The 72,089-nt window shown below is 38.0% G+C and overlaps 1 long non-coding RNA gene across 6 annotated transcripts; it reads right to left on the reverse strand.

Annotated features, from left to right (window-relative positions):
- Positions 1-47,121: 47,121 nt before the first annotated feature.
- Positions 47,122-51,845, reverse strand: LOC140863996 (uncharacterized). 6 transcript variants are annotated; one of them, XR_012144085.1, is made up of 7 exons: positions 51,624-51,845; positions 49,628-51,547; positions 48,879-49,071; positions 48,736-48,782; positions 48,316-48,646; positions 47,831-47,949; positions 47,122-47,435 (listed from the first exon to the last, which is right to left on the reverse strand). It is a non-coding gene; the product is annotated as an uncharacterized lncRNA (long non-coding RNA). The 6 variants fall into 6 exon arrangements; XR_012144083.1 differs by having other exon boundaries at positions 48,879-49,527; XR_012144082.1 differs by having other exon boundaries at positions 49,150-51,547.
- Between the last annotated feature and the right edge of the window lie 20,244 nt (positions 51,846-72,089).

The following is a 72,089-nucleotide window of genomic DNA, read 5'->3' on the forward strand; positions in this document are numbered from 1 at the left end:
ACAACTGTCTCGTACATTGGAATTAATCAATCTAACTCTGACAGAGTTAGCCAATAACCACTAGTAGTCATTAGCACAAATCCTGTGCCACTTTCCACTACTAATCGTTGTTTTGTTCACCCAAGGCGAACATCAAGACAAGCTAAGCCCAAGATTTGCTTGCGATCTATCAACCTAGACCATTTCCATCCCATGGAAAATCTTACGCTCAACCTCTGAAAGTATCAGACAATACTTAGCGCAACCACTGGACACACTATCCTTGTTTTGTTCATTCAGAATGAACATGACGGCTTGTTTAAGTCCAAAACATTACACTAATGAACCCCAAAGATTTCCCCCAATCTTTGGACACGCTCCTGATCATACTCCTTGCTAAGACTGTACAACAATTCAAGACTAAGGTATCTTACCTCGATAACCCACCTGGACAACAACCAATGCTTCGCGGTTATAGGCCACGCTCCCCTCACATCTCAAATAGTTCTGTACACTTCTTAACATCTGATATGATCCATCACAGATGAAGTCTATCATCACGGAGTAGTCCTCGTATTCGAGTCAAAGTCTCGAAAATGTATACCATCCAGTATCTTGAATCACTCCTATCACAAGGAAACTCTATCCACAACTCTGATGACAACCCCTAGTCATCGCTAGTAGAAATCCGTCCACCTACTAGATCCACACGTCTAGCAGTAATCCAAAGGTTAAAATCTCGCTGCTCATAGTACACACTCGTCAAGGAAATCCCTCCAAGACTGGTTCCTACAACAAAAAACTCAACATATATCTCTGGCACACCAGACGATGTCGTACCATTAATATCAAACCTGATATTTAATCCAAGGCCATACCCTGTTGTGACTGTTGCCAAATCCCTAGACTGAGTAGCCTTCCCACCGCCAATCCTAAAGCACGAAGGCTCCCAGGTAACCTCTGAAGTACAAGGACTCCCAGAGTAATACTGGCATAGGGTCGCGCCCCATCACGTCTAGTCATGGTCATAGTCCATAACTCTCGGCATACTCGACCTGGAATCCTGATGAAAACCATCATCACGAAATCGCAACCTACGACGGTCAGTCTACTGTTCTAAGGAAACAACTTAGAACAAGGCCAATGTTCTAAACCGAACAATATCCCTAATGCCTCTAGATGAGTACACTCATTGCTGGCACTATCTTAGTCCACTGACTAACTAGGTCAATCCTAGGAAAACACCTAGACTAACCGCAAGTCAATACAATCACAGTTGGCTCACGCAATTCCATGAGCTACAATAGTTGAACACTAATCAACTAGAACCAAGCCAACCTTCCGCACAATCGTGCAATCATTCACGAATTACTGAAATATATAACATGTATCATTACTTCAAGTTAAGTACAATTTCTTTATTACAATCCCATGTAACACATACAATGAAAACTGTACAACCATTAACTTGAATGATATAATCAAGGTATGATGATTTACAACTGAAATACTGTTTACACTACAAAAATACAGTATTTAAATCATCGTACTAGTCTTCGTTAATTGAGCATGAGGCTTCTAATCGACATACGCATCGATACAAGCATACTCCCGTCCAAGTCTCTCTACATGTCCTCCCGCAAAGAACTCTGGAGAAATGGCACGTGATAGCAAACCAGCTATGCTCTGCGTTAGTGCATGTCAGTCTACCTCTTCTGCTCACGATCTACCGTCAGCGTTCTTCTTGTATTCATATCATGCTTTTGAACATGAAATTTCCCGTACGTGTACCAAAAGCATCGATACAAGCATACCAAAAAAATCATGTTCTGCATGAATTTAATGACAACCTCTCCAACTACGAGTGGAGAATCTTCAGAGTAGTGTCATCATGGTATGGACGATACAAATGCAAGCATCAAGTGCGTCCCTTCCAATCCTTTGTCACTGCCTCTGGCATCCGGTACTCGATCCAAAGCTAGGATCCACATGAGTAGAAATCTCGAAAACTCGGACACGATCCATTGCTCCTGTCCGCATTTGCTGGAATCCCATAATTCAAATCTTCAGAAATCCTGCCGATGATGATAGTCTTAGGGCAACCTAATCGCCGCATCATCACCTCTTCCAAGGTCTCATCAATCCTATAAGGATAACTCAAAGTCTTATTACTATATCCCAAGTCTCTTGCATGCATAGCTCTGATACCAAAAAGTGTAGCGACCCAACCCGGATCCACTACCTAATCAGAGTTAAGAGCATAATTAAGCATGCATTAAAATAAGTCGTTGCAGAAGACTTAAATAAAAGCAGACCGGCAGAATACAACCGGTTAAACAAATTCGATTATACAACCCAATCGAATAAATAAGCCTAAAGGGCAAAACCTACAGCTAATCCTGCTGTCTTCACTGGTCACTGGCTACTCCAAGCTCCTGGTGCTCAATCCTGCACCTACACCTGCCCCTTCGAATGGGGTGTCCAGATACACAAAAATACTGGACGTGAGCTCTAAGCTCAATATGAAAGCACTGGGTAAAAATACAAATATGATGCATGCAAATGACAGGGTATCCATATCTGGGATAACTGTATACAACTGCTCAGTAATGGCGCCTAGGACATGAGTGGTACAACCCGGGGAGCAAACCCTGAGTACACTGCTCATTCCTACAGGACGTGGACCGTGTCCCCCAGATGTTAGTAACTCATAACCCGTCGGTCACTGAGCACTAGACATCAACCGTCCAAACAGGGCTGAGCGGCCCTCCATGACTCATCTCAAAAGATGTATAGGCACAATATGATATGCATATGCTGCATAATAATCCATGCAAATATGACACATAAATGCAACACATAAGCATGCATACCCGCTGGCTATCTCTGTCAGTACTTACGTACCTTACTACAGGCAGTCCTAACAGTCCCACTCTAGGTTCCAAGCCTATCATAAACTCTACAATGAAAATACCCATGCATCATTCATTAAGCTCTAAAAGCCTCAATAAGCTATTGCATACTCCTAAATAATTTAAGGAGACCATAGCTATACCTGCGTCCGTTGTCAGCCCTTTGCTGTCGATAGCCTTGAAACTAGGCCACAGCTCCGCTTTGATGCCTGGATTTCTATGCCACTTCCGGATTCCCCATAGGATGCCTAGAACTCCCTAGATATGAGTTAGAAGGCTAAGGAATCGAGAGAGAAGAGAGGAAAGGTGCATTTGAAAATAAAATCTCGGCCCCCTATTTATAGACGAAGTTCGGAGCCTCCGAACCCGGTTCGGACCGTCCGAACACGATCAAAACCTCCGATCCTCTCTTCGGAGCGTCCGATCGCCCAATATTATGTTAGCCATGACGTCACCTTGCTGACGTAAGCGATGACGTGTGCCCTAAACTTGATCGGACCTTTCGATCTAGCCGACGGAGCTTCCGATCCACTTCGGAGCCTCCGATCCTGAGTTCGGATCCTCCGATCCAGTTCGGAGCCTCCTCACTTGGTTCGGAGCTTCCGAACCACCCGAACCCTCGAAACCGTCTCGGCTATTTTGAGTGTCCTGAATCCATTTTTAGACTCCGTTAACCCATTAGGAATTTCCTTAATCACGTTTTACTTAATCTAAACATGATTACATGATTAATATACTCATTAATCGCTAATTCTGGATACGGGTCACTACAGGTAGCTTGCACAATAATCAAACAGTCTTCATTGGACTCAATTAGGTAGCTTTTTCCATGTTATTCCGATTTCGATAAAGTTTGTATTTATGACATTGGTCAAAAAACTTCATAAAAGATTTTAACACTGAATGTGCGAAACCACCTTTCACATGGAACAAGAACATGGAATACACGTACATTCCTCAACTACTCGGTGGTTTAATCAGAGTCCTAAAGAAAAAAGGGTCAGTGTGCCAAAAGGATTTTGCAGAAAAACTTGGCATCAATTGAGTCATTGAAACAGAGATTTAAGCATTACACAAAACAGAATGAGTGCAGAATGCCTAAAATCCTAATAATGCATGACAAGAAAAACAACAGTGTTGTCGGTAGTATTGTAACACCACAGACAACACATGCAAAAGATTATAATGCACACATGCTGAGAGACCTTCGAAGATTTGAGAATCTCTCATGATCTAATTCTTTAGTAAAAATGTCTGCCAGTTGGTTATTGGTTCCAACAAACTCCATTCGAATCATACCTTTCTCTACCAAATCTCGAATAAAGTGATGACGAATGTCAATGTGTTTTGTGCGTGAGTGTTGAACTGGATTCTTTGATATATCAATAGCAATCGAATTATCACAGTAAACAATGAGGGGTTCACTCTTAAAACCATAGTATTCAATCATTTGGTTCATCCAAAGAAGTTGTGAACAACAACTTTTGGCTGCCACATATTCAGATTCAGCAGTCGAAAGTGACACACAATTTTGCTTACGACTATACCATGAAACCAAATTATTGCCAAGATAAAAACACCCACCCGTAGTGCTCTTTCTATCATTCACATCACCAGCCCAATCAGCATCACTAAAACCTACAAGGTTAGTGTTGGTTTCCCTCGTATACCATAATCCCAAATCCAATGTACCCGAAACATATTTCAAAATTCTCATAACAAATTTTAAATGGGTTACCTTTGGATCAGATTGGTACCTAGCACATAAACACACACTGAACATGATATCAGGACGACTAGCAGTCAAATACAAAAAACTCCCTATCATGCTGCGATACATGGTGTTGTCAACATCAGCCGCAACACTGTCTTTTCCTAATTTTTCACTCGAACCCATAGGAGTTTTCATGTTCTTAACATTTTATTTGCAAAACTTTTTCACCAAATTCTTTGCATACTTACTTTGACAAAGAAAAATCCCATCATTTGATTGCTTAACTTGCAATCCAAGAAAAAAGGTTAACTCTCCTACCATGCTCATTTCAAAAGTAGAAGACATGCATTCAACAAAACTATCAACATGCTTTTGAGAAGAAGCACTAAAGATAATGTCATCCACATAAACTTGACAAATAAGAATTTCACCTTTGGCCTTTTGAATAAAAAGAGTTTTGTCAATCTCACCTTGTTTGAAGTCAATTTCGAGCAAATACTCGGTCAACCTACCATACCATGCTCGTGGAGCTTGCTTCAAGCCATAGAGTGTCTTCTTCAATTTGAAAACATGATCCAAGTTGTGTGGATCCTCAAAGCCTTTGGGTTGCTTCACATACACTTCCTTATTTAAAATACCATTCAAAAACGCACTCTTCACATCCATTTGGTAAAGTTTTATACCCATATGACATGCAATAGCTAGCAATAGTCGGATTGACTTAATGCGAGCAACAGGAGCGAAGGTCTCATCAAAATCAACCCCCTCAACCTGTGTATACCCTTGAGCAACCAACCTTGCTTTGTTCCTAATGATGTTTCCTGATTCATCGGTTTTATTTTTGAAAATCCATTTTGTACCAATGACATTACCATGATCAGGTGGTGGAAATAAAAACCAAAAATCATTTCGGACAAATTGTTCTAGTTCATCATGCATGGAATTTACCCAAAATTCATCATTCAAGGCATCATTGACATTCTTGGGTTCAATATTGGAAACAAAACAGGAATACATTACCTGTGAGTACACGGAACTCATGCATACTAACCAAACCATCTTGCGGCAGTCAACTTTGTCCTTAGCTCGGGTTTTCCTTGTTCCATGAACATCTCCAATAATCTGTGATGATGGATGATTCTTCTGTATCTTGCTTGGTATGTCCTTTTCAGTAATCATCTCAGCTTCCTCATTATTTTGTGAATCCTCCTCATGAATAGTTTTTAAAGGAACCAGTGTTGTGTTTGGTGTTGTAACATCCGGGACAACACTGTGATCTTCGAGAGGAATTTCCAGCAAGCCTTCAATATCATCTTCAGTAGTTTTTCCTTTGAGATCTGAACCATCATAAAAAACAACATTAATAGATTCCATAATTGTTTTGGTTTTAAGGTTATAAATTCTATAAGCACGACTGTTTGTAGAATAACCTAGGAACAAACACCTATCACTTTTGGAATCAAATTTTGCTAGGTGATTTCTATCATTCAAAACATAGTACACACAGCCAAAAATATGAAAATAATTGAGATTTGGTCTCTTTCCCATGAGAATCTCGTAGGAAGTCATCGAAGATCCACTTCTCAAATAAACACGATTGGAAATATGGCACGCTGTGTTCAATGCTTCTGCCCAAAATTTCTTGGAGATATTTTTTGAGCTCATCATCACCCTAGCCATCTCCTGCAACGTCCTATTCTTCCTTTCAGCAATTCCATTCTGTTGAGGATTTTTTGGGGCAGAGAACTCCTGTGAGATGCCCTTCTTATCACACAAAGAAGAAAAAGATAAGTTCTCAAATTCCTTTCCATGATCAGTTCTGATCCTTGCTACAGTCAAAGTATGCAGGTTAGTAATCTTGGTAAATAACTTCTTAAAAACATCGAAAGTATCTAATTTTTTTCTAAGAAACCTTACCTATGTAAAACGTGAAAAATCATCAACACATACCAAAGAATATTTTTTACCTCCATAACTTTCGACTTCCATAGGACCCATCAAATCCATGTGCAAAAGTTCAAGACACCGTGTTGTCCCACAGTGTTGTAACACGGGATGCGCAACACGGGTTTGCTTACCTTTTTGTCATGCACCACAAACATATGGAACACCAGATTTTAGATTTGGAAGACCTCTGACAACTTCAAAATTACTCAGATTCTTTAAGGTCTTGAAATTCACATGTCCAAGCTTTTGGTACCATAGACTAAACTCATCAACCTTTGAGTGTCTACATGCCAATTCTTCACCTAGTTGGTAGCAATTATCAACTGATCTTGTACCTATCATAACACAACAATTAGCATTATCAAAAACTTCACAAGTATTTTTATCAAACTTCACATGCAAGTCATCATCACACAGTTAACTAACTGAAATTAAATTCGCATTAAGTTCTTCAACGTGTAAGACGTTATGAAGCTTTGGAAACCCTTTAACATTGAGTGTTCCTTTGCCAACAATCCTTCCTTTTGCGCCACCTCCATAGGTTACTCTACTACCATTTTGTTCAACGTAGTCAGTGAGGTGATCTTTCAAACCTGTCATGTGCCGTGAGCTTCCACTATCAAAATACCAATTACCTGCAGTATTAGCTTTCAAGGAAGTATAAATAAGAAAACATCTAGCATTAGGCTTTTGTACCCAAACTTTCTTCACAGTGGGCCTCTTTTTGCCAGTGTTGCTCTTGGTGTTGTGCGACACGGGGGGCAACACCTGCTTAGATTCCCACAAAACATAGTCATTCTTCAGCTTTCGACAAAAAGGCCTGATATGGCCAGATTTGAGACAATAATGACACACAAAAGGACGCTTCCATTGTTTTGGCTTTGGGACAGAAATATTTTTCTCAACAATTGGTTTCTTACATTTCGAAGCAGTTGAAGGATGTTTCAAGGAATCATTACCTTCCTTCACAAACACTGGTGTTTTGGAAGTTTCACCAGTTTCAAAAACACTTTCTTTAAAACCAAGACCAAACTTATCATTCTTACCCATAGTCAAAATGGAATCAAGTTTTCTTGAACTGGAATTAAATTTATCAAGTGTTGGTTTTGCTCTTTCAAGTTCAGAATTCAGCAACCCTAATTTCAGATCTTTCTTAATCAAGAGAATTTCCAATCTAGCCACTGCAGCTTTCAATTCAGTATTCTCTTTTGTAAGGGTTGTGTTCAACTGATTCCTCTTGTTCCAATCACAGTAAAACTCTTCATAGAGTTTTTGAATACCTTCCAGAGTATAAGGATCAGCTACCTGTTCTTCATGATTACTGGAATTATCAAGGTTAGATGCAGCAAAGCAAACAAATTTTTGAAAAGTGTTGCCTCCAGGTGTTGCAACACCGGAGCCAACACCGAGAGGATTAATCTACAAAAATTTTCTTACTCTCCAGTAAAGAAGTAAAAGATATGAGATCTGCCTGTTCAACCTTTTCTTGTTCTTCTTCAGAATCATCATCACTCAGAGAAACATTCATACCTTTCCGAAGGAGATTTGCGCATTCATAAGCATAGTGGTCATATCCCTTACATTCCCTGCATTGAACATTATCAAAATTTTTACTTGAGGATTGAACCTTACCTTCATACCTTTGTTGAGATCCTCGAGTAGCATCAGGTTTTTGAGATTTCTCTAAAGTAGGCAGTCTAGGAAACTTTGAGAGTTATGCACTTTTCACATCCTTCTTTTCTTTCATTACCTTGAGATAATCAGTAAATTTCTTCGAGATCAAGGCAATAGAATTTTCCTCAAGATCAGAATCCTTTACTTCCTGTTGAACTTCAGCAAAATCATTGTAAACATCATTAGATACTTGAAAAGCAATAGACTTACCTTTCGAGTCATCTTCAGCTTCCAACTCCATCTCATATGTGCGAAGAGAACTAATTAACTCATCCAAACCCATTATAGACGTATCTTTGGATTCATCTATAGCACAAACCTTGGTGTGAAATCTTTTGGGGACAGAACGAAGCACTTTGGATACAAGTCTCTCGTTCGAAATAGGATCACCAAGAATAGAAGCTTCATTTGCAAGGCTCTTCAATTTTCCATTGTATTCCATGATGGTCTCTGATTCTTCCATTCTCATTTTCTCAAATTTTGAAGTTATGAGATGCATCCTTGTCTTCTTGACACTTGCCAAGCCTTCACAGTGGGTTTGTAGTTTCTCCCACGCATCCCTAGCACAAGTACAAGTACCAATTAGATTAAAAATGTTCATATCAACTGAAGTGAACATAGCATTAAGAGCTTTAACATTATAAATAGCCGCAGTATTCTCATCGGCTGTCCATTGTGATCTTGGCTTAGGTCCTGGTACATCATCATCTCTCATAGGTGGTGTCCAACCGTCAAGAACACGTTGCCAAGCCCTGGACTCAATGGATTGAATGTACATGCTCAATCTTCAATTTCCAAGGGCCGTAATTTGTCCCATCCAAAATAGGTGGACGAATAGCACTTGTATATGGAGTATCCATAACTAACCTGTAACACAAACCAGGAACTCACTTAGTAAAGTCAAGTGGTGGCTCTGATGCCACGTGAAAGAAACGGTGTACGTGGTTGTTATGTAAAATAAAGCAGTGTTGTACTTCGTGTCATAACACCAAAGACAACACAGTGCAGCGGAAATTTAAAGCGTAAATAAAATACAAGTAAATAATTTTGCATGAGTATAAAACTCGTGCGGGTGCCTTAGGGCTAAATATCACTAGTAAACGTAAGATCAGTCTTACAAAGATAATCCTAGTGATTTTACGAAAAGTCAGTAAATCCTAAATTTCCCAACAAGCTGAGAAATCAAACTTGCATCCAAAATATACAGAGTATAAAAGTAATCAGATGCAACTCCCATAGTCTAAATAGAAGAGACAGCAAATATCTTCAACAACACAGTTCCCACAGTGTTGTCTTTGATGTCTTCAACACGAACGGCAACACGGGGACAAGAAACAACGAAGGTTGCAAACCTTGCTTCAGATTCTTTAAATTCTTCAACCGAATTCTTCAATGGGTACGCAGCGGTTTGTACGTCTGAAGCCTTATCAATCTTGTGCGTGAAAACCTTCTTTTATAGATAAACATCCAAGCTTTGAAGATTTTCTTAGATAGAGTCCTACATGAATAAGGAAACAAACTTTAGTAGGAAATAAACTCTATCAAATCTTGTAAATCAAATCTAGATAATATCGATTTATATTTTATCAAATAATCAACTTATCAAGACATGATTTAACCTTAGCAAATATATAACTTAACATAATCGAGATATACACAATATATTTACCAAATATTCTATCTTGTCTAGAAAGCAAAATCTTATAATATTCAATTTATTAAGGGCCAAAAATATCAAGGAATAAAACTCCTTTCACTCTCAATATACTCCATCAACCCACACCCTTTACGCAGGCGCTGAAGGTATTTTATAGCCTTCTTCGTATGCTTACTAGTCACCTCCTCAAATCCCTCATCATCAGAAGACCCTTGAAACACTTCCACCATGATTTTTTCTTTACCACCCACCGGAAATACATCGAATACCAAGCCCTCATCCTTGAGCTTATCAACATCTGTATCATCATCACGTGGCGCCTTGACCTCTCGTGGTGTCTCAATCATCCGTATTAACCAAAGGAGTCTCAATTGGCACCTCGTATCCAATATTCCCACGACCACCACCACGTCCCCGGCCACCAACCCCACAGCCATGAGCCCCATCTTTTCCGCGTCCACCCCCTTGTCCACGACCCCTAGCATTCCCAAAGCCACGACCTCTAGCTCCACCACGTCCATGTCCTTGGCCCCCTCCATGAGGCCTCGCCTTAAATGCATACAAATCTCCTGTTATGAGATTAATGTTTTTAATGTATTAACAAGTCTCATATTATTATGTTTTTATGATTACAAAACTCGGTTAATTGTTACTGACTATTTAAAGTTAGACTTTGCAGATTAAATCCTTATTGAAAATTAAATTCTTGGAAGCTATTTTGAAGCTGTGAATGTATTTATGAAGTCTCGTATTGCTCATAGAATGGACACAATGTTCTGTAGATGGTACGGAACATTCTGACGATGGATATGAGAAAAAATAATAAGAAGAAGTGAAATTATGGAGCAGAAACTTCCAAAAATTACTGGGAATTTTTTTATTTAACCAAATCCCATCTCCACCAACAATAATCAAGATTAGGATGCTTTAAAACTTCTATACAAATATCAGATTGATCCAACGGATAGATTGTGAGATATGATTTTTTCAACTTTGCCGCGCAGAACATGAAGCGAAAAGATGAAGAAGCAACTTCAGAAATTTACTGGACATATTTGATACATCCAAATCCAACCTATACAGGTCAAAATCAATTTTATTTCTGTCAAAATTTCATCCCAATCCAACGGTTAGATTGTAAGTTATGAATTTTTCAAATATGTCACGTTGTACCCGCTTCTGCAGAAAAAGAGCGAAAATATGAAGATTCAACTTCAGAAAATTACTAGAAATGTTTTAGACATCCAAATCAAATCTCCACCGTTCATAATAAATTTAGGATGTTTTCAAGCTACGGTCCAAATTTCAGCCCAATCCGACGGTTATTGTAAGATATGAATTTTTCAAGTTAACTGCGCACTGCAGTTCGAAGGCACAGTTCGGATGATACGAAGGCCAGGATCGGATGGTACGAAGTCAAGTTTGGACTATCAAAACTCTCTTTCGGTGAGTAAAATTTTTTGTCGGAGAAAGTTCCAAGACAGTGGAGACAGGTGCCGATCGGACGGTCCGAAGTCAAGTTTGGACCATCCGAACAAGTCAACAGCCGCGCCATTTTGAATTTGAATCAGACACGTTCGGAGGCTCCGAAGTTCAGTTTGGACGGTTCGAACCTGCCCGAATCAGCAACTATAAATAGATGCATTTTGAAGCCATTTCCAACACAACTCAAACAATTTTCTCTTCCATTCTTCAAGTGTTCAATCTCGAGTTTCTACATATATTCTTTCAATTAGAGAGTTGATTGTAAAATTTTTTGTGAGTTTTTGAGGCATCGTTGTATTCTCGAGTATGAAGCCCGAGTTGTTATTGTTTGTTGTGGCTATCCTTGGAGCCCTTAATGCTAAATGTGTTGAGTTGTATCGGCTATCCTTGAAGCCATCAAGGACAAGAGACGCGGTGATCGTGTTGTGTTGTACGGCTATCCTTGTAGCCATGAAGGCCAAGATGTTGAAGTGCAAGTGGATCCTTGGTTAATTGATCTTAACCAAGAAGAAGAGACGTAGACGATTTATCGTCGAACTTTCATAAACATATCTTATCTCATTTATCGCTTTATTTACTTTAGGCATTTATTTATTTCATTTATTTTTTATTGTTTTAAGTCTTCCGCTTGTGTACTAGAATAATCGCTTTAAATTGCTAAAGTTACCAATAGAACCTAAATCCCCCCCATTAGGTTCTAACAAGTGGTATCAGAGCCACACTTTTGAAAAAATTTCAAAAAGTTATAATGGAAAATCAAACAAGCGATTACGCTCAAAGACAATCAACCAACCGTCCTCCTCTTTTCAACGACATAAACTACGGATATTGGAAAAGCCGAATGTCCCTATATATCCAATCCATAGATTATGACCTTTGGAAAGTAACAGTGAAAGGTCCCTATATACCTATAAAAGAGGTTGACGGGGTTAAATTCCTAAGGGAATGGATGATTTTTCAAAGGAGGATATGCAATTAATTTCTCAAAATGATAAAGCTATGAATATTTTTCATTGTTACCTAGATATGAACGAGTACAACCGAATCTCGATGTGCTCCTCCGCAAAAGAGATGTTGGACAAATTGGAGATATGTCACGAGGGAACCAGTCAAGTCAAAGAAACCAAGATTGACCTCCTACAGCTCAAATATGATACCTTCGAGATGGAAGCCAATGAAGATGTTGAAACGATGTTCCGAAGGCTCACTCAAATCATCAATGAGTTAGCCCAACTAGGAGAACAATATCCATCCAAGCAAGTTTGGAGGAGAGCTCTACGCTCCCTACCCAAGGAGTGAGTTTCCAAGAGAACGGCCATCATTGAGTCCAACAAAGGCGACACCGCATCCTACGATCTTAACCAACTTCATGGAACCCTAAAAACCCATGAGTTGGAACTATCTACAAGAAAAAAGATAAAGAAGAAAGATGAAAAACCCAAGGCAAGGGGGATTGCCTTATCCATCCAAATCAAAAAAGAAGAAGATGATGACATGACACTCTTTGCAAGAAAGTTCAAATGATTCATGCGAGGAAACAAATTCAAGAAATAAAAAAAACGAACAAAGAAGTGACATGCTATAACTGTCAACAACATGGGCCTTATGCAAATGAATGCCCTTTCAAGAAGAAATATGACAAAGGAAAGAAGAAAGCCCTCATAGCTACTTGGAGCGACAGTGATGACGATGAGGAGGAAGCCAACATATGCCTCATGGCTAGGGATGATGACATCATCTCCGACGATGATGATGAGGTACCTTCCTACGACGAACTATTGCATGAATATAAAATTATGTTTGATATGGCTAAATCATTTAGAAAAAAAATAGAAATCTTAAAAATGAATTAGAAACTAAGGAGCATGAAAACATAAGATTAAAGGATGATCTAGATCACTTAGAAAGATCATTTGACAAATTCAATGTGAGCAGTAATAAACTAAATAATTTACTAAGCATGCAAAAATGTAGCTTTGACAAGGGTTGAATAGAGTATGGTAAGAAATCTATAGACTTTACTAGCCTTATTGCTAAAGCTAAAATGAGATCACCCCCTACATGCTCCTACTGTTGTAAAATTGGTCATGCTAGACATAAATGTAGATCATTAAAATATCAATATAATAAAAAGAGCTATATGAAATGAAGACCTAAGAGTAATTAACAACTCTTCAGTTGGCGTTATGGGAACATGATCTAAGAGAGTTCATCACAGATCGGTTTAAACTTCCTTGCCTTGCGACTGGTCTTCCTGATGAACGCTGCTCTGTATAAGGAAATAGGTTTTTAAAGAGGCCTTATCCCTACCTACTACTGGGAGCACTCTTGGAAAGTGTCGATGATGTTGCTATAAGAGACTGAACTCTTAGAAATCTATTTTATATTTCTCTTTTCTAACAATTGTGGACCCAAAAGAAATAAAAGGTACCAAAAACAATTTTTGCAGAGAATTAGGAAAAATGTTCTCCTTAGCATATGGTATCTAGACAGTGGATTTTCTAGACATATGACGGGGAACAAAAAGATACTACAATCAGTCAAACCAAAGGAGAAGAAAATTGTCACCTCTGGAGATAATAGCAAAGGATTAATTGAAGGATCGGCTCAATAGATATACTAAATCTTGATTAATTGATGATGTACTCTTAGTGAAAGGACTTAATAATAATCTACTAAGCATAAGTCGATTGTGCGCAGAGGTTATGAAGTCAAATTCACTCCCAAACAGTGCACTATATCATTCACGACTGACAAATCCATAAATTTCAAAGGACATAGAAGTAAAAATGTCTACAAGGTTTCTATAAATAATTTGTCTTTGACAAATATCAAAAGCCTTGTATCCTTGAATGTTGATGACAACATTCTTTGGCATAGAAGACTAGGTCATGTTGGTCCTAGTATGATTGAAAAACTTTTTAAACTTAATTTAGTTGTTGGTATGCCAAAACTAAATTTAAAATTAAATTTTGTTTGTGATGCTTGTCGGCTTGGAAAACACACAAAATAATCCTTTAAAAGCAAAAAATTTGTATCAACTTCTCCACCTAGATCTATGTGGTCCGTCTAGGAATGCTAGCCTAGGAGGAAAGTTATATGCATTTTTCATTGTGGATGATTTCTCACGTTTCACGTAGACATTATTTTTAGCTCACAAAAATGATGCCTTTGATTATTTTAAAACTTTTGTCAATTTTTCAATAAAACAGATTCGCAGTAACCACGGAACTGAATTTCAAAATGAAAATTTTACAAATTTTTGTGAAGAGAAAAGAATAGGTCACAATTTTTCTTGTCCTAGGACTCCTCAACAAAATGGGGTCGTTGGGAGGAAAAATAGGACACTTGTGGAGATTGCGAGGACCATGATATGTGAGCATTCTATACCAAAATATTTTTGGGCTGAAGTAATGAACACTGTCTGTTAGATCATCAATCGCATATCAATAAGGCTCATTCTCAAGAAAACTCCATATGAATTATGGAGAGGGAGAAAGCCTAACATTTCGTACTTTCGAGCTTTCGGGTCTAAATGCTACATTCATAATAACAGTAAGGACAATCTCAGTAAGTTTTATGTCAAGTCCGACAAGGGCATCTTTCTTGGATATTCTACCTCAAGTAAGACTTATAGAGTATTTAATAAACATACTTTGCTTGTTGAAGAATCTATGCATGTTATATTTGATGAGTTATGTCTATAGTTTCTCGCACTAACAATGATGACATAGATTTACTTAAAAAAGAGATGGCTTTCTCAAGCTTAAATGATATAGATACTTCTGTTGAGGAAACTCCACTACCAAAAGAATGGACGCTTCACAAAGATCATCACATGGATCTTATCATTGGAAATCCTTCTAGGGGAGTAACCACTCGATCTTCTCTTAATAATATATGATATCATCTTGCTTTTGTTTTTCATATTGAACCTAAGTGCATTGATGATTCTCTATTAGATGATGCATGGATTATTGCTATGCAAGATGAGTAAAATGAGTTTAAACGTAATGATGTTTGGTTTCTTGTTCCTAGGCCGCATGATAGATCAATTATTGGCACTAAATGAGTTTTTAGGAATAAAATTGATGAGCATGGAACTATCGTTAGAAATAAAGCTAGGCTTGTATCAAAAGGATATAGTCAAGAGAAAGACATAGATTATGATGAAACATATGCGCCTGTTGCAGACTAAAATCTATTCGCATGCTACTTGATTTTGCTTGCTTTAGAAATTTCAAGTTATTTAAAATGGATGTTAAAAGTGCATTTTTAAATGGTGATTTAAAAGTGGAAGTTTATACTAAGCAACCTAATGGCTTTGTTGATCCTTTATTGTCTGATCATGTGTATAGACTAAACAAATACTAGTATGGTTTGAAACAAGATCCTCGAGCTTGGTATGAAAAACTATCAACTTTCATTCTTTCAAATGGTTTTTCAAGAGGAAAGATTGACATTACTCTGTTTACTAAAAATATGAAAGATGATCTGCTGATTGTGAAAATTTATGTTAATGATATAATTTTTGGTTCTACTAATGAAACTCTTTGTCAAAAATTCTCCAAGCTTATTCAGGATCACTTTGAGATGAGCATAATGAGGGAACTTAACTATTTCCTTGGATTGCAAATCAAACAGTGCAAGGATGGTTTCCTTATAAACCAATTCAAATACATTAACGAAATTCTAAATAAGTTTGGGATGGAAAAAAACAAAATCATCATTCACACTGATGTGCACATCAGTCAGACTCGATAAAGATGAAAATGGTAAATCTGCAGATCAATCCTCTTTTCGTAGTATGATTGGCTTCTTATTTTATGAAACTGCCAGTAGACCAGACATTATTTTTAGTGTTTGCTTGTGTACACGATTTCAATCATGTACAAAGCAATCACATTTGTTCGCCTTGAAACGCATTTTTAAATATCTTTCAAATACTCCATATCTCGGCTTGTGATATTCCAAAAATTCTTTCTTTGATTTAAAAGCTTACTCTGATGCCGACTTTGGTGGATATAAGGTGGACAGAAAAAACACTAGTGGAACTTGTTTTTTTTTAGGAAACTGTTTAGTTTCTTGGTTTTCAAAGAAACAAAATTGTGTTGTGTTGTCAACGACCGAAACCGAATATATGGCTGCCGGAAGTTGTTGTGCGCAAATTCTTTGGATGAAGCATCAATTGCTCGACTATGGTGTACTTTTTCAAAAATTCCTATTTTTTGTGATAATACTAGCGCCATATGTCTAACAAAAAATTCGATTCAACACTCTCGCACAAAACATATTGACATTTGTCATCATTTTATTCGTGACCACATCGAACGAAATGAAGTTGAACTTCAATATGTTGACACAAAAAATTAAATTGCCGATATTTTTAAAAAACCACTAGATGAAAATACTTTTATTCGCTTACGTGGTGAACTTGACATGATTGAGTTGTAATCTCTTGTGGATAAAAATTTAAATTTAATGTCATATTAATGGGGAGCTTAATAATAAATTCGAGCAACTTAATTTTAGATAATACAAATTAATTGTATTTATTCAATATTATACGCTCATATTCTGTTAATTATGCGAATTTATGTGTTTTTAAGACTTAATTGCAATAACAATAACCTTGAGAGTCGCTCAGTTGGAAGAAAATCTTCTTCGAAATGTTGCAGATATCGATTCTTAGTTTTTATTTTTGTTGTATTTTAGTATTAATTGATTTAATCATATTTAAAATTTCTTGTTTTGCATTTTGTATTCCAGTCTTTTTGATTATCACAAAAAATGGAAGAATAAAAATGATTAAATACTTTAACTAAGGGAGAGAATTAGTTTGATTAAATGCATTAAATGCTTAAAGGGGACATAAAGGAGAGAATAAAATTGGTTATTTGATAAACAAATTGTTAAACTTGTTCTTAACTAACTGTTTAATTTATTCATGCATAGTTTTATTTATGCAATTTTATTGTGAAAATTTAAATTATTTATTTAATATTGTACATTTATTTCTCCTTTTTAACTAAGTTTTGTTATAATAAAAAATGGGAAGATTGTTACGCCTTAAATGCATACAAATCTCGTGTTATGAGATTAATGTTTTAATGCATTAACAAGTCTCATATTATTATGTTTTGATGATTACAAAAGTCGGTTAATTGTTACTAACTGTTTAAAATGAAACTTTGCAGATTAGATCCTTATTGACAATTCAATTCTTGGAAGCTATTTTGAAGCTGTAAATATATTTATGAAGTCTCGTATTGCTCATAGAATGGGCACAATGTTCTATAGATGGTACGGAACATTCTGACGATGGATATGAGAAAAAGTATCAAGAAGAAGCGAAATTATGGAGTAGAAAATTCCGAAAATTACTGGGAATTTTTTTTTCAACCAAATCCAATCTCCACGTGTCATAATCAATATTAGGATGTTTTAAACCTTCTATACAAATTTTAGATTAATCCAACGGCTAGATTGTAAAATATGATTTTTTGAACTTTGTCGCATAGCGTTTGAAGCAAAAAGATGAAGAAACAAATTCAGAAATGTACTGGAAATGTTTGAAACATCCAAATCCAATCAACACCAATCATAATCAATTTTAGGATGTTTTTCACCTTTTGTCAAAATTTCATCCCAATCCGACGGTTAGATTGTCGGTTATGAATTTTTCAAATATGCCGCGCAGTACACACTTCTGCAAAAAAGGAGCAAAAATATGAAGATTCAACTTCAGAAAATTACTGGAAATGGTTCACACATCCAAATCAAATTTCCACAGTTCATAATAAATTTTTGATGTTTTCAAGCTACGTTCCAAATTTTATCCCAATCTGACGGTTATCTTGTGAGATATGAATTTTTTAAGTTAGCTGCGCAGTGCAGTTTGGAGGCACAGTTCGGATGATATGAAGGCCAGGATCGGACGGTCCGAAGTCAAGTTCGGACCATCCGAACTATCTTTAGGCGAGTCAAATTTTTTTTGGAGAAATTTCCAAGACAGTGGAGATAGGCGCCGATCGGACGGTCCGAATTCAAGTTCGGACCATCCGAACAGTTCAACAGCCGCACCATTTTGAGTTTGAATCAGACGCGTTCGGAGGCTCCGAAGTCCAGTTTGGACGGTCCGAACCTGCGTTAATCAGCAATTATAAATAGATGCATTTTGAGGCCATTTCCAACACAACTCAAACAATCTTCTCTTCAATTCTTCAAGTGTTCAATCTAGAGTTTCTATATATATTCTTTCAATTAGAGAGTTGATTGTAAAATTGTTTGTGATTTGTTGAGGCATCGTTGTATTCTCGAGTGTGAAGCCCGAGTTGTTATTGTTTGTTGTGACTATCCTTGGAGCCCTTAATGCCAAATGTGTTGAGTTGTATCGGCTATCCTTGAAGCCATCATGGACAAGAGACGCGGTGATCGTGTTGTGTTGTACGGCTATACTTGAAGTCATCAAGGCCAAGACGTTGAAGTGCTAGTGGATCCTTGGTTAATCGATCTTAACCAAGAAAGGAAAACGTTGACGATTTATCGTCGAACTTTCATAAACATATCCTATCTCATTTATCGCTTTATTTACATTACACATTTATTTACCACATTTATTTTTGATTGCTTTAAGTCTTTCGCTTGCGTACTAGCATAATAACTTTAAATTTCTAAAGTTTCCAATAGAACCTAAATCCCCCCTCCCCATTAGGTTCTAACAACTACCACTTTGATTACCCGGTATTTTAGAGCGACTACGAGGACGTTGCCCATCTCCATCACCATCTAGTACCTTAGCATTCAGCCCATCAGCCCCACATCTAGCATCACTATCTGGATGTCGATTGCGATTACATGAGTCTCTAGAATGACCAAGTATATTACAATCAACACAAAATTTTGGGTTTTTCTCATACACAAACCGTAGGGTCTTTTGAACGCCTGTGGGGAGAAGGATGGGTAGCTCAAAGGCTCTAGGTTTTGTAGCATCAATCTTCACCAATACCCTAGCAAACTTGCTTTTACCCTTCGACATTGTAAGATTATCCGAGTGGATGGGCTTACCATTGTAACTTTCTATCCACAACACATCCAACTAAACACGATCCCAAAGAATCTTCCACCATATCAATTTCATCAAACCCAACTGAGATCATCTCCTCTCCAACTGGCACATACTCAAGCAAGCATTTTTCCATAGGTAACTGATTGTTTTGAAACAAGCTAGCATAAGTAGTAGGATCTTTCTTAGCCATAAAATTACTCATCAATTCTTGGGCTTTAGACGACGAAATTCCATCATCCTCATCATCATTCGAAGACCCCATTTTCGATTCCAAGTGATGTTTATTTGTAGAGTTAGAGCTCATTTTCACAAGAACCACACTACCTCCAACTCCAACCAACCACCAATCCACAAAAGAGCAACACACAGGAGAAGAAATAAAAGGCACACGCAAATTTCCGAAGATTTAATAGGTTCAATAAATTAGCCAATTACCTTAGAGATCAATTGGGAATCAATAGAAGCAATACATCAAACACTAGGTGGGCAGAAAAGAGAATTACGTCCAAAAACACTAGGGTTGCTGGAACACCACCAAAAAACAAACCAAGCAAGCCAAAAACACTATAAGACCCAATCACACTAACCCACGAGTGCGCAGGTGCGAGAACCACCATCGCCGCCGAGGGACACCGCCACCAAAACCCGCCAAAAAAGGGCACAAGATTTAGGTGTGCAATCAATAATGATTAATTTGTGCATTTTTTATTCACACAAAAGGCGGAGAAATATGTTAGAACAAATAGAACATCATATTCGTAGTCAACTCAAGTGCTCTTCTCAAAGATAATTTAAAAAACGAGTGTACCGAGTTTTCTTGACAATATGTATGGATGTGATTCAAGGTAATAAGTCCCTTAAATTGATGAGTGCAACATCCATGAGCTTCTGGAAAAAAACACCAACTCATGTCCTATGCTCTGTTTTTTGCGGCAGGACATTGGTTCAACTTTATAGAATAAACTGCTTTTGCTCAGGCATCACCAAGCTGCAAATCTTATACCACTGCGATCCTCTATGAGTTTAGTTTTCAATGCAAAAAGAGGTTTGTCGTTTGGACATTCGAGCAAATAGTTATGTCATTTTTTCCAAAGTCGTTGCAAGCTGCCAAAAAACTCAACTATGGATATATATGTTAGAAAATCATGAAAAACGAATTTTAAAAATCAAAATCAGTTTCAAATTCCATTTCAAGAACAACCCTTTCTGATTCCAATTGATAAGATCAGTTACAAGTGTAGAGTGTGTGAATACACACTTCTAAAACATTTCTTGATCTACAATAGCTTGGTTCTTGAAATATTGAGTACCGATGAATTATATCGAGTTTGGTTTTCAAACCAAGCGGAATATATTCGAAATAATCCTTCGTAGAAACTAATTTATCATTTTTTAAATCAGTTTAAAAGGATTCAAGTTGATAGATGAAAACATTTTAATTGACGCATTTTATCAAACACTTTGAATGCAATATTTAGGTATTTTATCAAACACATAAAATGCTTCAACAATGCAATCAAAACAGTAGCAATGAATAAATGCAAAAAATAAAGAGATAAGGATTTGTTTATGGATGTTCGGAGATTTCAACAACTTTTGCGTCACCCCTTCTTCAACTCATTTGCACAAACCCAATCCGGTTTAGGACTTATCCACTGCCTAAACAAGGAAGAGAGTTCTAGAAACTAATTTTTGAAATACATCTCTCTTATGTGTGTGTGAGTGAGCTCTCTTCAACTGATATAGAAAGATTTCGGACAAGGAAGAGTGTTCTAAAAACTGGGTTTGGTGTGAAGAACTTGGCAGTGAGCGCTCATCTTTCTTTTTGTTCTTCACACCTTGGGGTTTGCTCTCAATTTAGCTTGTTTCTTCAAGTATGCTGCCCATTATTTGAATTTCCTTCAAAAGCTTGTGTTTGAACTCTAAGATGTTTTATTTATAGGCTCCAAGAGTGATATAGCCGTTAGTCACATAAATAGAGCCATTGGGAACTTTTGTACTGTTTTTTTACCTTTTCTGGAACATTAAAATGAGTTTCACTAAACTAATCTTGGTAAAATGAATTTGGTGCGAAACTAGTACCATAGAAGTTTGGGCACTATAGCAGTTGAGCGATCTTTAGTTTGGGTGGGTAAACTACTCTTGGCCAACTTCAGTTTAGGTAGCAGTTTAGCAACTTATGATACATATGATCAGTCTAGTTATGTATCTCTTGATTCGTTTATTTTTGGGCAAAGTGATAAACATAAAAGTTGTAGCCCTTGATCTTAGATTTCCAACGCTACCAAAGTCAATCAATTCGAAGTTCATATGCAAGAGTTATTATTGAAATACCAAAGCTACTCAAAATCGGTTTAGCACAAAATCAGTTGAGTGCATGCGATCAGTTTAGTGCTATATCTCTTGATTCGTTGATTTTTGGGCAATGTGATAAACACAAAATTTGTATCCCTTTATCTTAGATTTTCATGGAATCAAAAATCACTCAATTTAGAGTTCATATGCGAACATTATGCTTAATATACTAGTCTGTGCCAAAAATTCTACTCTGCAGAATTTCTTTTCCAAACCAGCAAATTCATCTCCATTTAGCATCTCCTTAGGATCTGATTCAGTCTTTTACTTGTGAAAATGATTTGAAGATAATTGTCTTATCTTTCCAACTCATGGTTAATCGTTTCATTCGGATAATTGAGCTGCAAGATATGTCCAAAATACGGAAACTGTTTGAGGTAAACTGATGGTGTGTTTTCTGCTAAACTGATGCAAGTTTGGTATTGCGACGTCTGTTTGACCAATATAACATCCGTTTTTATTCAACTGACGTGAATACAGTATGTTCAAAATTGAGTTTTCTTTGCAGTCATGTTGGCGGATAATCATTTGCGTCTCTGATCTATGAGATATCATCAAAATGGTAGAGCTTGCCAAAGATTCAGTTTTGCTAACTTTGAGTTTTTGCTTCCATATTTAGTTTAGCAACTTCACATTATAGTAAATATGTTAGAAACACAATAACAAGTTTTGTAATCATCAAAATCAGAATTTCAAAACCCAACATATTCACACAATTATCTATACTATCCGACTTTGAGACAGAAATTAAGTTTTATTATAAAAATAATATTCATTTAATAAAATATAAAAGACAATCTATTGTAATAAACCAGTTAGTAGCACGCGTGACACGAGTGGTGACACTTTATCTATATAATAAATCTATTTCATTACTTTTTATAATTATATTTATTAGTGGAGTGAGGGGTGATCTATATCTCATAATAATAATCATTAAAATTTTAATTATTAAATAATACAATAATCATTCACCAATTTTTATGATGTACGTCTCATTGTTCATATTTGAAAATCAAATGATAAATAAACTACCTAATCATGTATTTACTAAACTAACTGGTTTCATTTTAGTTATTAATTATATCAAGTACTCTTTTATTAATTTTTTAAAATAATGCTTTCTAATAAATTATTATAATATAATAAGACTACATTTTTCAAAAAAAATAATCCTACAAAAATAACCAAATAAAATTAAAAATCCAATTATTTAATTCAAATTAACTCCTTGTATATATTTTCTTCAATACTCCTCATAAATCACCATAAAAAATAAACGAATAAATTGATCTCATTGCTAATATTTGAAATGTAACATTCAAAAAACAATTCATGATAAATAAATAATATAATCATAAAATTACTAAATTATTTGCCTTCTATATTTTTTAATATATAAACTATTTTATAATCTCTTTCATTAATTTCTTCTATAATGAATTGTTAAATTATAAATAAAACTGCATCGATCTCTCGACATAAATAAAAATCCTAATTAAATAGTAAAATAACCAAATAAAATTACAAATCTAATTATTTAATGTAGGCGTGTTCATCGGTCGGTTCAGTTTGGTTTTCAGTTTTTTATTTTGATTTTCAAAATATATAATCCGATATCCGAATCGTTTTCCTTCAGTTCGGTTCGATTTTCTACTAAAACGGTTTGATTATTCGGTCGATTATTTCGATTTTGATACTAATTTTAATTAAAATTATAAAAATATTTTAAAATATAATATGTTATATTTTTACATGATTTCTTTGTAAAACATTTAAATTTAAAATCTAAATCACTTAAATAAATAATTATCAAATAAAAATTATTAAAAAGATTCTTTATTCATTAGATATAATTTCATAAAATATATAATATAAATAAATATATAAATAAAATTATTAATTTAATGAAATTTTGGTTTTTTTGGTTGGTTCGATTTTGACATATATAATCCGAAATCGAACCAAATAAATTTAGGGTTTAACATTTATATTCGAATTTCAGATTTCAGTTTTCGGTTCGGTTTGGTGTTCCGTTTTTTCGATTTGGATTTTCGATTTTTTGGATATTATCTGAAGTTTGAACATCCCTAATTAAATGCAAAATCAAATCTTATAGTGCTATTAAAATAAGTTTTTTATAAATTTATTCAATAGTCATCATAAATAAATCGTATATATTTTTTAAACTGTCTAAACTTTAAAAATTGTTTCTCAATTTCTAGTTGCTATTTTTTTAAGAAATATTATAGTAGCTAATAAAAGAGAACAAATTAATTATAAGATTATCGCATGCAATTTCAACAAAAGCAAGACTCAGTGCATGTAATTACTGCTTGGTAAGTGTACTAATTTAACGATAGTGCTGGTTAATGCTGGTTGGACATCCTCTTTGACATGATTAGTATCTCCATAGGCGTAGATTGAGACAATATTAGTACTATAATTTAGCCATTCTAACTTGTCGCTTTGTCTTTCCATGGAGGAGGCATTCTGGAAACAAAAAGCGTCTGCTAAGTGGCTGGTGGAGGGTGAGAAAAACACTAAATTATTCCACAATATGGTTAATCGTAGGAGATCCAGGAATAAAATTTTTAGGATCTGGGATGATGGAGTTGCCTTGGAAAATCCGTTGAGTATTATGGATTCTGGAGTTAAGTTTTTTCAGAATTTGCTAACTGGGGAACCAACTGCTCCGACTCGGGCAAACTTTGATCATATACCTGTATTGATAGATAAGGAGGACAATTTGTCTTTGGTTGCTCCTATTTCTGAGACAGAGGTGTTTGATAGTGTTTGTTCTCTAAATGAGGATAGTGCGGCAGGTCCGGATGGATTCTCAGCTGGATTTTATCGGAGATGTTGGGATATTATTAAAGCTGATTTAGTAGAGGCCGTTCAAGAATTTTGGGCTGGTTCACCACTTCCCAGGAGTGTCACAGCTACCACTATTATTCTTATTCCAAAAACTGATGATGCTCATAGATGGACCGATTTCAGGCCTATTAGCTTGTGTAATGTGAGAAATAAGATTATTACCAAGCTTGTCACTCTTCGCCTGAGCCGTATTTTGCCCAAGATTATTTCACCATCGCAGAGTGGCTTTGTAGCGGGAAGATTGATTTCAGATAATATTCTGCTGGCACAGGAAATGGTCAGTCATATTAATTATCCAGTCAGAGGAGGGAATATTATTATGAAGTTAGATATGGCCAAAGCATATGTCAGAGTGCAGTGGGACTTTCTGATCCAGATGCTTCAGGCATTTGGTTTTGCGAACGAAGTCTGTCATCAGATTCGGCGATGTGTTGATAACTGTTGGTTTTCAGTAAATATCAATGGTAGTTTATCAGGTTTTTTTTCTTCAAACAGAGGCCTTCGACAAGGAGATCCGCTGTCACCGCTTCTGTTCATTATTGCGGCAGAGTATCTTTCCCGGGGGTTGGATGATTTATTTGCTCGGCATAGGAGCCTGCATTTTCATACAGGGCAGCCTTTTAATCTCTCACATCTGGCCTATGCGGATGACCTTATTATCTTTTCTAATGGCTTGATTCCTGGCATCAGAATTCTTAGAGAATTTTTGTATCACTATGAGAAGTGCTCGGGGTAACTTATTAATAATGCGAAGAGTGTTATCTTGACTTCTTCCAAGTGTTCACAGGATAAGAAAGGGCGATATTTTTCTATTACAGGTTTTGGGGATGGTGCACTGCCTCTTAGATACCTGGGTGCGCCGCTTTTTCTGGGTCATCGTAAGAGTTCTTATTTCAATCATATCATTGCAAGAGCTCGGAATAAGCTGCAAGGATGGGAGTCTCAAAATCTTTCTTTTGGCAGTCGGCTTGTGTTGATTAAGAGTGTACTTTGTTCTATGCCGATTTACCTGTTCCAGGTTATGCAACCGCCGGGAACAGTGCTGCATAGGTTTGAAATGCTGTGTGCTAAGTTCCTATGGGGGTCGAAACAAGGAGGGCATACGACACACTGGATATCGTGGGAGAAAATTTGTCTTCCAACTTTTGAAGGTGGTTTGGGTATTCGTAGACTCAAGGATGCAGTTACTGCCTTTTCAATTAAACTTTGCACTACAAGAAAAACGGCCAAAGACAACGCTTTTTCCGCGTTGTTAATGTCCCCGAAAAAGCGTTGTCGTAAGCAGTGTTGTAAAAGACCATGCTCAAAGAAAACGCGGAAAAAGCGTTGTCGTTTCTGGAAAAGACAACGCTTTTTTAAGCGTTGTCGTATCTAAATACGACAACGCTTTTTCCGCGTTGTCTTTGTCACAAAAAAACGTAGTCGTAGCCAGTGTTTGGAAAGGCCGCGGTCAAAGACAACGCTTAAAAAGCATTGTCATTTTGAGCAAAGACAACGCATAAAAAGCGTTGTGATATTTGAAAAAGACAATGCTTTTTAAGCGTTATTTTTTTTAGTAACGACAATGCTTTTTCCACCTACAACAACGTTTAAAAAACGTTGTCTTTTCTCAAATAAAAAACAAAAAAAAAATAAAATTTAATTCACAAATTTTCAATATTATCACTCAATATTAAAAATTTTTGAAAATTAAATCTAATATACAATATTTCAATATTATAAATCATTCAAATATAACAAATAATCGAATTTTTCAGGTTCATCTCGGCCATGTCAAAGTTCTTGTCTTATCACTGCAAATGGTAGTTGCTGATCCCATAGTTTCACAAGCTGAAATCCTACGCACCTGTAGATCAATTTGTATCAGCAATTTCTTGAAGAATACAATATCAACACTGAACAAAGCCTGACAGAGAACCGTAATTAATGACATACCAAGGTATAAACAACCTTTGTTTTCAAGTAAATTTAGATTCCAAATAGTGTCATCGTAAAAGATGTTTTGAGATTAGCAAAGGTTATTAATTACTTTATTTCAAAAAATACACCTCATGTTAACTGGTTCGCATTCATTCGCATGACACTAGTACATGAACAGGTAAATCGAAACTGTGGCCTCACATTAACATAACCAATATTTCTTAATGTTTCTCAACTACTTTTTTACTAAATCTAAGCTTAATGTATCCACCTGAAAACCAAAAATGGATCTGACTTTTCTTTATTTTACCTATTATTATCCTGTTTCCAACTATATAGTCTATGCTCTATAGGAAGCAATCAACAAGTATGGATGACAAATAATTAACTACATAACAAAATATTACCTTATATATCTTCTCACTGCCAGTATCAATAACACAGATAATTCCATTAAGTCCTCCAGCCACCAAAAATGGAGTTCCATCAATAGTACACGTCCAGCTTGCCGTATAAAAAGATTCATCTATCACAATACACGGGACACCAAATTTTTTTCAGAATATGTATTTTTCAAAATAAATTCAGCACATACATCTTATAAAAAAACTGAATTTGCTGACTCGTAATTCCATTGGAAAGAAAATCTCTTACATTGTCATCGATTTAGGACTGAAGTACAGCAAGTGTATGATGAATGTCAACAAACTTGCTATTTTCTCTTATATTTGAGTCGTTAGAGAGTAGAGTCTTCCCTCTCAAGACTACGGCAGTGGTACACATAACTTTTCCTACGACAAGAACTGCAAAAATAAAGGAGTCAACACATCAAATTAGAAAGTAAGGTAAAATTGGTCACATCCAAAATAAAATGAAAATAAAATGTATCTCTAGTGTTAAACATAAATTTTACAAACTATTATATAGTAATATAGTTTTTGTTTTGCCGACATTATAGAGGAGATAGTATTTTCTAAGAAAGAGGTGTTAGATATCATAATTCTTGTCTACCATCTTGCAGAGAGTTGGCATAAAGAGTGTTCATGTTGCATCATGCAAATTGGTCACTGACATAAACGTACAGTGGTGCCATGAATAATGTTAAGGAAACCATAGGGCAAACCAGCCTCCATGGACAATTCTGCAAGGATAATAGAAGCCCCTGAAAAAGTAAAAAAGGAAAATATTTGATCAATTATAAACAAAAACATTCAAAATACTCTTATCTTAATTTAATATCGGAGATGTGACGTCTTAAAGTTGCGTATAGGCTGTGATCCCGCGACAGGAGTGCATCACCTACATATACCCTCATGCAGTAGCCTCTCGCCACCACCATGCATCACCTACATATACCCTCATGCAGTACCCTCATGCATCACGTACATATACCCTCATGGAGTACCCTCATACATACCTAGACAGCCTACAAGCTACAATCTTACTTACCCACATATGCAGCTGTGAAAAACCCAGGTACATTGAACAAGACAACAACTTTCTTGTTGTCCACCTTAATCTGCAGCTTTTTCCACATCTCTGAAGCCCTGAATTTTACACTACCAGACATCTAAATTATTACATCTTGCTGCTGGTACAAATTAATTAAATACTCGATCGAGAGAAAAAGGATCTAATTAATCATCAGTACGTAGTTAATTCTTAATTAAGGTTAAATTTAATTATATTAATTTCTGGTAAGGGTGTGTATATATATGTTCATGCATGGTAGTTACTTACCAGCTTTAGCAGGAAGGATGCGCCAGCTGCCATGGCCATGCTGAGCAATATAAGCCAGCAGCTTCTTGTCTTCTTCCCGAGTCCATGGCCCTTTCTTCAACTTCATCTTCAATCTTTCAGCTATATGCATCTTATAAGTGTTTTAGATTAATTTGTGGAATGGCTTGGATTGGTGAAGCGTGTATATATATATAATATACAAGGACTTTAATTATGAACAATTCTACCCCAACATTACTATAAATAGAGCTACTGCATGCATCCAGCCTCTCTGAACTCATTTAAAATTTTTTACTTGCAGATAAAATTAATATATATATAAGCTTTTTATTATTATAGGCGTGTACATTTAAGGCAGTGTGTGTGTGTGTGTATATATATATATATCTTAAACAGAACAAAAATTATACCTAAGAAGAACAGTTTTCCACATGAAATCCACATATTAGAATTGTCACTAGACAGGACGAGGATACAAGGTATTGGAATTAGAAAACCTAAATAACTTCGGTTCAAATTCCAAATTCATTCTCTGTTTACTAAACGCCTTTATGGAAACAATATACCGGACAAAATTTGTCATCCAATATTAACTACTCATAGGGCAATGATGATTTTAACTTTCACTATTTCGCAGAATTTGCTCCAATATTCATGCATATTCATAGTAAGATATTGGCATAGCTTTTAGTTTAACACATTTCATCGTTTGTTTTCTTATCATCGCGAAGTCGAAGAATTACTGTGATAACAAGACAATGGAGCTCATGAAGGAAACATCAGAGAAATATTCTGTTTCTACTCTAGTAGATCTCACAATTACAATTACTAATTCCTTACACTGGCATTTTAGCCTTTATTTATCTTCAACATATGCCAAATATGATTCAAGAATTTCATGCTTCGATGAAATTAAGGAACAATCACTACCGTAAGTTGAAAAAATTAACATGAAAAAAAGCAGCAAAATCCTCAAGACTACTTACCGTAAGTTGAAAAAGTTAGCTTTGGTGATTGACTTAAAATAGATCAGAAATTAACAAGAATTGTTCTAGCGAGAAAAATTGTACTCACTAAAAATAAATACAAAATCATCTTCAACCAACTGCATCAAAACATGCAGAAGATTACTTAATTAACAAAACCAAAGCTAAAGACGCATACAAAAGCATGCTTCCAAGAATGTATTCCATTTTCATATGCATAAATAATAGACATAAACACTGAAAAATCAATCTCAAACAAAATATAAAACGAAAAACATCTTCAGTATATATGAACATGAAGCCATGAGACGCTAAGTGAACATGAAACAATAACTAATAATCATATTAAACGTTGAAACGAATGGCAATGGATTCGGTTGGATACTTGATGGAATCCTTGATGAGCTCAAAAGCCCCTGCACATGAAGGTGCTATTTCAACTTACAATGGTTGAACAATCAAAATCTTAGAGAAACTTATCATTTCCCCTGGTTGATACTTAGGCTTCTGAAAAATAAAATGTATTGCTGTGTTTATTTCAAATTGCTATCGAAAATTTTGGTTGTTGTGATGTAATGCTTGAATTTATTTCTTCATAGTTTTATACTCATCCCAGAAACTACCTTGAACTCGTTGCTTGATTTCTTTTAGGTTATATTTGGATTGAGGATTGGTTTGAAATCCACGTCTCAAATCCATTGTACACATGTTGCTCAAAATTAATGATTTGAAATAAAGATAGCAAGCACTACATCTTATTTTTCAGAAGCCTGAGTAATGAGTATCAACCAGGGGAAAAAATAAGTTTTTCTACGATTTGGATTGTTTTATCATCATTGTAGTTGAAATAGCAACTTGGAGAGAACTTTGAACCTCTGTGCTTCTATTAACAAAAAAGACCATTAAAAATCATATTTGATGTGCTAAAGAATTTTAGCTTTACCTTAGTCTGTTATGTACTTGAGTAAGCTGATCACGCAGTATCCTCACCCGGTTTTGCATTTCCTAGCAGTAGCAGATCACCAGGAGAAGATTTTAAGGATGGCCCTTGATGTCGTAGGCTAAAAATTTCATAATTATAGATGATGCAAGGAAAACTGAGATGTACCTCGACTGACGGTGTACTGCAAAAATTGAAAAGGAAAATTAACATAGAGCAGATGAAAGTATAATTGATCATAATTACAAAGAAGAGAAAATAAATATAGTTGACCAATATAATATCCACCTTGCATCAAGAAACTCTTCTATAAATATAGTTGCGTCCACAATGCTTCAACTTGACAGAAACAAAATCAAGTGTAACTATCACCGTGTACCTTTTAGCCCTTTCTTTTGGTGTAAGTTGAGCATATTTTGCAATCATCTCATCAATGTTGCTGAAAGCGAAAACAAGTAGAGCTGGTATTTAGCACCAAATCATCCATGTGAATTTTACTTGAACAAGAATACCGAAAGCTTGCATTTTAACTTCTACTTCAGAAACTTATTGGTTTATATGAACCCGTAGTCTTCAGTCATTGTCTAGCTTATAGAATCCAATAAGACACATTCAGTAATTTCCACTATTAATGTATGCTATTTTTTCTCTTTCGTCACACAAGCAAGGGCCAGCGAGCAGAATAGTTCATCTCAACTGAATAAAGTTTTCGATTTCATGCACAATTTCACTAAAAATTCATATTTGATAAACGAAATTTCTTGGTAAACCATATGAGGAGATAAATACATGTACTACTAGCCTAACATGACAGCATTTACAATTCCACCAACCAAAAAATGCAAGATTAAAAAACAAAGATTCACGACTCAATCACATGGCACAATACAAACTAAACTAAATGCTCGAAATCTACCTGCGTGGTCCTCGAAAAATCGAAGGCTTTCCTGTAGGAGAAAACATAAGAAGGATAATATCAATGTCACATAACACTTAGATAGTTAATAAACCAACAGAGCAAAACAAAGTGAATCAACGCTTACATAGTCAAGAAGCCTGAATTGTTAATAAAATAAACACAAATTAGATAATCTACAAGAGCTCAAGGCAAATAACCAATCTTACCCAGCGTCAAACCAACTGTGCAATCGGTAGTTTCCCAGCGGCTAATTTCAAAGATAGTAACGCGGAGTAGGGGAGACGATCGAATGAGCTAAGGGGAGAGATGATTAATTGATAGCAAATCTGGAAAACCAAGAAACGACCAGAAATGGCTCAAAGTCGCGAAGAACAAAAACCCACGCAGCTCCAATCGCGAACAGGACGCCATGGTTTGAGCTTTGGCCCAAGATTCCTCAATATTTTGGTATTAAATTGAAGCAAAGTACGAAATCTTACCTTTTCTAGCTTCAGCCAGTATCTTTCCGGCCGTTAGGGCGGTAAATCGATGACATGAAAAGGCTGCTAGGGTTCGGGGAGAAAGCAGAAAAAAGAGGAAGAAATAGCGATTAAGGTTTTGTCAAATTTGAATCGAAAGAGAGCAAAAAAAGAAAGGGAGAAATCGCGATTAAGGGTTTGGGGATTTTGGGTTTTTTTTTGTCAGACGTGAAGGGTAAGGGTAAGGGTAATATAATAGATGTATTTTAACTTTTATTATATTATTATTATTTAAAATTTAAAAAATATTATCTACAAAAAGCGTTGTTGTACATAAAAAACACTCATCTACAACGCTTTTTAAAAAGCGTTGTGGATGACGAAAAAAATGTTGTCTTTTACAAATTTTAAAAAATAAAGACAATGCTTTATCATAAAAGCGTTGTGTTTCTTTTTTTAACAACGCTTTTTGTAAAAAGCGTTGTCTTTCAACTGTTGTCGATGACCAATTTTGTTGTAGTGTTGGGTCAGGTTCAGGACTATCGATTCTCTTTGGAGTCAATTTTTACATGTTCGGCATTGTAGGACTTATCCCCCGGCAGCAGTGCGCACCATGCAGAATATTTCTACTATTTGGCGCAGAATAATGAAGGTCAAGGATAGAGAAGAATCAGAAATTGGTTGGAGGATTGGAGAGGGAGATATTAGTTTTTGGTTTGACTCCTGGCACCCGGCTGGTCCCTTATCTTCTTTGGCTCCAATACTGGGTCAGTCGAACAGGTTAGTCAGGTGGTTTTTGGAAGGCAGAAATTGGAATCTTGATCGACTTCTTCTTGTGCTTCCTTTGGAATTGGCGTTGAGTGTTTTGAAAGTGCCTATTCACCATGCGGGAAACGATATGGCTATCTGGAAGAGTTCTACTAACGACAGGTTTTTGGTTAAATCTGCCTGAAATTTGGTGCGGAAAAGGAAAATAGAGGATGGGTGGTTCAAAGGCTGTTGGTCCAAACTTCTTAGGCCAACGATTTCTATTTTTTTCTGGCGGTGGTTTTTCAAAAGAATTCCTGTTGATGATATTTTAATGGCTAGAGGGATTGCTCTAGCCTCGTTGTGTCAGTGTTGTCAAGCTCAGGAATCCTTTGAACATCTGTTCTTTTTTAGTGTTACAGCTCAGTTTTTCTGGCAACACTTCTCAAAACTTTTTGGCGTTCAAAATTATCGTAATTTTAACAACTGGAAGATTGGAGAGGATTGGCTTAAGGATGGTCATGCTAAGGAATTGATCCCTTTTCTGATTATTTGGTTCCTTTGGAAGGCCAGGAATGACCATAAACATAGGGGTGTTCGCATCCATTCGGCCAGGATTATCATGAATATTAACGAGTATATTACTTCTCTTGGCCGTGCAGGGGTTTTGAAGGTGGGTCACTGGCGTGGTCATGGAGCGGTGGCTGGATCTTTGGGGCTCGATCATCGAATTACTCGAACCTCATTCATTTGAGTGGTTCGATGGATGGCACCGAGCATGGGCCATTTCAAACTTAACTCAGATGGTTGTACGAAAGGTGATGGAGAATCTGGGATTGGTGGTATCATCATAGATCACTCAGGTAAGATTATCCTAGCTTACCATGACTCTATTTGACATGGGACCAATACGAAAGCTGAACTCTGTGCCATTATTAAAGGATTGCAAATTTGAAAGACTTATAATTTATTCCCGTTATGGCTTGAGGTTGACTCTATGGCAGCTTTAGCCATTATTGATGCGGACAATCCTTGTTGGGAACTTAGTTCCATACTGACGCAAATTCAAGGGATTTTAAATTCTTCGATGGTGAGGAAGACTCATGTCTACAGGGAAGCTAATGCTGTGGCTGATGAATTAGCTAATCTGTGTTTGGCTAAGGGATCGGCTTTGTTGGGGCCAGTTGACATTCAGGGATAGCTAAAGGGGATATGCAAATTAGATTTTTCGGGCATGCCTTATATTCGCATTTCCTCTTAATTTTATTTTCTTTGGAGTCTTTGTATTTCAGTTTTTGAATTTAAAGTTTTCTTGCTTTTAAGTTTTGTAATTTCTTGAGAGGTCTTGGCCTAGTCCCCCTCTCATGTAATTCCTTTTTTATTTCTAATAAACGGGTAAGGGTCCGCCAAACCCCCCGCCACAAAAGGCGGCTTTTTGGAAAAAAAAAAACGCAGGATTTATATTTTTGATACATATAATGAATCGGTATATTAGGGACAGCTATTTTTAATATCTCACCACACCAAAGTCTTGGCCATCTAATATGCATTCATTACTTCTTCATGCATTCCTCGTCTCTCCAGATTTAAGCGCTCGTTAATCGAGGGGAGATCCATTTCAATAAACTAGAAAGAACAAACATAATACTCATTTCTTCTACTTGTTCTTTCAAGACTTATTGAAATGGATCTCTCCGCGATTAACGAGCACCTTGTAGTAGCCCGTAACCAAGATCAGTAATAAAGGAATTAATCATAATTACTTGGGAAGAGTTCGGAAGCTCTGAAGGTGAGTTCGGAAGCTCCGAACAGGATCAGACGCTCCGATGCAGGATCGGAAGCTCCGATGGTATTACGTCATTCATGACGTGTGGTTGGATCGGAAGCTCCGATCAAGATCGGAAGCTTCGATCACCCCTATTCGAAGTTAACAAGTGATATTTTGACACGTGGTAGATCAGGATCTTTGGAAGCTCCGATGGCAGGATCGGACGTTCCGATCGAGGTTCGGAGGCTCTGATCATTGTCTATAAATAGAAGGCCGAGAATCCATTTTCAATTGCCAATTCCGGATTTCCTCTCTACTTTAGTCGTATTCGAGTTGTTCTAGTCTTCCTAGGCTTGACCCAGGAGTCTTCAATTTCGATAGTCGTAGCGGAGTTGTGCCCAAGTTCTGGAGGTATCGACATCAAAGGGCTAACGACGGACGAAGGTATAGCTTTTGCTTCCTATAAATATTTAGAAGTATGCAATAGCTTAGTTAAGGCTTTTAGAGCACTTTAATGATAGTAGTATCGTTTGGTAGTGTAGAGCAGACTATAGGCGTGGACCTAGAGTTGGTAGAGCTTGCACTGATTTGTGGTACGGAAGTACTGTTCGAGATATCCTGACTGAGTATGCATGTATTATGTGACTGCATGGTTTATATGTCATTGATTTATGCTGCATTCATTTGCATACCGAGCTATCTCCTTCGAGATGTCTGTTAGTAGGGTTTTTCCCTATCCTGTTAGTGGTTGGACTTCCATCGATTTGGGTCCGGCATATCCACTGGTATTATGGTATGGAAGCCACCTCCTAAAGCGATGGCACAGCGTGCTGCATACCAGGGCCCGGTCTGTCTCTTTTATCTGATCCTTGACCTCGAGTTTATAGGGAGTTCACTTTGCATGCATGTATACTCATACTCTCGTACTGAGCATTTTATGCTCACGTCTCTTACTCTATGTTTCTGGATACCCTATTCCATGGGGCGGGTTTGCGATTGGACGAGGCGGGTGGTTCCAAGAGGGGCTAGGCAGTGGTTGGCCAGTTGGAGCTTCGTCTAGGTTTATTTCCGTTGTTTTGGGTTGATACGGCTTTCAATTTGGTTTTATAATCTATTTTGGATATTTACAGATCCCTTGCCTTGGGATTGTAATTTCAGTAATGTTTTTGCAGTTTATTCTGATATTTGTTTATTAAGTTAATTGCATGCCTAAGTTCTGTTTATTAGGTGATCCAGGTATGAGTCACTACATTTATGGTATCAGAGCATGCAAAGTATTTCTGGGATTTAGATTCTACATTAAGATTGTTGAAGAACGGCGATCAGATCAATCAGAATTGATACCCGGTGCAGCGGAAGTTTAAAAATTTTATATGGAACGATTCCATAATGGGTATCAAAACTTTACGATTAAATTGTGCGTGTAAAACTTAAATAAAAATTATAAATTTTTACCTCCAATCTCGAATCGAGATTATGGACACCAACAGATTACTCTGCTCTTGTTGTATATCCCAGGAACTGATGGACAAACAATTCTTCAATTAGGTCCACGAACAAAGATTTAATCCCTCTGATAGATTGCACTAGAAAATCTATCAGAAGTTTCTACGAAGAGAATTAACGAATTTGATCCGTTAAACCAGACTGCAAATTCAAAATTCACAGGCTGGAATTTTCAGAACAGAGAGGGAGGGGGCGGCGGCCACTGTTAAGAAAAACCAGGGTTTTCGAAAATATTTTGTGACCTCTGTTATGTAATTTCTGTACTACAATAACTTATTTATAATGTGAGCTGCTAACAGCTTAGGGCCCATTAGTCATAAGTTCAAGCCTGACAAGCAAAGCCCGCATGTTCAGAAATTAATATAAAATTCATCGTGACTCAGATTGATAAACCAATTTCACCAATGTGCACAGAAACCATTTCTGCATCTTTTAAAGTCAAGATAATTTTTTCTGAATCCGAATTCAGTGGTTTCCAAAAATGCCCATCCTTATGTCATTTTAGAAAATCTTACTCCTCTACTCTTAAATAAGAAGTCCCACTTCTTTGTTCATTAAATTTAACTCTTTAAATTTAACTATGTCAACGGGGATTAAAAATCCATTACTCTGTGTGACCCTCAATGGTTCAGGGATACAGCTGGCCGTGGGCTCACAAATCCTTGTGACTCGGAACAACAATTTCTGACTTGCCCATCGAATCATGGTAAGAGCGCCTAGCAACATCGCCCCATGATTCCCTAGGTATCACTGATAGTGCCTGCAAGAACCAATAGATTTTGGTTAGCGTACAGTACGGTCCCTTCATCCATATATCCCGATCGAATCAACAACCATTGGTAAATCGAGAGTCGTTCGAGATTCGATAACTATGCAATACATCTTGAAGATCAAATAGTGACATCGCATGTATTACTAAGAAACCATTTCTTAAAACACATCATATACTCTGGCCAGAGATTCGTCACACTAATATCTTCTCAGATTGCATAGGATATCCACACTAGAAAGTATGTGGTGAATCATTGAAAACAAAGCATCAACTCCTATATGTGTCGTAACTATACCCAATCCCGACACCTGATGACCCTAACAGAGTCGGTAAACGAGTCAAAGTACAGTACTAGCATATAGAGTCTCAATGATGTTTCAAGTAGTAAGGACTAATGGTGTACAACCAAAACCGCGGACTTTATCCACTCGATAAGTGATAACCACTTGGAAAGTCCGGATAGGGTAGTTCGATCATTCATCGTATGAATATCCATTTGCATGCTTTGAACATCTCTATATGTTCCATACCAATGAAACGTGGTACTCGGCATCGCAAATGCTAGTCTCAATCTCGAGCGATCCTTATCCTTATTAACGGACGGCTCAATCGACTAGGATAGAATATACAGTGATGGCGACCGGGAGCCTCGTCGGGAACACCTCCATCGTCATCGAGATGAGGACCGTTTCAGTGTACATCAATTCTTGCAGACATGACCTAAGCCCTTGGTTGGAGGTGAGTCTCCGGAGGATGCGGAGAACTAGTTAGACCGTATGGAGACAACTTTTCAGACTTTCCAATGCACCGAGGAGCAGAAGATGGAGACCCTTGGTTATCTTCTGGATGGACGTGCGCGCAGGTGGTGAAGGCTTACTTTTGCACCTTTTGTTGCGGCGAGAGGAGTGGCCACCTGGGCCGAGTTCCACACAGCTTTTCAGAAGCTGTATTTTCCTCCTGCACTCCGTCAGTCGAAGGCAGGCAAGCTACTGAGTCTGTGATAGGGAGCCATGTTTATTGGTGAGTATCAGCAGAAGTTCTTTGATCTGCTATCTTATTGCCCCGAGATTGCTGACAGCTCTGGGATGAAGTATAATCTGTTCCTTCAGGGCCTTAACAATGAGATCCATGACCATGTGGCGGTTGGCGACGACATGTCTTACGAGGGTTTGGTGAGCCGTTGTCACCAGGCGGAGGACAGCATTTAGCAGAACAGGTCTTTCTCTCAGTCAAGACCTGCTAGTTCTTTGGGTCCCCGTGCCCAATCTTTCAAGAAGTCTGGATCTACTTCTTCTTCCTCTGGATCTGCTGGTGTTGTCCATTTCGGAAAGAAGTACAAGTGTGATCACTGTGGGAAGAACCATCCATCCGACAAGTGTCGTAGAGCTTCTGGAGCTTGTTTCCGTTGTGGAGAGACTGGTCATATCCAGAGGGATTGTCCACTATCTGGGGGAGGCGGTTCTGGTTCTAGTTCAGGATCTGGTTCTCAGGCCACCGTTCAGCAGAGGTCGCAGGGACAGCCTGCTGGGAGTTCTCATTTGAGGCCACGAGCTTCTGGCCAGGTGTTTGCCCTGAGACATGATCAGGCCGTGGAGGAGAATGAGAAAGTCATCGCAGGTACATTTCTGCTTTATGGTATTCCTGCTCTTGTACTTATTGACACTGGTGCATCTCATTCTTTAATTTCTGCACGTTTTTTTAAGAAGCATAAGTTACCATGAATTGCACTAGACGTAGTGATGTCTGTTTCTACTCCGACGGGCCAATCTGCTTTGGCTAAGCGTCTAGTGATGGGTTGCCCTTTGGAGTTCGAGGGTAACATCTTGATTGCGAATCTCATGGTCCTGGCGATGGACGACTTTGATTGCATTCTGGGAATAGATATGTTGACTACCTATCGAGCTTCAGTGGACTGCTATCAGAGATTAGTACGTTTTCATCCAGAAGGAGTGATAGCTGATTTTTCTATGGTGAGGGAGCGCGACCCCCGATGCCCTTGGTATCAGTTTTGAGAGCCTGTCGAGCTCTAGATTCTGGCGGGGAAGGCTACCTTATCTACGCAGTTTATTTGTCCGCTGAGAGCGTTGGGATAAAAAGTATTCCTGTTGTAGATGAATTTTCAAATGTTTTTCCTGATGAGATTTTGGGTTTTCCTCCTGTTAGGGAAGTCGAGCTTAGCATAGAGTTGATGCCGAGTACTTCACCTATTTCTTGAGCACCGTATCATCTGGCTCCGTCAGAGATGCGTGAGTTGAAGAATCAGCTACAGGATCTTTTGGACAAGGGGTACATTCTTCCTAGTGTATCTCCTTGGGGAGCTCCTGTTCTTTTTGTAAAGAAGAAGGATGGGTCTATGCGGTTGTGCATTGACTATCGGCAGCTGAATCGAGTCACTGTGAAGAACAAGTATCCGTTGCCTCGTATTGATGACTTGTTTGATCAGCTCCAGGGCACTTTAGTTTACTCCAAGATTGACTTGAGATCTGGGTATCATCAGTTGAGAGTTCGTGATCAGGACGTAGCCAAGACTGCATTCCGTACTCGCTATGGGCATTATGAGTTCCTAGTGATGCCTTTTGGTTTGACTAATGCACCGGCTATATTCATGGATCTAATGAACCGTGTCTTCAGGGAGTATTTGGACAAGTTTGTCATGGTCTTCATTGACGACATATTGGTGTATTCGCGTAATACGGAAGAGAATGTTTCTCACTTGCAGTTGGTACTGCAGACTCTTCGAGATGAGCAGTTGTACGCCAAGCTGAGCAAGTGTGAGTTCTGGATGGATTGAGTGGTCTTTCTTGGCCATATCATATCCAGGGAGGGGATTTCTGTTGATCCAAGCAAGATTAAGGCGGTGCTTAATTGGTCGCGTCCGACGACAGTTGCTGAGATCCGTAGTTTTCTGGGTCTAGCAGGATATTATCGTCGCTTCATTTTGAATTTCTCTCAACTAGCTCGACCTTTGACGCAGCTTACCCGCAAGGGTGTGGATTTCGAGTGGTCCTCCGGGTGTGAGGAGAATTTCTGTGATCTTTGACGGTAGTTGACTTCTGCACCGGTGTTGGCATTACCGTCAGGATCTGGAGGGTATGTGGTGTACACTGATGCTTCTCTTCAGGGGTTAGGTTGTGTCCTGACTCAGAATGGGCATGTGATCACATACGCTTCTAGACAGCTGAAGCTTCACGAGGACAACTATCCAGTCCATGATTTGGAGTTAGCAGCCATTGTGTTCACTTTAAAGATCTGGCGTCAATATCTGTATGACGAGAAATTTGAGATCTTCAGCGACCATAAGAGTATCAAGTATTTGTTCACTCAGGCGGAGTTGAACATGAGGCAGAGACGTTGGATGGACTTGCTTAAGGACTATGATTGCGAGATTAAGTACCATCCGGGAGCTGCTAATCTCATCGCTGATGCATTGAGTCGCAAGGTGCGACTATCCGCACTTCAGACTTGTTCGATGTCTAGTGCGATCAGTGACTGTTGTACTTCGGGTTATACCTTCAAGCATAAGAAAGGTATGCAGAGTATCCAGATGTTTGCGATACTATCTAAGCCAGTGTTGTATTCGCGGATTCGAGATGCTCAGATGTCTGATTCAAACACCCAGCATTTAGCCCGTCTAGCTAATGAGGGTAGCTCGTCTGGATTTCATTATCAGTCAGATGGCTTTCTGTGTTTGTCTGGTAGGCTTGTTATTCCGCAGGATGAAGAGTTGCGAGAGGAGATTTTGTCTCAGGCGCATCGCACTAAGTTGAGTATTCATCCTGGGAGCAACAAGATGTACAAGGATCTACGTACTCGTTTCTGGTGGAAGGGAAGGAAACGCAGTGTTTATCAGTTTGTTTCGAGACGTTTGTGTGTCAACAGGTCAAGGCAGAGCACCGACGACCTGGAGGATTGCTTCACAGTCTACCTATTCATGAATGGAAATGGGAGTTTATCACAATGGACTTTGTGACCCATTTGCCGGTATCCCCGAGGAACTGTGATGCTATCTGGGTTGTGGTGGACCGACTCACCAAGTCAGCACATTTCATTGCCTATAGCTGGGAGTACAATGTGGATTGTATGACTCGGTTGTACATTTAGGAGATCGTTCGACTTCATGGAGTGCCTATGAGCATTGTCAGTGATCGAGACCCCAGGTTTACTTCTAGATTCTGGGGGAGTGTTCAGCGTGTGATGGGTACTACTCTCAGTTTGAGTACTGCCTATAATCCGGAGACTGATGGTCAGTCAGAGCGCACTATCCGTACTTTAGAGGATATGCTTAGAGCGTGCGTCATGGATTTTGGTTCAGCCTGGCAGGATCATTTGCCATTGATCGAGTTCGCGTACAACAACAACTATCATACTAGTATTGGGATGGCAACTTTTGAGGCGTTGTACGGGCGACGTTGTCGTACTCCACTCTTCGGGAAGAAGTGGGGGAGAGACAGGTTGAGGAACTAGAGTTTATCCAGCAGACGATAGACATTGTTGACCAGATCAAGAAACGGATTAAGACTGCACAGGATCGTCTGGCCGGCTATGCTAATACCTAGCGTAGGCCTTTGCAGTTCGATGTCGGGGAGAAAGTATTTCTGAGAGTGTCACCTTTCCGCAAGATTCTCAGATTTGTCCTTAAGGGCAAGTTGTCTCCAAGGTTTATCGGTCCGTTTGAGATCTTGGAGAGTATTGGTGATTTGGCTTATCGACTAGCTTTGCCACCACAACTTTCCAGTATTCGCGATGTGTTCCACGTATCACTGTTGCGACGGTATGTGGCAGATGAGTCTCATATTCTGCAGCGGTCTGAGGTTCAAGTGAGCAAGGATTTGACCTACGTTGAGAAACCTATTCGTATCCTGGATTATAAGGATAAGGTTTTGCGGAACAAAGTCATTCCTTTGGTTTTAGTTCAGTGGCAGCGCCGAGGCACTGAGGAAGCTACTTGGAAGCTTGAGGACAGGATGCGTGAAGACCATTCTGAGTTGTTTTGATTTCATTATTGAGTTTTATTCAGTTCCAAACTCTATAAACATTTGATTTGAATAAAGAATGTTTCTGATTTCTGTATTACATTCAGTACTTAAGATCTGATTTCGAGGACAAAATATCTTAAGTGGGGGAGAATGTAGTAGCCCGTAACCAAGATCACTAATTAAGGAATTAATCATAATTACTTGAGAAGAGTTTGGAAGCTCCGAAGGTGAGTTCGGAAGCTCCGAACAGGATCAGACGCTCCGATGCAGGATCGGAAGCTCCGATGGTATTACGTCATTCATGACGTGTGGTTGGATCGGAAGCTCCAATCAGGATCGGAAGCTCCGATCACCCCTATCCAAAGTCAACAAGTGATATTTTGACACGTGGCAGATCAGGATCTTCGGAAGCTTCGATGGCAGGATCAGACGTTCCGATCGAGATTCAGACGTTCCGATCGAGGTTCGAAGGCTCCGATTGTTGTCTATAAATAGAAGGCCGAGAATCAATTTTCAATTGCCAATTCCGGATTTCCTCTCTACTTTAGTCGTATTCGAGTTGTTCTAGTCTTCCTAGGCTTGACCCGGGAGTCTTCAATGCGTTCGATAGTCGTAGCGGAGTTGTGCCCAAGTTCTGGAGGCATCGACATCAAAGGGCTAACGACGGACGAAGGTATAGCTTTTGCTTCCTATAAATATTTAGGAGTATGCAATAGCTTAGTTAAGGCTTTTAGAGCACTTTAATGATAGTAGTATCATTTGACAGTGTAGAGCAGACTATAGGCGTGGACCTAGAGTTGGTAGAGCTTGCACTGATTTGAGGTACGGAAGTACTGTTCGAGATATCCTGACTGAGTATGCATGTATTATATGACTGCATGGTTTATATGTCATTGATTTATGCTGCATTCATTTGCATACCGAGCTATCTCCTTCGAGATGTCTGTTAGTAGGGTTTTTCCCTATCCTGTTAGTGGTTGGACTTCCATCGATTTGGGTTCGGCATATCCACTGGTATTATGGTATGGGAGCCACCTCCTGAAGCAACGGCGGAGCGTGCTACATACCAGGGCCCGGTCTGTCTCCGTTATCTGATCCTTGACTTTGAGTTTATAGGGAGTTCACTTTGCATGCATGTATACTCATACTCTCGTACTGAGCATTTTATGCTCACGTCTCGTACTCTGCGTTTTTGGATACCCTATTCCATGGGGCAGGTTTGCAATTGGACGAGGCGGGTGGTTCGAAGAGGGGCTAGGCAGTGGTTGGCCAGCTGGAGCTTTGTCTAGGTTTATTTCCGTTGTTTTGGGTTGATACAACTTTCAATTTGGTTGTATAATCTATTTTGGATATTTATAGATCCCTTGCCTTGGGATTGTAATTTCAGTAATGTTTCCGCAGTTTATTCTGATATCTGTTTAGTTAATTGCATGCCTAAGTTTTGTTTAGTAGTTGATCCAGGTAAGAGTCACTACACGCCTAAACTTGGAGAGACGTAGAACGTGTGAAGAAATAATGAATGCATATTACATGGCCAAGACGTCGGTATGATGAGACATTGAAAATTGTTGGGTCCTCAAATATACTGATCCATTATATGTATCAAAAGATATAAATCTCCCGCTAGAGCGGCTAAATTGTAGTGGTAATATTGTCTCAACCTATGCCTATGAAAACACTAATCAGGTGGGAAACAAATGTTCAACTAGCATTAACAAACATTGACGTTAAATTGGTACATGTATCGGGTGGTAAATACATGCACTGAGTCTTAATTTTGTTGAAATCGCATGCGATAAGCTTATAATTAATTTGTTCTCTTTAATTAGCTACTAAATATTCAACAAAAAAAAACAATAGCAACTAGAACATGAGAGACAGAAACCCCAAAAGATGCGGGATCCCCAATAACTAAGTTTCTAAGTACATTTGAGGCAATTTCAAAACTCTCTCACCGAGAATATAAAATCTGGCCCATTAAAAAAAAACCCAATTTCTTAATACAAGGGTACACAACACACAAAATCCAAAAACCCACCAAAAAAACAACCAAAAGTAGCCCCAGGAACAAACCCAAACCAGGAAGCGTAACCCATAACCTCATACTCAAGCTCAATATCCAAGTCTGACCCAATACTCAGACTTGGCCAACGAACCCTTGACCTAAAAACCCCTCATGGCTCAATTAGCACCAATCTTACTTGCATCTAACCCTACCCTTCACAAGTAACAGAAGCTGCTGCAACCCCACTCTCATGCGAGTTCACCCCAAAGACATAAATCATCACCAGCAGTCAAGTCAACCACCACCCATGCCGCCCAGTCAGCCAACATGCACAAACCAACCCCTCCCCAAAAATGAGCCCAACCCAATTCCCAGTAACACCTGTGAGGCCGGAAAAACAATAATCTAAAAACCCACCCCGCTGGCTGGTCAAGAAGACTCACACCAATCATCACCCCCACAACGCTTCTATGCTCAGCCCGTAATTATCATTCCCATGCACTAAAGAAACAAACCCCCTTAAGCTTTGAAACTCAATCCCCTCAACCCCGAAACTATCGGCAAGGCACAGGTGCACAACCTTTGATTGCTCAAACCATGCATTAATCAATGTCACGGCCATCCACCGCCGCTTCATATCTCGAGAACCAAAGTGTATTTCTTTCAGCCTTGTGCAAAACAACACCTTGTAATATTGTCTCAACCTACGCCTATGAGGACACTAATCAGGTGAAAAAAATATGTTCAACTAACATTAACTAGAACTGACGTTAAATTTGGACATCTATCGGGTGGTATGTACATGCACTGAGTCTTGAATTTGTCAAAATTGCATGCGATAAGCTTATACTTAATTTTTTTCTATTTTATTAGTTACTAAAATATTTCAACAAAAAAAAAACAATTGCAACTGAAAACTGAAAGAAAGAAACCCAAAAGATGTGAGCTCCCCAATAACTAAGTATCTATCGGCGAGGGCATTGCCTCAAACCATTGAGTGTTTGACACGTGTTACACCAATTTTTATTTTTATTTTTATTTTTAAAATAATGGATCTAACCATGGTTTGTTGATTTGGGCGGGCTTTTCAGATTTGGCGTAATCAGGAAAAGATACACACACCACGTAATCTCTGCCCCAATCCGAGATCTTCGATCGACCCTACTCTTATTCTGGCACCGAACCCGACTGTGGCTCCCGCCTTGACATCTGACTCTGACTCCATCTGCATCTTCTCCGTCACTCCAACTCCTGCCTCCGTTCTCACCACTCGAAGCTTATCTCATGTAAGCAACAAAAATTATTATCTGAGTATTGACTTATATTGTGCGAAAAGAGTTAGTCACGTAATATTTTTGGTTTCAACAATAAACCATCGAAAAGAGAGAATTTTTTTCTTGTTGGATTCTGGTTTCACGTTTTCTTTTGTTTTTTCTTGGTTATATGTTCGTTGGCTTTTTCGTTGTAGACAGCAGATGTTAAAAAAACAAAAGAAACAAGCCGATCCCTACAAATTTAAATATGAACGGATTAATTCTTTGGTGTTATTCAAATCCTTTGTATATGTATGAGACTGAGCAAAAAAAAAAACAAGCAGAAAGCTAAAGATATTAGTTTTCCTTCTGCATCAATACTTTATATTAATATTTATATGTATTTCGATAGCAATACACTTTTTTGTGTCTTTGCAACATTAATTTATGTAAAGGTTTGTGCCTTTAATTTTAGACAAAAAATTTCAATACCAAATTCTAATAATGGGACCGATTAAAAATAATTGAAAGCCAAAGAGACTATTTCCTCTCTTTATGAACACCGTCTTTTCTCTCCATGTATGACAACCTTTCTTATCAGTTTTTTTTTTATCTTTTATTTTCAAGATCAGTACAAGACTAAGTAAAAAAATAAATTTGAGTTTAATTTGTCCAGACATTGACGACATGGTTTTTAAATATTAGCAACTTTAATAATCATCATTGTCAAAATTTACATGGATCATGCGATTGAAATGTTGCGTTTTAAATATGAAATTTAAATTTTAGTTTAATTTTTTTGCTTTATATTTTTGTATGATTTCAGAAAATCAATTGGTTTCTTGATCAAAAATGGAAGATACCAACTCGTTGTCACTTTAAGAATTGGTGGTAGACTACAATTAAGAAGTTGAAATTGATCAAATTTCAGAAGTTCAATATAGAGACCAGGATTTATCTATGCCAAAAAACATCGAGGTGCAAAATAAAAAGAATGTTGTTGATGTTTTGGATAGTAAACTATTAGTGGATACAATCATGAATGGAATCGAAGATGCTTATTTTTTGTATTGTCAATATGCACATGTCAAAGGTTTTAGTGTGAGAGAGGGTGATCAACGATGTTTTTCTCATTCGTTTCTCATTTTGAATTCCTTTCTCATTTGGTTGCATCTTTGGTGTGTTTTTGAGACAGGTGGATTTTAAGAGTTGTAAATAGGTCATGCCAAAAAGTTTTGAAATTTTTTGCATTATTTTAATATTTTTTTAATATTAGAGGTTAGAGGGTCATTTCAACTGGAATATCTGCCAACTCTAGACTAGATCTCAACACATCAACTACATAAACTAGGAATCCTTCGGCGCTCTTCTGCAGTAAATGTGTCATAAATAAAATTGAAATTAAAGAGATATTAGCTGTGGTCTGAACCTGTTAACTTTCTGAAAACTATCCATTGTTGTCATGTACTTGGTAAGTGCATTGATGCAAATAATGCAATCAAAATCATTTAAACCAAGCACTATATAGTCAAGTTCTATCACACTCTCTTCAAACTGTAGCCCACAGCCTCTAACCAATCTTACAGATATAATCCCTCAAACCAAGGGCGAAGAAATGGAAACTACAGAAGGCAAAGGCTCAGAGGGAAAGTAATGCAACTAAATAAATTTCTCGGCTATGAATGTATGAGATGCACCTATATCTATCAATACATAAGAATGATAACCAAAAATAAAAAAGTTATCTGATATCACATGATCTGGTGCAGCCTGATCTTGATCCTCAATGAGTGCATAAACCCTCGCTTGTTTCCGAGGAGGTTGGCCCACATTCTGGCTTCCTCCCCGTTGTTCTGATCTGGCCTATTCTGAGGCTGAAAGGAATGCACTGAATAGGCTTGCCTATCAGAATGAGGTGCGGGACTCAATGAACTTCCACTTTGAGGCATATCAGAACCACGCTTAGGACACACCTTAGCATAGTGTCCCGTCTGATGGAACAAATTAAAACTACATGTAACTCCTCTGCATTGAAAACTAGATTGTCTTCCTCCACACCTATTACAAAAAAACACTACAACAAAAACGCCAAACGACAACGGATTTTATCCGTTTTCGTAGGGGGTCTTAAACTGTTGTAACTGACGGTGTTGTTAAAAGCACGCCCAATGACAACGGATTTTATCCGTTGTCTTTGCTTCACTACGACAACGGATTTTATCCGTTGTCTTTGATATATAAAAGACAACAGATAAAATCCGTTGTCGTAGGGAAGCAAAGACAACGGATAAAATCTGTTGTCGTTGGGCGTGCTTTTAATAACACCATCAGTTACAACAGTTTAAAACCCCCTACGACAATGGATTTTATCCGTTGTCTTTTTCCATATAAAAAACAAAAAAAAATTAAAATCAATATATAAATTTTCAATATTATATATCAATCAAAATTTAAAATCTCGAAAGTAACAATTTCCCAGTATTACAAATCAATCGAAATTATAATTCTAATTCAATACACATCAAAACACCCAAATTATATACAACTCTAAAAAATCGAAATACCCCATTTCATATAAGCTGAAATGGTGGAGAATTGCCCAGTGTATTGACCATTCTCATCCAAATGCTTCACATTGATTTGAACAGACGCATGATCCTTAGAAGTGATGAGCCTATTCGTAGCATAGCTGAATACAGATCCATGTTTTGTCCCTCTTCATTCTGCATCTTGGCCCGGCCTTTGTAGCACACAAATAACTCAAATAGCTCAAAGCACTTGCATTTGCACAACACACAACACAATGAGTAACTCTAAATAAAGGATACATCACTCAAAAATAAGTTTAAATAAATTAAATAAATAAATAAATGCTACAAGAATTGGCGTTGATATTGTTATATATTTCAGCTAAACAGATTGATTATGATTTCACTGAACATTACTAACACCAAAAGAAATTAAATTCCGAGCTAAGAACGTCATTCAACGAATAAAATGTGAAGGTAGGTATCCTTTCAAGCTCATTCCCTCAGCAGAGAAAAACATAGTTAACTTAGCTCAAGAGAATCAAGACAAAATACTGCGAACAGAATATGCACAAGGACTCTAAAGCTAACCTTTACCTAGGATTTTCCAACATGTTCATGTAAAAATGAATTACATTATATACTTTGACATGTCGATGTTTTTCCATCTCCCAAAGTCCAAGCTGGAGAGTATGATAGCATGCTTCTTTCCAATAGCAGCAGCAAAGTTTGCCAGGTTCTTGGCGTACTCAATCATCATGCCCTATTGCACGAGCCATTGGATATAGTAACAAAAACTACAGAAGTAATACACTAGATCAATCTCACTCGACAACCCACATGCATAGATTAATCAACTAAAGTTCTAAGATTAAATCAAATTGTATCAATATCAGATTGCAACTAGAACAAAAAGTCACTGTTTTTGATAATAGGATAGTGTTGCTGCACAAATGTTAACCCACCAGATGATGATTCATAAGCTAGAATGAGTAAATTTACAACCATTCAGTATTTACACTAGAAAAGACAAACTCGGCAAATATATAGAAACAAAAACTGAATTAACAAGAGTTTAAAGAGTAATAAACCCATAAAGAAAAAAAACAAAATTTGTAAAAAAGAATACCTTCGAGAGGGAGTGCGAGGTCTCCACCAGGCGAAGCAGTATAAGCATCACTACCAACACAAGGCAGCACATTCGGATCGTCCAAGTAGCCGATTCTCTCCGCTTCCAGAGATGAGATTATCAAATCCACGGCCAGCATCACTGCCTTGTTAATGAATTTGTGATAACTCAAACTGTTTTCAGTATTAGAAATATTGAAGAAGAAGCCAACAAAATTTGCTGACGATTACGCATCATCAAACGGATTCGGATAGTTTCTGGTTTATCTGGTGGATCTCACTACTCCTTCACTCTCTCTTTTCTCCTCCCCATTCGACGCGATGCTAGGCGACTTCATAAACGAAGATCAGAAGACAATCTTCGTGCCAACAACAAGCTCTCAATGTTAGTGTACTATCCATAGAATAATTCATTACATACCTTCACTGACATCTGATCCTCCCGGTATATCTGTTACTAGCCTGCACCTAAAATATTTAGAGCATGTATTATTGAACTAGCTCAGTAGAAAGTATTTGTGTCACAAATTGGTTAAAAACAGAAGATCAATTTACAGCACAAACCTCCCACATACAAAGAGCTTTAGTTAATCCCTGCAATAGAGAACCAGCAGCATACAGAAGGCAAAATGAAGACTTTTAGCAACTATTTTGGCTAGGTGAGATAATATCTCCCTATCCATAAGTTCTAATACATGCCAGAGTACTTGCAACTGCTTCATGACACCAGTTGGCCTTCCATCTTAAAGTTTTGACGCTGATAAGTTCGAGATATTGAGTTTTAGCAAATCAAATTAAAAAGGTCAGCTAAACCCAAATTTATATGCACACATACCATTCTCCTCAAAAGCATTTCAAAACACCAAAAAGCATCAGCGTTATCCTCAAAAAGAACAACAAAAGGCGACAATAAATCACTCATGCCTTACTTGGAACTTCATCTTCCTGTTCTTCCTTCTCCCTATTGTAGGGTATGATATTGTTTGTATATTATGTAAAATAATGGATTTTTTTGTATAGTTAAAACTGCTTAAGAATATATTGAAGACGCTAAAACAAGCTGGAAACGGAATACAAGGGCACGACCGAACTCGTCGGAGAAAGGTTGGTTGCGGCTGAATGAGAACGGAAATACTGAGCTATGGTTTGAAAATGTCTCTCAGCTCCAACACTATCTACCCACAACCAGAAACCATAGAAATCGACAAGAAATCTGCCCGAAAATCGAAGAGATTCACGAATGGAAAATTATAAGCTGTTGGTGCAGATACTTGGAAATATCCTAACTTAAAGAAACGAAAACAAAGATTTACCTTTCACAAGCATCGATATTTCACCGTTGGTGCATATTTTCCCTTGAAAATTCGAAAGTCAGCTCAGGGAAATAGAAGCACTCCCAAGCTCTAGGCAACAACACATCACAGCTCAACCCAGATAAATTCATAAATTCTAAATACGCTAGCCCAGTCAGATTTCCATAATCAAACACCCGAGGCGACGCTTTCCAAATTGAATGAAATTACTACAAACAAATAACAAGTAATTCCTGAAAAAGAAAAAATTCACAGTTCACACAATCAAACCTGAAAGAGGCTAGAGTAATTATCCCACTCTCCTGTTCAAATCTTCTTCCCAAGAGGAGAGTTCTTTCTCCTTTCTCTTCGAGTTCTACTAAGTTATGAGACGAGTGATTATAGCCTTCGAAGCATCAATCCTTTTGCATCCAGGTTCACAGCAGGAATCACCACATTCCACGATAATGTTGATTTTAGATACATTATTGTTGATACTACCTGTAATTACAATAGTAACACATGTAAATGACTTCAGAACTAATCAGAAGCTGTAAGTCATCGTAGTAATATTTGAACACAGATACCTTAAAAAAATTACAAGACAATGCTATTATTATTAGCAAGTGACCATGAGAAAACACCGGTATTTTTCTCTTTTTCTTCTTCCACCATAAAAAAAAAAAGCATAAGCCAACAAAAATTAGTGTCAAACCAAAGAAGCACGTGGTGTCAGCACCTCAAATGAAAAAAAAATTAAACTAACGAATATATTTCTCTCTGATTCATCTCCGTTCATAGTTGACTATGATTCCAATAAATAAACCAAGCATGCTTCAAGTTCAATAAAACAGCAGCTCTTTTCCAAGGCATCGAAAATGAGAACACAACAAACTTGAAATCATTTGTTGGTCAACTCAAATTCAACGATCTTCTCAATTACAAAAGGGAAAAGATATGTTGATGGAGAATAAAGCGCATTGCCAATCAGAGCAAAGATTAAAACCCATAAGCCCATGCAAAAAAACAAAATCAAAGTGACCTGAGAAACTGACCTTTGATGATTCCAAGAAGTTTATAATATTGAATTTTCTAATTGAAGAAAAACGCTAGCTCAAGTTCACTGATGCCCCAAAACTTCACTGTAGATATGAGAGAATCTCTATGGCGTGCTAATAAGACTAAGAAAAAATATATACTAATGGGCCTTTTTTTTTGAGCGAGTAGAAAAATTATATGAATAAGAGGACTCAGAGGATTGCATTTTCCGTTGAAAATAAAGAAAAAAAACCCCAAAAAAATGGAAACTTTGTGTGACGGAAAGATATATATAACAGTAAGAAATTTAAGAATCCATGTGCATTTAAAGTGAAAAATATTCCTTGCCCTTCTATGTTAATTTGATTATCCACTGTTCCACATTGTACCTCTGTCTCACGCATAAACACACAAATTACAGTTTTATGTGTGTAATTTGTATATACACATACATATATGTAGGCGTGTGGTATCAAAAAATTAACATGACCAAAAATAATCAGAACATGTATTTTGTCTAAATTTGTATCATTAAAATCGGGGGAGTAAAGTGGAAGCAAACAAGAAGGAAAAAAACCTATAGATGCGAACCGCAGTATGTAGAAGCAGAGAAAAGGGGGAAAACGACAGTGACAAATCTGCACAAAATTTTCCAGTTTAACCAAAACAAATCGCAGATCTAAAAGTATATATCACATTTTACAGAGGGAAGAAAACCAGAGGAACAAAAACCGTTTTAAACAAAATACAAACCAAAAAACATAAATCTCGCTTTACAAAGAACCAAAAACAGATCTAAAAACTTAGATTACGTTTTACAACATATGGAAGCAAACCAAACTGAAAATACGGAGAAGAACAAACTCTTTAACTGTACAAAATTTCTAAGTTGAAAACGCAGATCTGAGAAGATAGAGCACGTTTTACAACAGCTGGAAGTAAAAAAAAGGGGAAAAACAGAGAAAAGCGAAGTTGTTACCCATAAAAATTTTCCAACTCTGTAATAGAAGTCACACGACGTAGAACTATCGGAAGGAAGGTAATACGCCTGGTTCACGACAGAGAAGACGATGAGCAGTGAAAGTCGAAGCAAAGCTCAAGGCAGAACAGAAAAATATGGCAATCGATCGGCGACTAGGGCTGAGCTGGGTCAAAGGGGCGACGGGTTGGGGCTAGGGATTGGGTTTCTCTTTTCTTTCGTTTTTTTCATTCTTCTGTTGAGGCATAAGCGTGTACACCAGATATATGTGTATATGTATGTTCTATTTAAAAAAATGAAAAAAAAATTATAAGACAACGGTTTATGAAAAGTGTTGTCGTAGAGCTCCCAAAACACGCACATAGACAACGATTAATAAAAACCGTTGTCGTAGGCCATAAAAAACCCGCTCATAGACAACGGTTTTAAAAAACCGTTGTTTTTGACACATATAAGACAACGGTTTTTTAAAAACCGTTGTCTTTTTTTCCTTCAAAAAAGGTCAACAACAACGGTTTTAGTAAAAACCGTTGTTAAAGGCCAAAAGACAACGGTTTTTCAAAAAAACCGTTGTCTTTCTCGTGTTGTTGAAACCAAAATTTTTTGTAGTGAAAACTCGAGAATCCCAAAATCTGAACCAAACCAGACTGTCTTGGTCCATTGGAACTCGATGAGCTACTACCTTGCCTCTTAAATTGCTTGCCTTTTGGCCGGAAGTGATCTCTTCTGGCACCACTGCTACAACCTCCCTCAAATCTGTTTTGTTGCTAAAACTGTGACTGAGGCTGATGCTGAGGTGTGGTTGTCTCGGTGGCTGAGGCACAAACTGGGCTCCTCTCTATCTCATCAGACCATCCTCTGCTCCCTTAGCTCTGTTAAGGGCCTCAGCAAAAGTACTTGGTCTCCCAGTATTCACCAAATTAAAAAATCTTGGGATTAAGGCCATTAATGAACTGATCGTCCTTGGATTCTTTGTCATTGGCTACATGAGGTGCAAACCTCAACAAACTCTAAACGTATTCCTTGATATTCAAGTTTCCTTGCCTCAGATTGGCAAACTTGGCTCCCTTGTCTTTTCTATACGAAGTAGGGAAGAAACTCTGATAAAAATCGATTGATTCTCCAAAGATTTCTTAGCCATGACCCACCATCTCTTAGCGACATCAAGAAGTTGATGCACGATCAATTTGATCCTACGATCATCATAGTAATCCAGAGACTCGAATAGTTGCTCAATGTCTTTGATCCAACTCTCACATTCAATGGCATTTTCTGTCCCTTTCAAAGTTGTGGGATTGAAATATTGAAATCTTTTCTACAACACCTCCATCAGTGTAGGAGAAACATCCATAGGCTCAATGGCGGCACTGCCTTTCTCGGTTTGAGGGATTCATCTGTCGAAGGCCTATTTTTGGCTCTACGAGGAGGCATATCTGATATATAAGAGATCATACAAATAAAATCAAGATATCATAATCATCATCTCCATATCAATCAATCTCTTCTCATCAATCTAAAGATCTCTCAAATTCTTGTCATGAATTGGTCTGATTCGCTTTTCAAATATCACATGCTTTACAAGTAATAAGCCATTAGTCATATTCGATTTTCAAATATCGCATGCTTTACAGGTAATAAGCAATTAATCATATAATCTTAAAGCATGCTAGCATGAAATTCATTTACTCAAAAAATGAAATCAATCTCATGCGAAAAAATAAAATCAAGCGGACTCGATCTACCCTTCTCACAAAATTTTAACTCAATCCAATAATCTTAATGCTCTGATACCACCTAATGTGGATGCCCCCGGTTTGATCTATAACTCAACAAGCAACCAAACCGGACTAAATTTTTTTTAAAAAAAAAAATATATTGACCTCCAGCGCACCCACGCCCTTCGGGCGGCGCGGCTGCGCTGCTCCGGCGGCCCCAAGAAATTTTCTTCTTTCTTTTTTGATTTTGGCTTTGAAATCCCGGAATGACACTATCTCGATACGACAATCAAATCCTACAATCAAATGAGTTCAAACAACATTAAAACGTGGAGAAAATACAACATGTCCAACAAATAAAAATGTTAAAGATTATTCAAAATGAGTTCAACACAACTTGACTGCTAAACCCGAGCTCCACTTCTACTCTCAATCCATATCCCTCAAGGTCCTTTAAAGCTCGACCCTGAACCACCAGTTGAAATGCATAAACACAAGACAAAGTAACAACCAAAAAACCGGTGAGAATAAACTCAGTATGAACGACAAGAGCATAAATAAACATTTAAGAATTTCAAATCAATCAATAATCTATCATAAATAATCTAAAATTATTGATGCTCAAATGAAATTCATGCTCAATAAAATTAGGGCTATCAAATCTTGGATTCCATCTGAATCTTGGCTATAAGGATCCCATGGGAGAATAAAACACAACAACACCACCTACTCTCCTAATCGGGGTGGGTTGTAACATCCCAATCAAGTTAAATATCGTTACCAATCTTGATCAACTCTGATCGATTTGATTTCTGAATAATCTGAGTCTGTCAGCCCTCAAAAAAATTTGTAAGGAGATGTAAAAATGCTCAAAAGCAATCATCCAACTCAATACAATTCAAACTCCAAAAAACTTCCAAAACTCAACAATTCTCGAACCGGCGGCATAACGACTAATATTCGACCTACCGAAAATCAACAAATATCATCATATCTATTGAATACAACTCATAACTTCATCAAATCATCAAAATCTCGTCAAGAACACGTCCAAATTAGAAATCCCATAATTTGACAAATTCGAAATAACTTCATAAATTTATAACAAATTCAAACGCTGCTATTTTTTTGATCCGTCTTAGATATACTAGTACAGGTGTCTCAATAACACATATATCCAATAAAAATCCGATTCCAACAACATCCAAAAATCAAAGTATAAGATATCAGAATAAAAATTACGGCATAATGAAGCCCTCGCAGCGGTGATCGTGAATATACGATAAAATCTGAAATCTACCGGATGGATCACGAAAAATAGAAGCTTGGAGAAAGAACTTCAATGGAGAAATAGAGGGACACGACTTGGAGAAGAAGAAAAGGTGATAGATACACACATACACGCTATCTACTATAAATATCAAGCCAAAAGTATTTTTAAATAAAGACTTTGCAATATAGATCCTGAACTCTTTAGTGATTGAAATTTGGTCCCGGCTCAAAGTTAAAACTTCCAATTCAATCCTCAAAATTTCATAATCTCGTAATATCATGTCATTCTCAAATAATCTCAAATTAAGATAATTTCGAGAAGTTACAAGATCCCACATTAGTCAAGTGTGTCTCAAGATTGTAAATGTGTGATTCACTCCGGTCCATCCTCTTAGACAATTCAGTAATTAAAGTGCTCACCATGTCTTCCAAGGAAGGATTTCCTTCTTCTCTTTGAGTGTTGAACTCCTATGGAGGATTCAAAGCATTCTTGTTATTAGCACAGGAAAAATTTTCATGGTTCCTCACTCCAGAATGGTAGTGGTTAGGAAGAGGGTTACCTCTATAACTTTTGAAATTTCTGTTATTGACATATTGAGCTTGCTCAATAGTTCCTACTTCTGCGGCCAAGTTCTTTCTAAGTAGCCACTGCTGCAGATTCTGTCACTTGGTTCCCTTTATTCATTGCGGCTACATGTGAAGATATAATTATCATTTGTGCAGACAATGAGGTGAATGTGTCCACCTCGTGAATTCCAGCAGGTTTTCTGACTTGTAATCAATCACTTGGCCACTAATAGCTGTTTATAGTCATTTTATCGAGCATGTCGTATGCATCTTCTGGGTATTTAGAGAAAACAGAGCCACCAGCTGCGGCATCCACTGACATCCTTGTTGGCCCATTCAACCCATTGTAGAATAACTCAATTTGCCCCCAATCTTGGAAATTATGAGTTGAGCATCTCCTTAGCAATTCCTTATAGCACTCTCATGCCTCATACAACTATTCCGATTCTTGTTGACGGAAGGTGGTGATCTCAATCTTTAGTTGAGCAGACTTTACAGGTGGGAAGTATTTTGTTAGAAATTTGGAAGTCATGTCTTTCCATGTAGTGATGCTACCCAGAGGAAGAGATTGCAGCCAGCTTCTTGCACTGTCCCTAAGAGGGAACAGTCTTAACCGGATGGTGTAACGTCCCACTGTATCAAGACGAGTCTTTCCAGCGTACTTATGTCCTCACTCACACACACCCTGAGAAAATTTCCAGGGGGTCACCCATCCAAAATTTTTCCCAAGTCAAGCACGCTTAACTTTGGAGTTTTTATATGATGAGCTCCCGAAAAGAAGATGCACCTTCTTGTTATGAGTAGTACATATGAAATATTTTAAGCTTTTCTCAACTATGAAGTCTTATACCTCCACAGTATGAGAATCTCTCTCATTCCGGCATGAGATCGGTTCATTCATGTCTTCCTTTGCCTAGAAGCCTACCAGGAGCCGCTTCATTTTTTGTGCAACCTGTTGGCACCGGCGATCACTCCTCGCTCTCTTCAGCCTCGAGCGTCACATGCCCACCAGCTTTCGCCTGGTTTGTCCCCGAACCATACCGTACTAAGAGAGGTCGGCTCTGAATATCTTAAGTATGAAAAAGTATTATTTTTAAATCTGTATTATTAATTAATTAAATATATATTTACAGGCAATATTTTATAAAAAAAATATTATGAAGAATTTGTATGTATGTGCATGATGATATATGTATACATGTGATGTTGGGCATGAAAAATATTTTTAAGGGAGTTGAAGTGGATGTGTGACAACCTACGGAATTGGAGATGGGATGCTTAGGCCCGGAGACCTTTCCATATGACACGGGACTATGGATCAAGATATTGGGGCCCGATTGCCTTTCCATACGACTATGATTATGATTTGCCTACAGGTCCAGGGTCAGCCTGGTGAAGGGGCCAAGAGGTCGAGATCCCATCGCCACTTACGTTTGTTTTAGATTGATCAATCGACATGACACGTCACACAATATGGATATAATCTTCAGAGATTTTAAGTTATGATATGCCCTAAATATGATGCATGATGAATATGTTATGTTAAGAGTATGTACGATATGTTTATGTGATGATCATGAATTATGAATTTTAAGGACATGCATGTATATAAATTATTTATTATGTATGATGCATGTATTATATGCTGCATAAAATTTAAGCATGTTGTTAATATGAGATAGAACGTGTTGAGCCTCTAGGGTCACTAGACTTAAATGATGTGGGTGAGCAGATAGATTATGACGTAGAGAACTTAGCCCCGACTGGCCGTGAGGACGTTTGAGCTCCCGACGATCGGCTATCCCGTGACCTACGCTCAAGTTATATTTTAGTGATTTTGTTGAACAACATATTTCATGATTTTATGGATGTGTAGATTTTTAGGAGAGGTTGAGTTTTAATATTTTAATGCATGAGATTATGTTTATTTTAATACATTTTATTTGCATGCAAAAATTATGGAATTTTATGTAGAATGTTTTTATGGAAATTTATTTAAGTTTAAAAGAATTTATGAATTTATTTAATTTTAATATACATATATATATACGATTTTTTATATACATAATATATCAAATATTTATTTATTTTTTAAAAAATTAGTAGTAGTAGGATCGAGTCGTTTCAGATGGTGTCTTTAGTAACACCATGCATCTTGATTGTATCTGCGATCTCTTGGAATGTTCGCAGATGTAGATTAGAAACTTCAGCTCCCGATCCTCGGAATTGGTTCTGTTGCACCATATTTATAAATGCAGGCTTCAACTCGAAATTGTTCGCAGTTGTGGCCTGTCTAGCAATTTCGGAGTAATTTGTATTTATTACAGGCCTAAAGTTATCTCTTATTGGTACTGGGCCAGTAGCATCCCCTCCATCCCTGTTCTGATCTTCAGCCATTCTTCTCAATTATTCTCTCCTGGCTTTTCTTAATGCTTTAACAGTCTTTTCTATCTTTGGATCAAAGAGCAATGAATCGAAGCTTTGGATTTTGCGCATATACTGCATACATACACTGAATATTTGTAACTAACCTGAATTAATCCTATTTAAAGCTACGAAATTTCAAGTTTTTGTATTACTAAAAATATTATCTCCAAATCAAATATTAAATTAATAACGACAATAAATAAATGAGATAATTCTAGAGGTGTGACTTCGTTAAATATTTTACCATGTTTAATTTACTATGTATATTATGAACTCTTCAATTTATTATCCTAGAATTCAATTATTATCTATCCACTTTTCCAAGTGATGACTGATATTAATTATCTAACGTATATCACAATATTCCTATTAACAATCTAATATTGATAATATGAAAGGCACAAAATTCTTAAGGCTTCGATAGCGTTAAACGCCTTCCAGCAATATAATCACTAAAGATATGTTTTTATATGTCTTGTTTATAATTTCTTTTCTGAGTGATGAACTTAAACACATAAATCATCAACCTATGGCCAGTAGAGTTGAAAGTAATAAATTAGAAAAATACAAATAAATTAAACGAGGAATTCAAATAATAATTATCATATAAAAAATTCCTAAACGTGATTTTTGATATCATTACGTCGACTTCTAGATAAGGGAATTAGTTCACGACGGAATGTGTTACGCCTTAAACGCATACAAATCTCTTAAACGAAATTAATATTTTTAATGTGATAACTTATCTTGTTTTGATAATTACAAAACTAGGTTATTATTTCTAATCGTTTAAAGTGAGACTTTGCAGATTAGATTTTTATCAAATTCATGTGCGGGTATATTCTATCGATGGAATTGAACAAACCATGGAGTAGAAACATTGCGAAACATACTGAACATTTTATAGTCATCCAATTCCGATCTCCACCAGTCATATTAAATTTTAGGTTTCCAAAAGCTACGGTTCAAATCTCAGCTCAATCCAATGGCTAGATCTTGAGAAATAAATTTTTCAAAAGTGCCGCGCAGAACAAGAAGAAAAAATACAATGAAGTAAATTCAGAAAAATATTGGAATTGTTTGAGGCATCCAAATCTGATCTTCATCATTCACAATGAAATTCAGAATGTTCTAAAACTACTGTCCAAATTTCAAGTCGATCCGACGGGTATATTGTGAAATATGTATTTTTGAAGTTTGTCGCGCAGCCTGCAACGAACCGGAACGTACGCAACGTTCTTGCCAAAAACATGATCCAATTTTTGAGGAAGAAATTCGCCAGACCAAAGCTACATTGCGCCGAACGGACGCAAGGAACCTACGAACGGACGCAACGTTCGTCACCAATGCCGGAAGAATTAAATGTGCGTCAAACGGACACAACAAAGGCCAGAACGGACGCAACGAACCTGCCCAAATTTTCAGCTATAAATATATGCATTCCAAGGCCATTTCAAACACAACTCAAGCAATACTCTCCTCTACTTCTCAAGGGTTCATTCAAGAGTTTCATACATATTTCTTTCAATTAGAGAGTTGATTGTAAAAATTGTTTGTGAGTTGTTGAGCTTTCGTTGTTCTCTCGAGTGTGAAGTCCGAGTGTGTAATTGTTGTTGAGTCTATCCTTGGAGCCCTTAAGGCCAAGTGTTCGAGTTGTATCGGCGCGGTGATCGTGTTGAATTGTACGGCTATCCTTGGAGCCATCAAGGCCAAGACGTTTGAAGTGCTAGTGGATCCTTGGTTAATCGATCTTAACCAAGAAGGGGAGACGTAGACGATTTATCGTCGAACTTTCATAAACATCTCTTATCCATTTTACTGCTTTATTTACATTACGCATTTATTTACCACACTTATATTTGATTGCTTTAAGTCTTCCGCTTGCGTACTAGCATAATCGCATTAAATTGCTAAAGTTGCCTATAGAACCTAAATCCCCCCCCCCCCAATTAGGTTCTAACAAGTGGTATCAGAGCTACCTTTTTACAAAATACTTTCAAAAAGGCTCTATTGCAAATCTAGCTAGCGATTATGCTCAAGGGCAATCAACCAATCGTCCTCCTCTTTTCAACGGCATAAACTACGGATATTGGAAAAATCGAATGTTCCTATATATCTAATCTGTAGACTATGACCTTTGGAAAGTAACTGTGAAAGGTCCCTACATACCTATGAAAGAGGTTGAGGGAGTCAAAATTCCTAAGGGAATGGACGACTTTTCAAAGGAGGATATGAAATTGATATCTCAAAATGCTAAAGCTATGAATATTTTGCATTGTTCCTTAGATATGAACGAGTACAACCGGATCTCGATGTGCTCCTCCGCAAAAGAGATTTGGGACAAATTGGAGATATGCCACGAAGGAACCAACCAAGTCAAAGTGTGAGACCTCGATTCTAAACATCTAATCTTGGGATTAAACAGCACTAAAACAAACAATAACCAAAGGTTAAAGAAATTAAAAGAATTTTTTTTTTTTTTTAAAATAGTGCCTCGCTCGATCTGCATGATCTTGCGGATCGAGCGAGAAACTTTTACCAAAGTTACTGCCCGGAATACTCAGCCCTCGCTCGATCCGCAAGATCTTGCAGATCAAGCGAGCCACAAAAAAAAAAGAAATAGAGGACAGAACAGCTTGCCCTCGCTCTATCCGCAAGATCTTGCGGATCGAGCGGTGACAAAAACAGAGTAAAAACAGCAGAATTCATGCAGAAACTTAAGTCCAAAACCAAAAACATTTTATCATGCATTACAATCATAAGTTCTCCATCTAATACATGAAATTCTAGGATTACACCACCGCTCAAAAGTATTGGATTTGTAACGACAAACTTTCAACACTGCTCGCATAAACAATACAATAACATAACGAAGTTCGATATCTAAACATGTTCAAATACAACTAGGTATACATGTTGACACGACTTCTAAACCGAGTCTCACTACTAACTCTCCCTCTTGTTGCTAACCAGGCCTTCGCTGACTTGGTCCTGCCCCACCTGTTGCCAAGTACACATACAAAACAAAGAAACAGCCGGATAAACCGGTGAGAATGACATTCCCAGTAAAAACAACATAACAAGTAATGAATATACAACATGCTATCAAACAACATATTCAAGTCGAAGCTAATGATATGCATGTCTTTAAAACCAGGATATCAATTCTGATAAACAAGGGAGTACTGCTCTGCTTTTGGGATCCCGAGGATGAGATCACGTAAAAACCCACTGACTCTCCCAATCGAGGTGGTGCCACGTATCCCACTCCTCTAGACTTTGAGCAACCATAACGAGTATGCTAGCACTAGGCGAAATACTACAACCTAGGCCACTCAATCATAGTTCCCAAACGTCTAAACAAAAAGGGCGGTTCTGCCCGCTGAAATCAAAGTAGGCTCAAGATGAATGCATAACAGAAACATAAACATAAGCCACATAACAAAACTCAATCAATCAACAAAATACAAGTTCCACATCCTAGAACAAGTATCGATGCAATATGTGATTTAAAAAGGGAAACTCGAGAACCAACAGTCCCGAGTATGCTATCCCGCTACGATGACTGCTTTTACCTTTCAATGCAGTAGTTCCAACTTCTGGAAAGCTACAACAAAAGATTGTATCAAAGTCTAACCAATCTAAACAACAACAACGGTTCAAGGCGAATCTCTTTACCGTTCTTCGTCCAATCTCTTGACGATCAAAAGGCTGATTAACACTGGCTTCACAAACTCCAAACGAATCTGTACGGAGACAAAAAGTGATCAACAACAATGTTCAACTCAAGCAAAAGTCCAACAACCCAAAAACGGTTCAAATCTCTAAAACTCAAACCGGCGGCATAACGGCTATAACTGAACAAACCGACAACGCAGACAGCAGTTCAATAGCGATATAATCTCATAACAATGTTAATACCACAACAACAAGGCAATCCCAACAAATCTCAAAGCTCAAACTTTCGAAAATGGCTTCCAAAAATCATAACAATTCCGAACGTCGCTCTATTTCAAAACCGACAGATAATAAACGATCAGAACACTGTAGAGAACAACATACTCGAATCTAGAATGATTCTAACAACATCCAAAAACTAGAATGTATCTGATCGTAGAAAAACTTACAATAGAACAAAGCTCTCGCAGCAGTGATCGCTAATCTGCCTTCAGAAATAATTTCCAACGGACGGATCGAGCTCGGACTGAAATCCCAAAGCTTGGAATGAGAAGGGGGCGGCTCTAATGGATGAGGCGTGCAATGAGGAAGAAGGAGAAGATTTATCCAATCAAATCAAAGTGTAGATAATATATAAAAATCAATATTTGCGATTTAGTCCCTGAAATTTCCAAAATTTGCAAAAAGGACCCTGATCAAAATCAAACCGGCTCGAGAACTCTGTAATCTCTGATTAACTCAAATAAACTCATTTAAGATAAAAACGGGGCGTTACAATTCTCCCCCACTAAGAAAAGATAGAATAAAGAACTAAAGACAGTAAGAAGAACTCACGTCATCTGAATAACTCTGGAAAACGCTGTCTCATGTCAGACTCTGTCTCCCAAGTTGCTTCCTCGACTCCGTGATGGCTCCACTGCACTTTCACTAACGGAATCAACTTGGTTCTGAGTTGCTTTTCTTTCCGATCAAGGATCTGAATCGGTCGTTCAAAATAGATCAGAGTCTCGTCTAACTCGGCTTCGTTAGGATGAAGGATATGTGAAGGATCTGGATGATACTTTTGCAGCAAAGAGACGTGAAAAACGTCGTGAATACCAGATAAAGACGAAGTAAGTGCAAGTCTGTATGATAGATCGCCTATCTTCTCGAGAATCTCGTACGGCCCGATTAATCTCGAAGATAACTTCCCTCTCTTAACGAATCTGACAGTGCCTCTGAACGAAGAAATCTTAAGAAAAACACGGTCTCCCTGCTCAAAACTCAGAGGTCTACGTCTGTCGTTCGCATACTTCGCCTGTCTATCTTGAGCCGACTTCATTCTGGTCTGAATGATCTTAACCTGCTCTGCCATATCTCTAAGCATCTCCGGTCCCAAATCTGGTGACTCGGACAAGTCATCCCAAAACAGCGGAGATCGGCACTTCTGGCCGTACAAAGCCTCAAAAGGCGTCATACCGATACTCGCTTGAAAGCTGTTGTTGTAAGAAAACTCGACAAGAGGCAAAGAATCCTGCCAACTAGTGCCAAAGTCTAGCACTACCGCTCGCAGCATATCCTCTAACGTCTGGATAGTCCGCTCTGACTGTCCATCTGTCTGAGGATGATAAGCTGTACTCAGGTGCAATCGAGTACCAAGTGCCTCTTGCAAACTATGCCAGAAGTGCGAAGTAAATCTAGGGTCTCTGTCTGACACGATCGACTTCGGCACCCCATGCAATCTCACAACATTGCTAACATAAAGCTCAGCCATCTGATCATGACGATACGTCATCCTGTACGGAATAAAACAAGCAGACTTTGTCAATCGGTCGATCACTACCCAAATAGCATCGCATCCTCGAACGGATCGTGGTAGCTTCGTGACAAAATCCATAGAAATGTGATCCCATTTCCATTCAGGAACAGATAAGCTGAGCAAAAGACCTCCTGGTCGCTTCCGCTCTGCTTTTACTTGCTGGCAGTTCAAACACCGAGATACAAACCTCGCTACGTCGCTCTTCATTCTCTTCCACCAGAACTGACTCTTCAGATCGTTGTACATCTTACGACCTCCAGGATGAATACTGAACCGACTGCAATGAGCCTCTCGGATAATACGCTGTCTCAACTCCGCAATATCTGGCACAACAAGACGGTTATTCACAAACAAGACGCCATCTCTAAACTGGAATTCAGACTGATGCCCAGATCTGACTTTCTCTACTAAAACCTGAATGTCGGCTCAGACTTCTGTGCTTCTCTGATCGCAACAAACAACTCTGGCTTGGCTTGAATAGCAAATACTCTGATAGTCTTCCTATCTATTTCAAACTCTAAACCAGAAGTGCAACAATTCTCGATCAACTGAGAAACACCGATAGTAGAAAGAGATAAAGAACAAAGCTTTTGGCTCAAGGCATCTGCAACTGCATTCGACTTCCCGGGATAATACTTGATTTCGCAGTCAAAATCTTTCAACAGATCTAACCATTTTCTCTGTCTCATATTCAGCTCTGCCTGTGAAAACAAGTACTTAAGACTCTTATGATCAGAAAAGATCTCGAAAGACTCATCATAAAGATAGTGACGCCAGATCTTCAAAGCAAATACAATCGCAGCTAGTTCAAGGTCATGAACCGGATAACGAGTCTCGTGCGGTTTCAGCTGTCTCGATGCATACGCTATCACATGCTTATGCTGCATAAGAACATAACCCAAGCCTCGGTTAGAAGCATCACAATAGACTGTGAAACTTCCAGTACCCTTCGGAATAGAAAGAATCGGAGCACTGGTCAGTCTCCTCTTCAAATCAACAAAGCTAGCCTCACAAACTGCAGTCCAGACAAAAGGCGCATTCTTCTGAGTCAGTTGGGTAATTGGCTTGGCAATAGACGAGAAACCCTCGATGAAACGACGGTAATAACCAGCTAAACCCATGAAGGTTTGGATCTCAGGTACTGATGTAGGTCTAGGCCAATTCATAACCGCTTCAATCTTGCTGGGATCGACAGAAATCCCATCTCCTGAAATAATATGACCGAGGAAAACAACTCGATCCAACCAGAATTCGCATTTCGACAGTTTGGAAAATAACTGTTCCACTCGTAAGATCTGTAATACGGTCCTCAAGTGCTCTGCATGGTCAGTACGGTTCTTCGAGTAGATAAGAATATCATCGATAAAGATAATGACGAATTCATCTAAATAACGCTGAAAGATGCGGTTCATCAAACCCATAAAAACTGCTGGAGCGTTAGTCATACCGAACGGCATGACTATAAACTCGAAATGACCATACCTCGTTTTGAATGCGGTCTTAGGCACATCTTCCTCTCGCACTCTTAACTGGTGATAACCTGACCTCATATCGATCTTCGAATAGACAGTAGAACCCTGCAGTTGATCAAAAAGGTCATCTATTCGAGGTAAAGGATACCTGTTCTTAACTGTAGCCTGATTCAATTGGCGGTAGTCGATACAGAGCCGCATAGAACCATCCTTCTTCCGCACAAATAGAACAGGAGCACCCCAAGGCGATACACTAGGTCTGATGTATCCCTTGGCAATCAAATCCTCAAGCTGCTCCTTCAACTCTCTCAATTCAATAAGTGCCATACGATACGGAGCTTTGGAGATAGGTTCAGTACCTGGCACTAAGTCAATGCTGAATTCGATTTTTCAAATAGGTGGCAAACCAGGAATATCTTTCGGGAACACGTCAGCAAAATCTCTAACCACTGGTAAGTCAACCAAAGCTGGGCTATATTTCAGTACATCAACCGCATAAACAAAAAATCCTTCTGCACCTTTCTGTAGCAAACGAGTCATAGATAACACTAAAATCAAAGAAATTCTAGATCGAGAACCCTTACCAAAGAAATTCCACTCGTCTGCCATTTCACGTCTGAACCTGACAACTTTCTGGAAACAATCGACTGTCGCCCTGTACTTGGTTAAAGCATCTATCCCAACAATACAATCAAAGTCTGACAGTCCAAGTACAATACAGTTGAATTCTAACAAATTTCCTTCAAAACACAGTTCACAGTTCCTGACTAATCTGACAGAAACAATTCCTCCACCCAAAGGTGAAGTAACAGCTACTACTATAGGCAACAACTCAGTAGGAAAAGCATTCAATAACACAAATTTCTCAGAGATAAAAGAATGGGAAGCACCTGTATCTATCAAGACATGAGCAGAATAACCAAAAATTGAACAGTTACCTGCTAAAACATCGTCAGGTACTGCTTGAGCCTGATCCTCTGTCAGAGCAAAGACTCGTGCTTGCTGTCTCGGAGGCTGATTCGCACTAGAGTTACCTCCCTGTCTGTTCTGCTGCTGTTGAGGTTGGAAAGAGTGAACTGCAGAAGACTGCCTCTCAGGCTGAGCTGCAGGTCTAGACGAACTCCCACTCTGAGCTCTATCTCTATTAAGTTGGGGGCACACTTAGAGAAGTGTCCCGGTTGCTGACAGGTGTTACAATTGCCAAAGACTCCCACACACTGATCCGGTGAGTGTCTTCCTCCACACTTGCTACAGCACAAGGATGATGATCCAGAGCTCTGTCTTGAACCAAACTGTCGAGAACCACTGGAACTAGACGAACTGTTCCCCTGCCTTTTGAACTTTTTACCTCTTTCTTTGTACTGATCCTTTCTGTTTCCCCCACTGTTACCACCTTCATACCTCTGCTGCTGGTTCTGATGCTGAGGTGGCTGATTTTGATACTGAGATGGTTGGTTCTGATGCTGCCTCTGCTGCTGAGGTGCTACCTGATTACCTCTTTGCCTCCACAAGCCTGTTTCTGCTCCCTTTGCGTGATTCATGGCATCCGCAAAGTTGTCTGGCCTAGCAGTGTTCACCAAAGTGAAGATGTCAGGATTCAAGCCATTTATGAAGTGGTCGGCCTTTGCTTCCTCATCTCCGGCAATTAGTGGCGCAAAACGCAACAGACTATCAAACTTGGCTACATACTCTTCGATGTTCAGATTCCCTTATCTCAAATTGGCAAATTCTGCTCCCTTGTCCTTACAATACGAGATAGGGAAAAACCGCTTATAGAATTCAGATTTAAAAAGAGTCCAAGTAACTTTCGTACCTCTATTCTCTATTGCTTTCTTTTTCATGATCCACCAGCTCTTAGCAACCCCACGTAGCTGATGAATGGCTAACCTGATTTTGCGGTCATCTGTGTAATCAATGGAATCAAACAGCTGATCAATATCATCCAACCAACTTTCACAGTCAACTGGATTTTCTGAACCCAACAACAACGGCGGATTGAAAGACTGAAACCTCTTAAGCAAGGTTTCCATAGGCGTTGCTGAAGCATCCAACTGATCAACTTCAGTGCTAGCTTGCTCAGTTGCAGGGATAACTGGCGGTGTGTTTCTGTTTATCACTCGACGAGGACCCATCTGATAATCAAAGGTTAGGACACGAGATATCTCAATCGCTACAATCAGTGCCCTTACAACCGCTTGGAATACCGGATACCAGTCGATAACAGAAACAGTTATATCTAAAGTAGATCATGCTTTATAAATTAAATCACATAGCCATGTAATTCAATAATTCTCAATAATAAAGCATGCTCGCATGGAATTAAGTACACAGTTAAAATAATTCAAACACATGTGAGGAGCCAATACACGCGGACTCGATCTACCCGCTCACTCTAGTTCGACCAAGAATCTTAACACTCTGATACTTAATGTGAGATCTCGATTCTAAACATCTAATCTTGGGATTAAACAACACTAAAACAAACAATAACCAAAGGTTAAAGCAATTAAAAGAATTTTTTTTTTTTAAAATAGTGCCTTGCTCGATCTGCATGATCTTGCGGATCGAGCGAGCAACTTTTGCCAAAGTTACTGCCCGGAATACTCAGCCCTCGCTCGATCCGCAAGATCTTGCAGATCGAGCGAGCCACAAAAAAAAAAAGAAACAGAGGACAGAACAGCTTGCCCTCGCTCGATCCGCAAGATCTTGCGGATCGAGCGGTGACAGAAACAGAGTAAAAACAGCAGAATTCATGTAGAAACTTAACTCCAAAACCAACAACATTTTATCATGCATTACAATCACAAGTTCTCCATCTAATACATGAAATTCTAGGATTACACCACCGCTCAAAAGTATTGGATTTGTAACGACAAACTTTCAACACAGCTCGCATAAACAATACAATAACATAACGAAGTTCGATATCTAAACATGTTCAAATACAACTAGGTAGACATGCTGACACGACTTCTAAACCGAGTCTCACTACTAGCTCTCCCTCTTGTTGCTAACCAGGCCTTCGCTGACTTGGTCCTGCCCCACCTGTTGCCAAGTACACATACAAAACAAAGCAACAGCCGGATAAACCGGTGAGAATGACATTCCCAGTAAAAACAACATAACAAGTAATGAATATACAACATGCTATCAAACAACATATTCAAGTCGAAGCTAATGATATGCATGTCTTTAAAACCAGGATATCAATTCTGATAAAGAAGGGAGTACTGCTCTGCTTTTGGGATCCCGAGGATGAGATCACGTAACAACCCATCGACTCTCCCAATCGAGGTGGTGCCACGTATCCCACTCCTCTAGACTTTGAGCAACCATAACGATTATGCTAGCACTAGGCGAAATACTACAACCTAGGCCACTCAATCATAGTTCCCAAACGTCTAAACAAAAAGGGCGGTTCTGCCCGCTGAAATCAAAGTAGGCTCAAGATGAATGCATAACAGAAACATTAACATAAGCCACATAACAAAACTCAATCAATCAACAAAATACAAGTTTCACATGCTAGAACAAATATCGATGCAATATGTGATTTAAAAAGGGAAACTCGAGAACCAACAGTCCCAAGTATGCTATCCCGCTACGATGACTGCTTTTACCTTTCAATGCAGTAGTTCCAACTTCTGGAAAGCTACAACAAAAGATTGTATCAAAGTCTAACCAATCTAAACAACAACAACGGTTCAAGGCGAATCTCTTTACCGTTCTTCGTCCAATCTCTTGACGATCAAAAGGCTAATTAACACTGGCTTCACAAACTCCAAACGAATCTGTACGGAGACAAAAAGTGATCAACAACAACATTCAACTCAAGCAAAAGTCCAACAACCCAAAAACGGTTCAAATCTCTAAAACTCAAACCGGCGGCATAACGGCTATAACTGAACAAACCGACAATGCAGACAGCAGTTCAATAGCGATATAATCTCATAACAATGCTAATACCACAACAACAAGGCAATCCCAACAAATCTCAAAACTCAAACTTTCGAAAATGGCTTCCAAAAATCATAACAATTCCGAACGTCGCTCTATTTCAAAACCGACAGATAATAAACGATCAGAACACTGTAGAGAACAACATACTGAAATCTAGAATGATTCTAACAACATCCAAAAACTAGAATGTATCTGATCGTAGAAAAACTTACGATAGAACGAAGCTCTCGCAGCAGTGATCGCTAATCTGCCTTCAGAAATAATTTCCAACGGACGGATCGAGCTCGAACTGAAATCCCAAAGCTTGGAATGAGAAGGGGGCGGCTCTAATGGAGGAGGCGTGCAATGAGGAAGAAGGAGAAGATTTATCCAATCAAATCCAAGTGTAGATAATATATAAAAATTAATATTTGCGTTTTAGTCCCTAAAATTACCAAAATTTGCAAAAAGGACCCTGATCAAAATCAAACCGGCTCGAGAACTCTGTAATCTCTGATTAACTCAAATAAACTCATTTAAGATAAAAACGGGGCGTTACACAAAGAGACAAAGATAGATCTTCTACAACTCAAATACGAGACATTTGAGATGGAATCCAATGAAGAGTAGATACAATGTTCCTAAGGCTTTCTCAAATCATCAATGAGCTAGCCCAACTTGGAGAACAATATCTAACCAAATAAGTATGGAGGAGAGCTCTACGCGCCGTACCCAAGTAGTGGGATGCAAGAGGACGACCATCATCTAATCCAAGAAAGGCGACACCGCATCTTATGATCTTGATCAACTTCATGGGACCCTTAAAACCCATGAGTTAGAAGTGTCTACAAGGAAAGAATCAAAGAGGGAGGATGAAAAGACCAAGGCAAAGGGGATTGCCTTATCCACCCAAGTCGAAGAAGAAGATGATGATGATATGGCACTCTTCGCAAGAAAGTTCAAAAGATTTATGCGAGGAAACAACTTCAAGAAGAATACAGACAAGGAAGTAACATGCTACAACTGTCAACAACAAGGCCACTATGAAAATGAGTGTCCTCTCAAGAAGAAGGTTGAGAAAGGCAAGAAGAAAGCCCTAATAGCGACTTGGAGCGACAGCGATGATGACAAGGAGGAAGCTAACAACTGCCTCATGGCTAGGAGTTATGACATCGTCTCTGACGAAGATGATGAGGTACCTTCCTATGATGATTTACTACATGCATATAAACATATGTTTGATATAGCTAAATCACTTAGAAAGAAAATAGAAACCTCAAAAATGAATTAGAAACTAAGGAGCATGAAAACCTAAGATTAAAGGATGACATAGCACACTTAGAAAAATCATTTGATAAATTCAATTTTAGTAGTAATAAATTGAATAATTTACTAAGCATGCAGAAATGTAGTTTTGATAAGGGTGAAATAGGATATGGTAAGAAATCAATAGACTTTACGAGTCTTATTGCTAAAGCTAAAATGAGATCAACCCCTACATGCTCTTACTGTTGTAAAATAGGTCATGATAGACATAAATGTAGATCTTTGAAATATCAATATGATCAAAAGATCTATATAAAATGGAGGCCTAAGAGTACTTAACAACTCATCAGTCGGCATTATGAGAACATGATCTAAGGGAGTTCATCATAGACCAATTTAAACTGCCTTGACTAGCGACTGGTCTTCCTGATGAACGCTGCTCTGTCCAAGGAAATAGGTTTTTAAACAGGCCATAGCCCTACCTACTACTGGGAGCACTCTTGGAAAGTGGCGATGATGTTGCTATGAGAGACTGAACTCTTATAAGTCCATTTTGCATCTCTCTTTTCTAACATTGTGGACCCAAAAAAACTAAAGGGTACCAAAATCAATTCTTGTAGGAAAATAGGAAAACTGTTCTTCCTAACATATGGTATCTAGACAGTGGATGTTCTAGACATATGACGGGGAACAAAGAGCTACTCCAATCGGTCAAACCAAATGAGAAAGGAACTATCACCTTTGGAGACAACAGCAAAGGAGTTATCGAAGGAATCGGCTCAATAGGTATTTCTAAATCCTGCTTGATTGATGATGTACTCCTAGTGAAAGGACTTAAGCATAACCCACTAAGAATAAGTCAATTGTGCGATAGAGGATATGAAGTCAAATTCACTCCCCAACACTGCACTATATCACTCACATCTGACAAATCTATAAATTTCAAAGGATATAGAAGTGAAAATGTATACAAGGTTTCTTTAAATAATTTATCTTTATCAAATATTAAAAGCCTTGTATCCTTGAATGTTGATGACAACATTCTTTGGCATAGACGACTATGTCATGTTGGTCCTAGTACCATAGAAAAACTTTTTAAACTTGATTTAGTTGTTGGTATGCCAAAACTCAATTTAAAATTAGATTTTTTTTGTGTTGTGTGTCAACTTGGCAAACATACAAGGGAATCTTTTAAAATAAAAAATTTTGTATCAACTTCTATGCCCCTTGAACTTCTTCACCTAGATCTATGTGGTCCCTTGAGGAATGCTAGCCTAGGAGAAAAGCTTTATGCATTTGTCATTGTGGATGATTTCTCACGTTTCACATGGACATTGTTTTTAGCCCACAAAAATGATTCCTTTGATTATTTTAAAACTTTTGTCAAATGTGTTGAGAATGAGAAAAATCTTTCAATAAAACACATCCGTAGTGACCACGGAACTGAATTTCAAAATGAGAGTTTTACAAATTTTTGTGAATAGAAAGGCCATTGGTCACAATTTTTCTTGTCCTAGGACTCCTCAACAAAACGGGGTCGTTGAGAGGAAAAATAGGACACTTGTGGAGATTGCGAGGATCATGATATGTGTAGTAGCCCGTACCCAGTTTTAGTGGGTAATTGCTAATTAATCCGATAAACATGATTAAGGGAATTTCAATTGGATTAGCGGAGCCTGTAATTGGACCTAGAATGATCAGATATGGTCCGAAGGGCCAGGCAGAACAAATGCAACGTTATAGGAACGGATGTAAAGTTCGTGCCATCAGAAATGCGTCACTGCTTACGTACTTGATGGGACACTAAAAGGACGGACGCAACGATGGTGAACGGAAGCAACGTTTGTCAGGCGGAACGGACGCAACGATGAGGAACGGAAGTTCTGTTCGTTGTCTATAAATAAGGGTGCCGAGGTTCACTTTTAGATGCACCGATCACCTCTTCTCTCTCGTTTCTTCAGTCTTCCAGCTTAGATCTAGGGCATTCTAGGCGTCCCATTGGGAATCCGGAAGTGGCATAGCAGTCCAGGCGTTGTAGCGAAGCTGTGGCCTAGTTTTGAGGCAATCGACAGCAAAGGGCTAACGAAGGACGAAGGTATAGATTTTGCTTCCTATAAATATTTAGGAGTATGCAATAGCTTAGTTAAGGCTTTTGGAGTATTATAATGATTGTAGTATTATTTCGCTGTGTAGTGCGAACTATAGGCGTGGACTTAGAGCTGGTATAGCTTGCCTAGTATTTGAGGTACGAAAGTACTGTTTGAGATATCCTGACTGAGTATGCATGTATTATGTGACTGCATGATTTATATGTCATGATTATATGCTGCAT

This window comes from Henckelia pumila, chromosome 4 (genome assembly GCF_033568475.1).
Source record: "Henckelia pumila isolate YLH828 chromosome 4, ASM3356847v2, whole genome shotgun sequence".
Classification (NCBI taxonomy): Eukaryota; Viridiplantae; Streptophyta; class Magnoliopsida; order Lamiales; family Gesneriaceae; genus Henckelia; species Henckelia pumila.